The following is a 72,089-nucleotide window of genomic DNA, read 5'->3' as shown; positions in this document are numbered from 1 at the left end:
TACCGGCACGGTGCCTTTCTCACATGCAGGCATTAGACCACGTTCCGGTCATTTTGCGGTACAAAGCGCATGTGGGAAAAGGGCTTCTGTGTGTCGGTATGTCGGCTGAGGGAAGAGGTCTTCTTGCAGTCGTGTTTGAAGAGCACCTTGCATTTTCTTTGCATTGGACGTATCCTACTGCCTGTCATCAGGCCATCATATATAGCCTATAGCAGTGCAGTAGCCTACTGATTATTGAATGATCAAAAACATTATTGTAATAAACCAGCCTGGAAAGGGATCTGTCGGAGACCAAACAACACGTGAATATGGAAAATAGAGGCCTACAGCTTTATTTTTTATGAATGTAACAAGGCTAAAATAGCCTACATGGAGGGAATCACATGGTGAATTACGGGGTTCCATTTGTCACAGAGGGACTGTCTATCCCCCTGTCTTAAGGGAAAGAAACTGATTAGGCGAACCACTACAACACACAGATAGATCAAACAGGAATAGGATTACGCACAGCACAGCACGGCACACGTGAAAGGATGGCACGCAAAGCATGCAATAAATACAGTCCACAGCAACGATTCCACACTCAAGAGGGGCTACCCCAAAACGTCCAGGTTACACACTGGGACAGAGAGATGGCTCCTACCCCCAGGTAAGTTGGCAGTAATAAACCTCCGACTCCTCTCCTTTTACGCACGACATACAGGGGTAGTGAGGGAATGACGGACGCAAATGAACATGAATGAAATAAGGGTTAAAACTTAACTCGCAAAAGGTAGACAGGGACACGCACATCCAAAGGTTGGCCACACTGGGCCTGGGTGCTGGATCAAAGAGGATACTCACAGTGAAAAAATAAAGGTCCGCACACCAGAGGAGCTCCCGTTCGGTTTCTTTATTCAATAATTATTCACACAGCGTGACGTTTCGGGCCACACTGGCCCTTCCTCAAGACGCTTTAAAACTTAACTCGCCCAGCTGGCGAGACCCGACCCCCCAATGTGCTATACAAATGTGCTATTTGTATAGCACATTTCATACACAGAGGCAATTCAAAGTGCTTCACATAAAATGGTTGACACAAGGAACTAAAAGAATAAGAGGATAAAATATACATTTAAAAGCATCACAACAGAGAAAGAGCATAAAAGGTGCATTTGGTGCAGTTGGACTCTAAAAAACAGCTGTCAGCAGTTAAAAGCGACGGTAAACAAGTCTTTAGTCTATTTTTTAAAGTAAGTAAAGTTGGGGCAGATCTGAGGTCTTCAGGCAGTTTGACGATCACCTCTGTTTTGTCTTTGTTTAGCTGGAGGAAATTCTGGCACATCCAGTTATTTATTTGGTCAATGCACTGGCACAATGAGTCTATGGGAGCATAGTCAGCTGAGGAAAGAGTTATATACAGCTGAGTGTCGTCTGCATAGTTATGATAAGCTATTTTGTTTTTTTGCATGATTAGGCCTAGAGGGAGCATATAAAGGTTGAATAGAACGGGCCCCATAATGGATCCTTGAGGCACCCCACATGTGATAGTAGTTAGGTCAGATGAGCCAATGGAAACTAAGTACTTCCTGTCGTGGAGATATGACCTGAACCACTGGAGGACCGTACCCGATAGCCCAACCCAGTTTTCCAGCCTGTCCAATAATATGTCAACAGTGTCAATCCAATATCCAAGATCCAATAGCACGGAGATTAGATATTGGTCTGTAGTTACTGATTACCGATGTATCAAGGCTACGCTTTTTTAGTAAGGGTTTAATAACTGCAGTTTTCAGGGACTCAGGAAAGGTGCCGGTCAGAAGGGAGCTATTAACTATTTGCAGTAAGTCAGACGACAAGCAGCTAAAAACGCTTTAAAAAAAACTTGTTGGAATGGTGTCGAGACAACATGAAGATGATTTAAGGCCTTGCACAGTTTCCTCTAAAATGTTGTAGTCGATAGCGCTGAACTGGGACAAATTTATCGAGCTAGGGTTCTGTGGGTAGGATAATGTCACATCATTTCTTAGTGTGGAGCCACTAATAGCTTGCCTGATATTAATAATTTTGTCCGTAAAAAAGGCAGCAAACTCATTACATTTGACAGTGGAGAGAAACTCATGAGTGCTACACGAAGCGGCGGGTTAGTCAGTCTGTGGCAAATAGGATGTGTGCATTATTCACATTTTTGTTAATGATATCGGAAAAGAACGATCTCGACCTTTTCAGTTCGAGGTTGTAGGAGTGAAGGCTTTCTTTGTATATATCATAGTGAATATGAAGATTAGTTTGGCGCCATCTACGCTCAGCTTTCCTGCAATCTTTCTTTTTTCACATCACGGACGCAGCATTCCTCCAGGGTGTTTTAATCTTGCCAGATAGCATTTTAACCTAATAGGCGCCACACTATCAATAACATTCAGGATTGTGGATGATGTGGGAGAAGATAAGGAAAATGTCTCCATAAACAGTGCACTGGTGCTTGCATTAATATGTCGTCTTTTGACGGTTTGTGTCCTAGTAATGATCTCAGGGGAGATTTCCATTTCAAAAAAGATGCAAAGAGGGTCAGAGAACGCAACATCAATAGTCGACACAAAAGAGGACTTAAAGCCCCTAGTAATAACTAAATCTGGGTATGGCCTCGGTTGTGGGTGGGCCTGCTGAGACAGATCAAAAGTGTCAAATAAGATATTCAGTTCTTTGGCAAAATTATCATTGGGGTTATCAATATGGATATTGAAATCCCCAGCAATAGATATACAGTCATGTTCCATGGAAATTAAAAAGAGCAGATCAGCAAATTTGTTGAGTATTTTGGTGGTCTATAAATATTCAGGAGTAAAACAGCAGGAGAACATTTCAGAATACTTTTGTACACTGTAAATAACTTTTACCCAAGTAGCAGAAAGTAGGAGGGAGAAGCCATTTGTTTTTTTTGTAACATATTTTCTCATGTTTCTTTAGGTAGGAGCTTAGGTAAGAGCTGTGTCTTTTGTTTAATCAACCCTTTTCTTTTGTTAGGTAAGTTTTAAGGTTGGGGATTAGTTTGTTTTGTTTGTTGTGTTGGGGCCATGATCTGCCCTGAAAATAAACCTGTTACTTGTGAACTTTTGACCGTGGTTTGGCTGATCATCCTTGGAAGTGGGAAGAGTGGGGGCACCTTTGTGTTGTGGTCCGGTTCCCCTAGCCCGGGTTGTAACATAAATTGGGGGCTCGTCCGGGATTCTTGTTCGTCAGCGCGAAGAGAGCAGGGGGAGGGAGGAGGTGGAGAGAATGGGAAATGTGGGAGAGGACAGAGCGTATGGAAGAGTATGGGAGTACAGAGAGAGTATGGGAGACTATATGGAGAGAACATGGAAAGGAGGGCTTGCTGACACAACAGTAACAAATTACAGTAGTAATAACACATCGAACAATTATATATAGACACACATTTTGCAAACGGACATATATATACATATACATATACGTTGATTTCTTAGCAACCAAACTATGCTTAATTTAATTGGCTGCAAGCCTTTAGTAGTGAGTCCCTTTGCCAAATAAACACATGTTCACATATAGAGCTTATGGGTGCCTCGCTTTGGGGTAGAATGGGTGCCATGCTTTAAATAGTGGTGGAATAGTGGGAGGGGATAGAATGGGTGCCATGCTTTGGAGTAGAATGGGTACTATGCTTTAGAGTAGTGGGGGAAGGGGGGAAGAGGAGAGAGCAGGAGAGGGGAGGAGGGAGGGAGAGTGGGGGGATGTGGGGGAGGAGAGGGCAGGGAGAGGGAGGAGGCGGGGAGAAAATGAGAAATGTGGGGGAGGAGAGAATGGAGAAGGAGAGGTGGGAGGGTGCAGGGGAGGGAGAGCAGGGGGAATGTGAGAGAGGGGAGAGCAGGAAGTGGCAGGGAATGGGGAAAATGGGGAGAAGAGGAGAAGGGGAAGGAGCAGAGGAGGGGAGAAAGAGGAGAGAGCAGGAGAAGGGAGGGGGAGAGCGGTGGGATGTGGGGGAGGAAAGAGCATGGAAAGAGAGGAGGTGGGGGGGGGGGAGAAATGTGGGAGAGGAGAGAACAGGAAGGGGGAGGTGGGGAAGGAGCAGGGGAAGGGGGAAAGCGAAAGAGAGGAGGGGGGGAGAAGATCAGACAAACTGACTACTCTAGACATTAACCAGAGCTAACTGGGACATAGGGGATCTAGCTAATCTACAGCCTAGTCTGGCCTGTCCTATTCTGCTCTAGTCTGATCTTAGCCTGAACACTATAACAGGTCTACAGCCGGGTCTACAAGGCCTACAACCGGTCTACAGTCGCACATCGACTACTCAGTAGTCAGTACTGCAATGTCCTTTTGGCAGGCCTCCCTGCCTCTGAAATATATATATATATATATATATATATATATATATATATATATATATATATATATATATATATATTCCTCTTCATTCAGAAGACAGCAGCCCGTCTGGTCTACAATTTACCTAGATTTTCCCATGTCACCGAGAGCTTCACTGGCTTTCCATCCTGGCACGCATCAAATTCAAAACTCTGGCACTAGCTTTCAAGGCCATTCACCAAACAGCCCCCTCGTACTTACAGTCTGTGGCCCAATTCAAATCCGCCCCCTAAAGACTCAAGCCCTGTTCCCTCACTCCCTCTAATGCCCGCCAGCGGAAAGTGGTTGAGTCATCAAGTGTGGAAGGGATCCACATTGGATAAATAGGAGGATTGGGACAGCAGAGCCCTTTGCACTTGACAAGATGATGTTGACTCTGGCAGGTTTGGGGCTCGCTATATATTGTTTATTGGCAAGACGCCTAAGGTGTTTGAGGACTCCCTGATGAGTCTGTTCTCATCCAGGCTCTGCTTTACAGAGTGGACAGGTAATTTAAAAATAATAAATGTAGCCTACTGCAAAATCTGCAATTGATAACTGTGTAATTATAATTAAAATAAGCTTAATAATGACATGTCACCCAACATTATAGGCTACACAATGTCAATACTGTACAATACAGATTCGGTAAAACAATTTCTCATTCATCAAACAAGTTGTGGATTGCAATTGTAATAGAAATGATCGATGATTATACTAGGATTGTGTAATATAACTACTTTCATTCCTCTGGTATAATATTTTTGTCTAATCTGAAATTAAAGTAATGTTTCATTGTCAATTTAGGCATTCCAGCGCACCCCGTAAACGCGGCTAAACACCCGTGTGTCCTTTAATGGTCTCCTCGTTCGTTTCGCGCGTGTGTTCTTTTCTCTTTTTTTAACAGATATTTGCGGCCTTCCCCGGTAACCACGTTTTATATGTCACAACGCTATGCATTGTGGGCAATTCCCTTTCCGTAAGTGGCCACAGCTGCTCCCTTATGGTAAGGGGGCAGAAAGGGCTCACTCCGAGCCCTCGTTCACTTTGCGATTTCACCGTGGGACATCCCTAAGCCCTCACTCCCTTCACGTGAACGCGCCTCTAAGGGGGTGAGTCAGTAAGGGGGCGGATTGGAATTGGGCCTGTGGTCACTTTCCAAACCCCTCACCGCCCGCTCCGCCCCTCCACTAGTGCAGGACGTCTCGCCCCTCCCCTGCTACGTGGGGTCAAAAGCCGCTCTCGGTCGAGACTCTCCTCGTACCTGGCCCAAAAATGGTGGAATGAACTTCCCCCTGACATCAGGACTGCCGCATAACTACCCATTTTCCGCAGAAAACTTAAAACTAATCTCTTCAGACTTTAGATAGACCCTTCCTGAATTCCCTGCCTCCTCTCTGCCTGCTTTCCATGCGTTTTTAATTGAATTATCTGTTTTTGAAATGTATGCTCCTTTAACTGTTCACACCTTTAATCTCCCCTTTTATATTGGCTTCTCCTGTTTTTACTATTGTTTTTCTATTTTGTCTATTCATGTTTTATTGTGTGCTGTATGTGATCATGATGTAAGTCGCTTTGGATAAAGGCGTCTGCTAAATACCAATAAAGTAAAGTAAAGTACGTCCATACGTCCGTCCGTACAAGGTTCGTTAATGCGATATCTGAGGAGAATTTAATCAAATTTGCCTTAAACATCCACTTAGACTCAAGGATGATCTGATTAGATTTTGGTGGTCAAAGGTCAAAGGTCAAGGTCACTGTGACCTCTCGAACGCCATTTTCAAGCTTGTTACCACGATATCTCAGGAATGCCTTGACGGAATTTCATCAAATTTGCCTCAAACATCGACTTCGACTCAAGGATGAACTGATTAGATGTTGGTGGATGATGTTGGACTCAAGCATGAACTGATTAGATTTTGGTGGTCAAAGGTCAAGGTCACTGTGACCTCTCGAATGCCATTTTCAAGCTTGTTACCACGATATCTCAGGAATGCCTTGACGGAATTTCATCAAATTTGCCTCAAACATCGACTTGGACTCAAGGATGAACATCGACTTGGACTCAAGGATGATCTGATTAGATTTTGGTGATCAAATGTCAAGGTCACTGTGACCTCTTGAACACCATTTTCAAGTAAATGGTAAAATGGTAAATGGTCTGCATTTATATAGCGCTTTTATCCAAAGCGCTTTACAATGAGTAGATAGTCTACATTCACCCATTCATACACCAATGGCGGCAGGCTGCCGCGCAGGGTGCCTACACACCATCGGGAGCAAGGAGGGTTAAGTGTCTTGCCCAAGGACACAGCGACGGCAGCTGGGAGGGAGCGGGGATCGAACCGCCAACCCTTGCGTCATTGGCCGACCCGCTCTACCTCCTGAGCTAAAGCCGCCCAAGTTTGTTAATGCGATATCTCAGGAATGCCTTGACGGAATTTCATCAAATTTGTCTTAAACATCGACTTGGACTCAAGCATGAACTGATTAGATTTTGGTGGTCAAAGGTCAAGGTCACTGTGACCTCTCGAACGCCATTTTCAAGCTTGTTAACGAGATATCTCAGGAATGCCTTGACGGAATTTCATCAAATTTGCCTCAAACATCGACTTGGACTCAAGGATGAACTGATTAGATTTTGGTTGTCAAAGGTCAAGGTCACTGTGACCTCTCAAACGCCATTTTCAAGCTTGTTAACGCGATTTCTCAGGAATGCCTTGACGGAATTTCATCAAATTTGTCTCAAACATCGACTTGGACTCAAGCATGAACTGATTAGATTTTGGTGGTCAAAGGTCAAGGTCACTGTGACCTCTCGAACGCCATTTTCAAGCTTGTTAACGCGATATCTCAGGAATGCCTTGACGGAATTTCATCAAATTTCTCTCAAACATCGACTTGGACTCAAGCATGAACTGATTAGATTTTGGTGGTCAAAGGTCAAGGTCACTGTGACCTCTCGAACGCCATTTTCAAGCTTGTTAACGCGATATCTCGGGAATGCCTTGATGGAATTTCATCAAATTTGTCTCAAACATGGACTTGGACTCAAGGATGAACTGATTACATTTTGGTGGTCAAACTTCAAGGTCCCTATGACCTCATGAACGCCATTCCCAAGTTCGTTAACGCAATATCTCAAGAACGGCTTGATATAATTTATTCTGATTTGGCTCAAACATCGACTTGGACGCAAGGATGAACTGATTCCATTTTGGTTATCAAAGGTCAAGGTCACTGTGACCCCTCGAATGCCATCTTCAAGCTTGTTAACGCAATATCTCAAGAACGGCTTGATGGAATTTCTTTGAATTTGCCTCAAACGTCCACTTGGACTCAAGGACATTTTGGTGGTCAAAGTTCAAGGTCACTGTGACCTCACACACCCAATTTTCAAGCTCTGTAACGCAACATCTCACGAGCGCCTTGACAGAATTTCTTCCAATTTTTCTCAAATGGCAATTTGGACTGTAGAATGAACTAATGGCGGAGGCATAAGTCCGCGTTGCGGTCGTTCTAGTTTCTATTTGGTTGGCAGTCTGTTGTGTGGGTGGTAATGGAGTGTTTTAAAGGTGCCTTTGCATGGAGCTGAGGGAGCTCGTGGTGGCAAAGCTGGGCGAGAGAGGTTTGTTGGAAGTGGAGCCGGTCATAGAGGGGACGACCGACGAGGGGCGTGACGAGGCGGGGCAATCAGCAGCACTTGACTCCGCCACAGATCTGCCTGAGTGGTGGGTATGTTGGGGGAGGAGCTGCGTGTGGTTCTCCATATCAAGGAACTGGAACTTGAGGTTATGCGCCTTCAGATAGAGGCATTCAAGTTGAGACACCAGTCTGGTAACACACCTCAGTCCTCTGGGGCTCCACTCCCGCCCTCTTCCCACGTAAGCTTTGATAACAGGCACATCTCACAGCTCCACTGGTATAAAGCCACTGTCCTTTGTGGGGACTGCCAACCATAGTTTGCGTGGGAGAAACGTGCGCTGTCCCTGTTCGTTCCTGCAAGCTTGTGTAGCTTGCTTAACATTTTGTACTTCGTTTGAATTTTGTAATTCTTCAGTAGCTTGCTTCGGTAGCTTGCTAAATTTGTGGTTCATGAAATTTCAGTGTATTTCGTCAAATTCTGTGGTCCTTCGGTGGCTTGCTTGTGTAGCTTGCTTAACTCTGTTTTGCGTAAACACATTTGGAAAGAGGGGTAACAGTGTTTCCCGTTGGGAGTGATGGGTTGGCAGGGGTTGACATAAGAAAGAGGGGTACCAGTGGTTCCAGTTAGGAGAGATGGGGTGTTTGGTTCTGTCCTGAGTAGAACATCTTTTTGGGGGAAGATGTTATTTTTGGGAAGGGGGGTGTTATGACCCTCGGTCATATGTACTGTATTGTTTGTCATCTGTTAACATAAATCTTTTCCTCCTCAGTGTGAGTGTGTTCAGTGTGTTAATGAGAGATGAGGTGCAGGTGGTGTTCAGTCTGATTGGCCTGGTCAGGTGATGGGGCTGCTGCTGGCTGATTGGCTGGTGGACATGATTTATGATGCTCTCCTCATTCCCAACGATTATGGCTGCTCTGCTGACTCTTTGCTGTGTTCTGTCTGGTAGTAACTGTGTAGGCCTACTTTAGTAGTTCTGTGGAACTTTATTAAGATATGTAGTTATCTTGGTAGACCTGTGCAGTTTAAACTGTAAATAGCTACGTTCCAGATCTACACTTTTGTACACTGTAAATAACTTTTACCCAAGTAGCAGAAAGTAGGAGGGAGAAGCCATTTGTTTTTTTTGTAACATATTTTCTCATGTTTCTTTAGGTAGGAGCTTAGGTAAGAGCTGTCTCTTTTGTTTAATCACCCCTTTTCTTTTGTTAGGTAAGTTTTAAGGTTGGGCATTAGTTTGTTTTGTTTGTTGTGTTGGGCCATGATCTGCTCTGAAAATAAACCTGTTACTTGTGAACTTTTGACCGTGGTTTGGCTGATCATCCTTGCGAGTGGGAAGAGTGGGGGCAACTTTGTGTTGTGGTCCGGTTCCCCTAGGCCGGGTCGTAACATTAGCCACGTGTAACATACAGTAACTACTACGTTTTCTATTATTAGAGCTTCCAAGAAGACTAGGGATGAGTTATTTTAGCATAGGTGGGAATAGAGGGGATTTGTGTAGCCTACTATTTTGTGGGTGATTTGACCCTGGGCACCTTTTTGCCACTTACTATTTAAGTTGACTTTGGCATTTGGGAGAATAGAGGGAGCATTTTTTTTTCACTTGTTTGTAAAGTAAGAACAATAGAATAAAAATAAAAGGAGAATTAGTAGAATACAATATTGCTTGGTATATAGGTTAAAAAAATTGTTTTGAATAAGTTTGAATGTAAAAAAAAAAAAAAAAAGTCTGATCTGGTGGCAGATGTGTTAGTGTTTCTCAACTGGTGGGTCGCGACCCTTTGGGTCGCGGGGCCGTTTTGATTGGGTCGCGGACATTGGCCAAAATGTTTTTATTTTTATTTTTTTATTTTTTATATTTCATTTGAGTTAAATTCAGATTATTGAAACTGGATTAGCCTGACCAGTTTTACTTGTTTAACAAGCTGAAGCATATGCTCTGCCTGTAATTCAAGATAATTCTGCCTTTTCATTTCATATTTAATTTTAGTTCAATTCAGATGATTGAAACTGGATTAGCATGGCCCCAGTTTAATTAAAAGTTATGACCAGTTTAACTAAAAAGCATATAGCCTGCCTGTGATTCCTTTTTATTTCATATTAGTTAAATTCAGACTATTGAAACTGGATTAGCATGACCAGGTTAACTTGTTTTATTATTATTATTATTATTATTATTATTATTATTATTATTATTATTATTATTATTATTATTATTATTAACTTGTTTAAAAACATATAGGCATGTAATTCAAGATAAGTCTACCTTTTATTTCATATTTCATACAGTTCAAATAAGACTTTCTGAGCATGACCAGTTTGACTTGTTTAAATTTAAAAACATATAGGCCTGTAATTCAAGTCTGCCTTATTTCAATTGGTTTTTAGCCCTAGTTGCACTTCTGTTGCACTTTTTTGTTCATTTGAGGTTTATAACAGTGCATGAAGGCATTGTGTATTAAATTAATGCGCTATTTTTTGTGCAATAAATTTGAGTGGTTTAAAAAAAATCTGGCAAACAGGATTTTTTTTTTTTTTTTTTTTTTACACCTTTATTTATACAGGGGGAGTCTCACTGAGAGCAATGCTCTCTTTTTCAGAAGCGCCCTGTTCACATTCACACACACATTCATACCTGGAAGCTGACCAGTACAACCACAGTCTGATCTGCTGGCCACTGATCATCTCCACTGGAGCGGTTGGGGATAAGGGCCTTGCTCAAGGGCACCTCAGTGGTGGTAATGAGGGAGGGGCAAGCGCTGTCTTTTCACTTTCCCCACCCAGATTTATCCTGCCAGTCCCGGGGATTGAACCGACGACCTTCCGGTCACATTATTTAACATTTGAACAGCAAAAAGAGTTGCTTGAGCTACAGTTACAGCATGAGAAAAGAAAGGAGGAGAGTGAGATTGAGAAGCAGATCACATTTGAAAAATGGCGGTGTGAGGCTCATGAATGGCGGTGTGAGGCTGAGAGAGAAAGAGAGAGAGAGAAAGTGGCATTACAGAAATACAAGCTGGATTTGATCAGAGATGGGAAGATGACTGCTGACAGGTCTGAGGAGCTGGAGAGTTCCAGGCTTGGTTCTGAGATAGCGGCAGATCACTTTGACATCTTAGGAAACTTGCGGTTATTGCCCAGGTTTAACGAACGGGAGCCACAATTTTTTTTCTCCTTGTCTGAGCGTGTGGCGGAGACAAGGAAGTGGCCGGAATCTGCTCGCGTGCTAATGCTCCAGTGCGTATTGACTGGTAGAGGGCAGGATGCATACTCATCGTTGTCTTTTGTTGACCAAAAATATGATGTGGTTAAGTCCACTGTGCTGAGGGCATATGAATTAGTCCCTGAGGCGTACCGTCAGCGTTTTCAGACTTGGAGAAGAGGTGATAAACAGACGCATCTCGAATTCGCCCGTGACCTGACTGCTCCCCAAGCGGAAAAAATATATACTTAATGATATTTTACAAAAGTATATTTAATATACTTATTTGTACTTTTAACATATTTAAATCAAGTTGTGTTAAATTGGAACCACTTAAGTTGTACTTAGTGTACTTGAAGTTGCACAAAAGATATGCTAAAACATATCTAAGAACATAATATATACTACCCTACAGTATATTATTAGTAGTATACTATTATAGTACTAAAAGTACATTAGTACCTAATATACTGAAACGTAATATACTGAAAGCTGCTTATACTGACATTGAATTTATAGTGCATTACCAATATATTCCAAAAACAAATTTACTTAAAATATACTGTCAGTGAATTTAGCAATGTCTCTGCATTCTATAGTATTAATATGATCTTAAAACAATTTTAACATCTACACAAAGTAGGCAACATATAATTCAATCAACAAACCACTTATTTACCCATTCAATGCTGCTATTCAACATAAACTGAATGGGAATAATAGTCTGACTGCAGCATTGGTTAACTCATTGAGTGCCAGCCACTTTTGGAGAACGGACGCTCCCAGTGCCAGAGTTTCAGAGCGTTTTCAGTGATTTCTCGAGGCCCACAGAATATTGTGTGATATTACTATGTAAACACTGAACACGCACAAAGAACGATGAGACTCTATTCTATCATCTGCAAAAAAAAGTTTATTGATCCCATTTTCCGTTCTTTAGTTATGAGCCGGAGAAGATAGCTTGATTCATCCAAAAAAAGTATTTTTTTTCTAGAAGCTGAGATAATTGGCCTTTTGTGAAATTAAACATTTCAAGCACACACTGACTCTGAAGCTAATCTTTTCTAATGTAGTCACACCTCAAAAATAATTTCCTTCAATAAAACAGTTTAGGCCAGGGAATTTTGTTTGGCAGAATAATATTTTTAGCTACAACCAGCAGCGCTGGCCCCTGCGTGCGCTGCTGGTTGCAGCTTCTTGCTGGTCTTGATTTGCTGCTGGTGGGCATCGGATATTCTGGCTTGCGTTTGTCAATCCTGTCCTGCTGCCTGGGTCTGTCTGGGTGTTGCGTGCTGCTCTGCGTGCCCCCCCCCCCCCCCCCCGCCCCGCCCCGCCCCGCCTCGCCTCGCCTCAACTGCACACTCCTCCTCCTGTCTGTGGTGGCTCTCTGCTGAGTTTGCTGTGCGCACAGTGAAGGGTGCAGCTTTTTTACAGCGTTCCGCGTGTGTTTGTCACCGGCAACGATGCTTCCAGTTGAGAATAATAACTCCACGGTGTGGATGTGCGGATGTGCTGTCGCAACCGACACAGAGCGGCTCAATTGTGGGAGCAGATTGGCTGCTGCAGGCACAGCTGCAGTAACGTGCTTCAGCATATCGATGCATACGGATGCGATGCGATTTCCGTTTCCATAACGACTTCTTCTTTGTTTTTTCCTTGCCTTTCTGTTATGTGGAGAGCACTGTCGCCACCTAAGGGTTCTGTAAAATAGGTTATAGACCTCCAATAGCTACAATAGTTGTACCAGAGATGTATCAGGGATTGATCCACGTCCCACCGTCAAAAAACGCAATTGACGACAACCGTCGTCATTGGCACTCTACGTCAGTATTTGAATTGACGACAGCTGTCGTCATTGGCATTCAATGAGTTAATGACAACAGATGTTTTGTGCGGTCGAGTGTGGCAGGAACTTATGTACACATGGGTCTCTATCGTTGCAACGGCCTAAAAACTGTGCTTAGTGCCAGGCAGGCGAAGCGCAGATTAGTGGGTGTGGACCTGCGCACTCGATATTTTGGTGTCAGCGCTACAGGCGGCCTTAAGCATTATAACCACGCATTTTAAGTGTAAAATTATGCTCAATCTGCTCATTGGAGAAGTGCAGTAAATGAATCACAAGCTTCCCTTTTAAGCTCCAATTCCACGGAGCGATCCAGTCCGGTCAGAAAAGCCAAGCGCTCTGAGCTGCCCCCCTCCCTTTCATCCCTGTCTGTCTCCATATATATTATTCCGTATTATTATGCTTCTCAAACCAATCTAACTGCAGTTTAAATACTGCAAGCATGTAAATGCGCTACACTATAGCAAGATCAAAGTGAAAAGAATGTTCTAAACGCATTGGCTAGAAAAATATAGCCTATCCCTATGTGGCCTAAGTCATGATGAGATTAGACTGGTGAAAGTTTGTCCAGATTAGAATGATATCGTTTTCTCTCGCTACCTTTTCTTCTCCAGATGATGCACATAAATATAGCCTACATTATGTAAAGTCATTGCATAAATGTGTTTTTATTGTAAAAGTAAATGTGAAGTAAGCCAAGTCTTATTGGAGCAGTAGAACCGTGTTACGGCCGTCTCTCATCTGAATCACATTATATCTGCGAGGGATATATATACCACCTGGGTTACATATATGTTTCACATAGTGTTGTGTTTAAATGTCTATGTTTTGTTTTGGCCAATATTGAAATATTCGAGAATTGCATGTTGTGTGAACAGAAACATTATTTCTATCTACCACTTTAGGCAATTTAGGCTGATTTGGTTGATATTTATTCTCTAAATGTATTAGCCTCAATGCATGCTAGGAGATTTCACATGTGGCTCAACAGCCTCTGAATGACAGGGGCTCAAAACTACCATATTTCAATCATGAGAGGCCAGTTGGTAGGATTTGACAAACTTTATTTAGCAATCGGCGTGCATGGCAAATACTTTGGCGCATGACTCCATTGGCCAGTGGCGCTGCTCTTGAGGCAAGAGGAGGGCACCTGCATAGGCTAGGAGATCCCCCAAAAGGAAGATCTGATTACCGGACGTTAATTGAGATCTGCAGGCGCCGGTAGTTGATTGTACTTTTCTGGCCTTCAACCTTTTAGCAACTTACAGCTATTTGCGGCTGGCGCTCCCAACTCGGTCGGGCACCTCGCGATAGCGCTTCCCAGCTTGGCTCACCTGGCCGCCTTGGCGCTTCGCGATTGTACTTTTCCGGCCTTCGACCTTTTTAGCGACTTACAAGCTATTTGCGGCTGGCGCTCCCAACTCGGTCGGGCCTTCGATCTTGGTACGTACTTTTCCTGCCTTCGACCTTTTTAGCGACTTACAAGCTATTTTCGGCTGGCGCTCCCAACTCGGTCGGGCCTTCGATCTTGGTACATACTTTTCCTGCCTTCGACCTTTTTAGCGACTTACAAGCTATTTGCGGCTGGCGCTCCCAACTCGGTCGGGCCTTCGATCTTGGTACGTACTTTTCCTGCCTTCGACCTTTTTAGCGACTTACAAGCTATTTGCGGCTGGCGCTCCCAACTCGGTCGGGCCTTCGATCTTGGTACGTACTTTTCCTGCCTTCGACCTTTTTAGCGACTTACAAGCTATTTGTGGCTGGCGCTCCCAACTCGGTCAGGCACCTCGCGATAGCGCTTCCCAGCTTGGCTCACCTGGCCGCCTTGGCGCTTCGCGATTGTACTTTTCCGGCCTTCGACCTTTTTAGCGACTTACAAGCTATTTGCGTCTGGCGCTCCCAACTCGGTCGGGCCTTTGATCTTGGTACATTAATGTTTGACTTGGCGCTTCCCGGCTTGGCCTACTTGGCTGCCTTGGCGCAACTACCCTGACTTTCTCCGACTCTCTCTTTCTCTATCCCCCCCAAAAATGAGCCGGGGAATTTACTGCGCCTTACTGGGCGCCATGCTTACGGGGAGCCGCCACCAACGAGACATTTTAAAGTCCGGGACACTGTTCGTTGCCATGCTCACCGATTAAGGGAGGAGGGTTCTTTGGGCCGCCAGTATGGCCGCCTGCTCCGGGCGGATGTAGCTGGAGAATGCCGATGAGGACCAGCGGCCCATTTGCTGGAGGGAGGCGGAGGACACTCCTTGCTCGGCGGCCGAGGTGGCCGCTCCGATCCTGAAGGAGTGGCTGGAGTAGTTCTTCGTCGGGAGGTTGCATTGCTGGAGCGTCTGCTTGAGGTGCAGGGTGAACCAGGATCTTGTCATGTGGTGACAGGGTGCGATGAGGAACAGGGGAGCCGAGGGGCCGGTCCGAGGCCTGAGCTTGACGTAGTGAGCCATGGACGAGAAGGGGCAGAAGGGGGCTAGTGCCTTCCTGTATGCTATTGTGTGCTGGGGCAGCAGGCTGAGGGCAGCGGATGCCAACGACTCAACAACTGATCCGTAAGGCCAGGGACATTGTGGGGCTGGATCTGGGCTTTCTGACTGCGGTGTCGGAGAAGAGAACGTTGTCCAGGCTACGCTCCATCATGAACAATGACTCGCACCCACTCCACGGCGTGCTAGTCGAACACAGGAGTACGTTCAGTGAGAGACTGATTCCACCTAGATGCAGTACGGAGAGGCACAGGAAATAATTCCTGCCTGTGGCCATTGGTCTATTTAATGCCTCTCTTAAAAGAGCACCTCGGAGACGCTCAGTCTCCCTGAGACTGAGCCAGCCGATAGGTTAACTGTGCCTGGCTGAGCCACGTGTAGCGTATAGGGCAAGCCGACTTAATATAGTCCAGGGTGCAATAATGATAATTGACACGGAATGTATACTTACCTGACGTATTTTGTATTTTGCTACTTAGACATTCCACTTATTTTTGCTTCTAGCGCATTTACTAGTTATTCTATGCTATGTTGTGTTTTTTTTCTGCTTATTGCTTAACTCATTGAGTGCCATGGACGTCTTTCGACGTCCAATTAAATAGTGACGTAGAGTGCCACGGACGTCTTTCGACGTCCAATGCGTTTTTTGACGGTGGGACGTCGATCAAAGCCTTCCGCAGCTCCTGTACAACTATTGTAGCTATTGGAGGTCTATAACCTATTTTACAGAACCCTTAGGTGGCGACAGTGCTCTCCAGATTACAGAAATGTCAGGAATACACAGCCTGAAATAGCCGTGATCAAAGAGAACCCGCTCATGCAGCAGTCCAGAGCCATGTAGATTGTTCTGGCTGCAACTGACGGTGCGTGCGAACACAGTCAATCCGCGCACACAACTGAGCCCTTCTGCCTCTGTCTGTCTGTCAGCATAGTTTCTCCACATGATTAGCCGCTAGAAAAGCAGCAGCGCGACACTGAAAAGCCAAACCTTTCACTGCAGTCCGCGTGTGGCTTCTCCATGTTGCGCTGCCTGGGAGGCGGCGCACCAAAAGCACTCGGAAAATAGACGCTTGGTGCGAGGCTGTGTGTTACTAGTGTGGGGAGGAGTTTTCAGCTGAGGGGGGGGGGAGGGGGGTGGGGCACGCAGGGCAGGACACAACTACACCACATCACTACATCAGAAAATATTATCTAGAGTCAGTGAATGTGCTTGAAATGCTGCATTTCACAAAAGGCTGAATATCTCAGCTTATAATTTGAAATGCCTGAAAACGCTGAAAACAACCTATCTTCTCCGGCTCATAACTAAAGAACGGAAAATGGTATCAATAAACCTTTTTTTTGCTGATGATACAATAGAGTCTCCTTGTTCTTTTTGCGTGTTCGGTGTTTACATAGTAATATCACACAATATTCTGTGGGCCTCGAGAAATCACTGAAAACGCTCTGAAAACTCTGGCACTGGGAGCGTCCGTTCTCCAAAAGTGGCTGGCACTCAATGAGTTAATATTGCATTTGCATTGCATTTACTACTGTTTATTTTATTTTAAGCTATGTGTGTTCTGTGAGCGAGCTACTGTAACCTGTCCCAATTTCCCCTCGGGGATCATTAAAGTCATTCTGATTCTGCTTCTGAAGAAATGCCAGAGGCATTTTACTTTGAAATTCGTTAAGAACAGGAAGTGGTGTATTAAGACCGGGTAGCTTAACACGGAAAGACGTCAGCATTCCCTGGGCCGTCTGGCTTCGGTCCGAAAGTTATGCAGTAACACTCATTCTAGCTGATGCTCAGACAAGCTCCATGGGCCAGGGGTGTTAGAATGGCCCCTTGCGTGGTTATTATTATTATTGTTGTTATTATTATTATTATTATTATTATTATTATTATTATTGTGACTCCCGCTGGCCATTTGCCAGAAAGCGATTTCCGCTTAGGCGTCGGAAATAGGCAGGCTGAGATGCCCACTGGATAGAATAGTCAGATCACAGGCCAAATAACTTGTCAGTCAGCTTCGCTTTATTTAGTCAAAGCACGAGGGACACCTACGGTACATGTGGTGTTTTCAGAGCAATGTAAGACAGTATTTCTGTTTGGTGGGGCGGGCCATTGCGGGCAGACGGAGTATTAAAGAGATGAGAATACGTCTGATTTTACTGGACTGGTAGATTGCCCGTTTAAATGCTGAAGTACTGATACTTTCCTCATGGGTCCTTTCGCATCCACGGGTGACTGGTCCTCCGGGGTATGCTCGGTGTGCTGTGGTCGTCAACCCCGTCCTTGGTAGAGCAGGTAGCTCTTGAGAGAGGCGGGCAGGGGCAGTCCATGGATTCCGCTCAGGCGGTCCCTTCCTAGAGCCGCCCGCACAGAGCGCCTGCACAGGTCCATCAGAGGGAGGGGATCCGGATCGTGTCCGTTTATGTACCGGATTCGTATTTCGCAGTGTCCCCACACGGCGCTCACTGCGGGGTACACCTTCCTGCCCTTAAGTCCTCCGAACGCCACCCCTAGGTCATGTCCGTCCACTATGAAACCTAACGTCCCCTCGTCCATGTCCAAGACGACTAACAGCGAGTCTGGTATTATGAAGGTGTCGTCGGGCTCCAGGAAGGCGGGGTAGGTTCTGCCCGCGTGGTTCTTGCCGTCGTGGTAGAGTTTACACCGGCCCAGTTCCCAGCCCCAGGACTCGGTGTTGTTTCCCACCAGGACCGTGTAGCCCACCGAATGCATCGGCGCGTCGCCCGTGGCCACCCCGACCACGGCGTGGGACCCCCTCTGGCGCGTGGCCCAGCTGATCTCCCACACGTGCAGTCCCTGCGTGTAGCCCACCCGGCCGCGGATGGCGTCCGTGCTCTGCGCCACGGGTTGGCGGCATGGACCTATTATAAGATGGACTGGGCATCACACTGGTTCAGTGAAGCCGCTGCATGTTAGATCGCCGCTCTGGCGGCTGAATCCAGTATTAGGTCACAAGGCCCGCCTCCCCATGTTAGTGGATGGGAAAATCAAAACCGAAATAATCACAGTATACGTCAGATAATTTTTTTCCAAAGGTGGTTTGTATCATTTTAGATAGTCATTATCATGCTAATGCCTGTGCAAGTGGTCATTTTTCTGATCAGTTTGTTTTTAAGTAGTTATTTGACATATAAAAAGGGATAAAAATGGATGATTGACAGCTGTGGCAGCCAGTCTCAAGCCGTCATTGGCTGGACAGGCTCTTCACAGTATAGATCTATCGCATAGACAAGACACGCGGCTTCATCGTTATAACGCTGCCTGGAGGTCGGGTGGCTCTGGGTGTGCGGGGCCGGGAGATGGGCTCTTAGCCTGGGTAGTGCAGGCCTGGAGGTCGGGGTGGCTCATGGGTTGGCTGTGCTGGCTACCAGACATATCAATGGAGTGCAATAAAAATAACTTTGTTTTGAGAAAGGTGCGCGAGGAATTAACGTTGGTTGGCGACTGAAGTAAGTTCAGAAAATGTGTTTTACGATGTGTGTTACTCCAGCTACGTTATGGGTACACAATGGGTTTAACATGCAGGCTAGCAATGGCGTTAGCCGCTGTTTTTCATTATTTATCGGCTTAATATTACTATAACTTAACAACCGATAACGATAGCTGGAATAACACAATAATACACATATTTTCAGAACTGACCAGGTTGTCCAACTGACAGGAAATGTGTTTTATAACGTTAACTCCCGTCCCGGGTATAAAATGAGGCCTAGTAGTACACAAGCAGCGTTAGCTCATCGCTAACGGATTAGCATCACATACAAACAGACGTTTTATTTTTTGTAGGCTATTAAAGCAACAAACGTTTTTATATGCATATCTGGGGGAAATGCTTTGACTGTGGGGATGTTCGTTGTTCACAAGCTCCTCTCTTAGTAACGATATACCAGGCAATAGACCAGGCAGCCTGGCTCACGGCTAGGCTAACGTTAGGTTGGCCTGCCTACACACACTACCAGGCGGGTACAACAACGTAGCCTCACGGTTAGATTAAACCAACATTTGCGCCAAAAGAAATGTAATCATAAAGTTAATCAAAATGCCACGGAAACAGGCTAATCAACACAGAGCTGTTCATCCGAGAATTTCCCCCAGTGAGGCTGAGCCAAGCAGCCCTGGCTCGTCTTGCGGGCTGAGAGCAGCCCGGAGGTCTGGCTGATACAACTCTCCGACAACGGAGAACGTTACAGGCTGCAGTACCCACAACACTACCAGCAAACAACGTTGCGTAAAGCGTCAAGGTTAGAATTGTAAAACCAACATTTGCTCCAAAAGGAATTAAATCATAAAGTTAATCAAAATGCCATGAAAACATTAGGCTAGCTTAAACACAGCAATGAGGCAGACCAGTGAGGCTGAGTGAGTGTGGCCTGCCTCCACTTCCGGCCCGCGCTGAGACCTCAGCAGGCAGCAGCCTGGAGGTCTAAAATCTCCGACAACCAAAATCAGATTTTCGTACAGGCGTCATTTTGATAAACTGATCTCATAGTGGGAATCTTCCTGGTTACTTTTGGCGAGACAAACAATATTACAACTTAAAGTGTAATATTTACAGCGCTAGACTGTATATAAATACACAACGCACTGTGCGCATTCTAGAAACAGCAGCTCTACATAAGAAAGTTCAGAGGGGCGTGGAGCTCTCAGAGGTTCTCAATCAATGGAGCTACTGCGCAGACTCTGGTTCACTGATCTGGCCGGATTTTGGCTTCAAAAAACATACAGGGAGGAGATAGGGACACTCTCTCCATTCATATATCTCAGTGGTTGGCGGTGGAGCACCAGCTTGTTGACGTCCTTGACGAAGATGTTGAGCGAGCGGTCGTCGTTGTTCCAGGAATGCTGCACCTGGACGTCCGGGCCGGTGGGCGGCATGACCAGCAGCCGGTCCAGCCGAGAGGGCTTGGTGTGCTCCGGGGGCGTGGCGGATGCCAGGGTATTCGTCCGGGCGGGTTGGGTGGTGGTGGGGAGCACGTCGGCTTGCTGCGCGGGTGGGGGCGGGATCGGCTGCTGAGCCGGCTGGGCTGAGGCGAGCGTGGGGGAAATGGGGGGGGGGATTTCCAGCGCCCTCAGGCGAGCCTCCGCTGATCTGTTAGCATCTAGCAGGGACAGCAGGATGGCTCTTAATGGCCGGGCAGGATCGGCTGCTGCTGGGCTGAGGCTAACGTGGGGGGAATGGGGGGGGGTGGTTTCCAGGGCCCTCAGACGAGCTTCTACTGATCTGCTAACATCTAGCAGGGACAGCAGGATGGCTCTTGACGACCCCTGTCGGCTCGGCGGAGCTACGAATGGGGCCGCTTCCACTTCCGGGGCGGCGGCCTGGAGGTCAGTGCGACCAGGAAGTACGTGGTGTCTCGCGGCGGCCCCGCGGCCTGCATTTCCCCAGTGGCTCCCGGCTCTCGGGGCAGCTGGCTCTACTGGTCTTCGCCCGTGGCCTCTCGCACGTCCGCGCCGAGCGGCCTCTCCCTCTGGCACGCTCGCACGCGTTCTTGGGTGTCCACGGCGCGGCGCTTTGTCTTCTGCTCTCCTACCACGGGCCGTCGCAGTGGCGCGCCCGGTGCCGCGGGAACGCGCGCTGGGCCTTCTCGTCGGGGCTATGCTGGCAGCCTGTGGTCCGGTCGCTTCGCCAACGTCTTCGTCAGACACCTCGGAAGGCAAGTACGCTCCGTGGCCGGTCCGGAACAGGGAACCGATGTCTAAGCTGTCGTCACAGTCCATGGACTGCTCTGGCTCGGAACTCGACATACCAGGAATGGAGTGGGGAACGTTGAGAGATCTGCGGGGAATATCCACGGGTAGAGAAGGCTTGTGGGTGCTGATTCGGTCTGCAGATCTGGTGCAAAACAACGCTTCGGAGGACGGCTTCAAGGGAGATGGACTGCTGAGAGCTAGCTGCTGCTATGATCGGCCAGAGAGAGAGAGGTGACGTAGAACCCTTGCTATATATATGAGGATTATCTGACGTCATATTTGACGTCATAGCAGGCGTCATGCTAGGGCTTTGAATGACCACGTTATGCTAGAACTTGACTGTCGTCAGGGGATGATCGGATTATGCATGAGTGGCCTTCAGCTTGAAATATGGTCTGGAGACCTCACAACAACGTTTTTTCCATTGGTCTTTGTGCCTGTCTGACGCGCGAGAGAGAGGGAGTGAGAGAGAGAGAGGGGGAGAGAACAGCCTCTGAATGACAGGGGCTCAAAACTACGATATAACTACTTTTTTTCCATCGCGCGAGAGAGAGGGAGAGAGAGAGGGGGAGAGAGTGTGAGATCGGCAGAGGAGAGCTGTGCGTAAATATGCACAATATCCGCGGCACACTGAATAGCTGGTTTTGAAAAGCACTAAGCGCTAAATTAACGCCAGGGGGGAAGATAACGTAGGCCGGTATTTAAAGCCGAAACGCCAATTCTGGCCAATTCTGGCAGAGCGCCACGCCGCTTTGGTGTAAAGCGCATTTCGGGGCCTAAAACCATGTTGCTATCTTCCCGAGGCAGGCGCAAGGCACGTTTTTTTGCGTTTAACACCAGTGTTTGCGCCTAAGGCCTGTGGGAAGATAGGGCCCCTTCTCTCTTTGACCATGTGGGTAATTTATTTTCACATTAAACAATGGAAATATAAAGTCCTGAGCACAACAATGTCAAAGGAATACTCCTGAGCATTTATTAAAACAAAAGGAAGTCCTGAGCACTTTTCAAAACATAAAATGAAGTCCGGAGCACTTTTTACAACAATGTAAAAGAAACTCCTGAACACCTGAGCAGCTTTTCAAAACAGTGGAAGTCCTGAGCAAGAAAACAACAAAACTCACAAAAGTGCAAAAAGGGGGATTAGACACACTCAACTAAAGTGCTTGACAACTGAGAAAAGACGTGTTTTCCCCAGGAACCAACTAAACAAAGCTCTTTTTCTCACTAACAAATGTGCAAAAGTTGAAGTAGAGACACACTCTACTAATGTGCCTACAGAGCTCAAACACAGACTATGAACAAGGAAATGCATGAGGTTTTACTGCTTTGGAGTTTTGGACTTGCTGTAGTGGTCCTCATTGTTGCACTTCCTTCAGATGGCAGCTTGAATCTCCGACACACTTGCTGTAGAGAATAGCCCCCTCACAGTTTCTGCAAGAAATGAAATGAATGAGTAAGTAACGACCTTGTAGGCTTAAGTCAGTGACCATCTGATAGGGCTTTCACACCGGCAGGGCTCCGTGCCGGTTCCAGTTTCTTGCGAACCGTGACATCATCAGTGGGCGTGTCTTATTCTAGGCTGTGAAGACGAGCAGGAAGGAGAAGGCAGCGACAACATGGAGAAAAATAATTTGCAGTGGTCTGCTGAGGAAACCAAATGTTTAGTGGCGATTTGGGCATCTACTGTACAGAATTTTAAGAAAAGCTAGAAAGCAGTACAAGAGCAAGTTGTATGCCGAATATGCGGAAGAGATGGTCAAGGCTGGGTTCACTCGAATGCCAAACCAAATAATTTATTAAACTGGTGTGAACGCGGGCTGGTTTGCCAGAAAGCACCAAGGTTCTTAGACTCCAGAACGGAGCCAGATCCAGAACCGTGTCTGTCTGAAAGTGGTATCAGTGAGTGAGGTAGCCTAAAAGTGAGAGACATACAGTACAGCTGCTCCAATTGTGAAAAGTTTTGGCCATTTGACACAAACCTAATATCAAGTGTAATTTAACATAGTAGGGATCGATTCCTCGCGTAGCTGTTCCTGCAGCTCACATTCTCTGCCTTGCCCGTGTGACGCCCGTGGCGGGCTAGGCGTGTACTCTTATATTAAAACCGACAACGCCACCTAGGTTTAAAACAAGAGCCTATGACTCTTTAAATACTATTAAAATCTGAAGGGATAAGGGTGACAGGGTACAAGATAAAGGGGAAGAGTCACAATAAATCGACCCAAACAACTACTAAAACAGGTTCGTCGGATCAGGTGGAGAGCAGTTAAAACCAGTGGTGTATAAAAAAGGTGAACAAGAACACAGTGCCAAGGAATAACAATGTTTAATTTCTGAAATATTAAAATACAAAAAGAGTGGCTAAGTCTGAAAAATAAAAGACAGGGAGTTAAAATGCAGCTATCAAAATGTCCTCTTTAAAATGCAGCAGCTAAAATGGCCAGGCTAAAACTCTGTGCCAAGCCCATAAAGTGCGCATGCTGGGTCAATGGGGGAATCCTGCGTCCACCGTCCAGGGCCTTCCTTTCCTCTTCAGGTCGAACCTGCACGCGGAAACTGGAGGGGAGTCAAATGTCCTTTTTATAACACCCTTATTACTCGGCAATACCACAGGCACAAGAAACACCGGGATTGTCGGAGACTTACGCGGAAGGGAGATTTGACTCTCCCTCTGCTGGCCGCTAGCGAGCGGTGTTTCAAGGCTGGGTCTGGTCCAGGTCTGCCCCACTGCTTCTCGTCGGTCGCTTTGGCCAAGTTTAAAACAATTGCTGCTGCTGCTGCTTGGTTCTGCTGCTCTAACGGCGAGCCGGGGAGCCTCCCTCCGCCTGTGGTTCTCGGTAGCCTTGGTGGGGCAACGTTAGGGCCTCCCCCCCTCTCTCCCATCTCCCATCAGTTCTCTACGGTGCGCCCATAGGTACGCTGGGAGAGAGAGGGGCCCAAGCCGCATTGGCTCAGTTGCCCACCCCTTACCTTACCCACAGGCAGGACCGTCAGCTGCTCCCCTCTCCGCCGTTTCTCCTCCGTGTGTACTCTGCTGTTCCCTTGTGTGCTCTGCTGTCTTTTCTCTGCTGTCCCTGTATCCCAACAGTTTTTATACCCCCAACCAACAGGTTAAGTCCGTCCTCTGGAGCCAGCCAATTGGTTGGCTCAGCTCTATCTTTCTCCTGATAGGCCACCTGCACTGCCCGTCTCTCTTGCCACAGGTGTGTCCCACTCAGCACAGATTGGTGCCAATTGACATCAAATGAGCAACAGGTGTGTAGCCATAGTCAAGCTGGAGACAATCAACAAAAGCCAAGTCTAGAAAATAAGAGCGTGCATAAATTTAAAAGTAAACATAACAAAACAACCCAAAAATAATTTAAACACTGCAAACAAAAACTTACACATGCTTGTAAGAAAAGGTAAATGCACTGCAAATGAAATAAGGAAATACAAAACATTGTCTCACTGCCCGGCTCACACCCGCAGCTCGGCTGCTGTGTGGCCAATGAGACCAGCATCACTGATGATGTCAGATTTATGACATCACTGATGAGGTCAGTGGGATTTATGACATCACTGATGATGTCAGTGTGATTCATGACATCACGGATGATGTCACAGTAGTATTTATGACATCACAGTGGGACAATCACAGTGGGACAGAGATCCCATTTATATACTGATGTTTAAATGTTTGTCCCACAGGTGATGTCACAATGTCTATGACATCATCAGTGATGTCATAGGCATTGTGATGTCATGTGTGATGCAAGGTTGAGAAACTGTGTGCTGCGCATGCCAATGGAGCAGGCGAGGCCACACAGCAGCCAAGCTGCAGGCGACGCTGCACAGCGGCCGAGCTATGCGCGGTGAGCACAGGGTTTCGGCCTCAAAGGGGCCGATACGCTAGTGTAGTGATTCTCAAAGTTTTTCACATGAAGGACCCCTAAACTGACTAAAATTAAACCATGGACCCCCATTTGATAGGATTTTGTCCCACGGTCCCCCATATGATAGGACATTTTTTGGATTAGGTTCTGTACACGTACCTATTACAGCATCGAGTATAACAGGGTCCAGTTGGTGCTTGGTTTCCTTTCCCTCAGGGCTTTTGCCGGTCAGATTGGATGTTCTGAGCACCTCTCTCCCAAACACCGACTGGTACAGCTCTTGAGTAAACAAGCTCACTTTTGACTTGTTGAGACGGTCAAACTTGTACTTGGGTACGTGCACATCTGAATTTGGGAGACAAATCTGCAGACAAAATAGAGTTAAGTTCGTTATTATTACTCATATTTCATTATCAAACATTAGTATATCTTAGGTCACACATGGGCCAAATGCAGGCCATCTGCACTAATTTTCTCTTTCTTCTGTGTTGTTTCACGTGTGTGGTCGTTTGGTGCCGGGGTGAGACCAAACTTGCTGTTCAACGATTGGCTGTTTATGAGCTGGGGTGGGTGCACGCTCGGGGTTTGTCTGTAAATGATTAGCTGTTTCCATGTCACCCGTAGCACGCTGTATTAACAAAGGACATGATACGCTGTTTATGAGCCATGGACCATGGCCACAGAGGAGAAGCGTTCTTGTTTTTTTCATGCAGTCTATTGACCGGCTCTATCGAGCCATTTTTTTATTGTATTGATCTCGTGTCTATCGCGATATATATTGCTATCGTTTTAATCGCCCAGCCCTATATATACAGTATATATATATATATATATATATACAGGGGATTAACAGGAGAAATGGCCAATCACAGTGGGAGAGAGGGTTAAAAATAGGGTAGTCTCAACGCCAGACACATTAGAGTTCTTACGCTGATATACAGTACTACGTTACTGCATGCTGCAGATCTCTCTCTGGGTCTGGGACACTTTCCCTCAGCCAGCTCGGGTCGGAAGTGAACCGTTCACTTGGCCAGTGATTGGCCATTGGTGGATTCAGTCTTCCCCAATCAGTAACGACTTTGCGATCAGACGACAGGGGAGGCCCAGCCCATTTTTAGAACCGCTCTCTCAACCGCTACGACCTGTCACTCATTCAGTTTCAACCCCCCTAGACCCGCCCTCAAACCCCAGAAGTGGCTGTGAAGTGGCACAGACTCATTTATGTAGTATGCGGAGCGCAGCGATTCAACGTAATATTTGAGTCTGGGGAGAGACTAAAAATAGGGAGACTCCCACAAAAATCAGGAGTTTTAGCAGGTATGATGACCAATGTGTGACCCTTCGCTTACTTTATGTAAGTCAGTATGGCCCTCTGGAAAAAAAAATGTGCCCACCCGTCTTAGGCCATAGTGCCCAGACTAATCTATTTCAATATGGCATCTATAATCGCCAATAATCCTCATTATTGGCGATTCCATTCTCAGATCTGTTGAACTCCCAGGCGCCATCACCTACTGTCTCCCAGGTAGCAAAGTTGAGGACATTATCAGTCTGACTCCAGCGCTCATTGACCTACATACCTCAGCTCACACACTCATTGTTCACGTGGGCACCAATGACGTCAGCTATAAACAAGCTGTCACACTCCGTAACAATCTTGAATCTCTTTCTGTCACAATCCAGAGCCTAGGCAAAAACTGTGTCTTTTCCGGGCCCATTCCCTCAGTCTCACATGGTCCCGAACGTTTTAGCCGTCTGTTTGGCCTTCATGAATGGCAGAAAAATTTCTGCACTGCTACTGGGTTGGGTTTTATTGGCCACTTTGACTATTTCTGGTGTAGACCAGACCTCTATAAACAGGATGGCATCCACCCTAATGCCAAAGGTGCAAAACTCCTAACAAATAACTTCATCCAGCACATTGCCTTCAACTCTGAATGATACAGTCCCCAGCATGACCCTATTCCAGACTGCACCTCCTCTGTTGAACAGCTCTCCTTGGGTCCTGCTGCTCTCTCCCCCAGGGCTCAGCCCTTTTCCACTCTGGCTGAGCCTACTCATCCTCTCGTCCATCCCATCCCTACCATCATTAATTACAGACCCCCACAATATTTAGTTGCCTGTCGATCACCATTAAATAATTTGATTACGGTCGGCTGTAATATTCCCTGTTCAGTTAAACCCCTCGTTCCACCTACCTTTGCTCTTTTAAACTCTCAGTCTGTGTCCAATAAAACTTTTATTATTAATGATTTGATTGTAACCCACAAGCTTGATTTCCTACTTGTTACTGAGACTTGGCTTAAACCTGGTGAATGCTCCCCCCTAGTGGAGCTTTGCCCACCCAACTATAATTTTCTTAATGCACCTAGGTTGACAGGCCGCGGTGGGGGTATCGCAGCTGTTTTCAAGAACCTTTTCATCTGTACTTCTTTTAGTTTGGGTTCTTTTAACAGTTTTGAAATCTTAAATTTTAAAATTGTGTGTGATAATCCAATTTGTTGTGTAACCCTTTACCGACCTCCAAAGTCAAATACGGGCTTTCTCACTGAGTTTTCAGAATTACTGTCCTCTCTGGTACTTAAATTTGACAGGGCCATATTAGTTGGCGACTTTAACATCCATGTTGACAATCCCTCTAACTCTTTTGCCACTGATTTTTTAACACTTTGTAATTCATTTAACCTTGTGCAACATGTCTCTGGGCCCACTCATACTCTTGGCCATACTCTTGATTTAGTTTTTACTCTGAACATGCCTCTTAACTCTTTAAATATGTTTGATTTTGTCTCTGATCATAAATGTATTGTGTTTAATGCAGGCCTAGTGCCTACTACTGTGGCCCAGAAACGTTCATTTTACTCTCGCACCTTCAATGACCAGTCTGCAGCCACGTTCTCCAGTTACTTCTCTGGTCTTGCTAACTGCCCTCCTGATTCTACAAATATTAATGATTTAGTTAATTGGTTTAATGGTTCGTGTTCTTCAGCCCTTAATGTTTGTGCTCCATACTCTTCCAAAACTGTCACAGCTATTAACAGAACCCCTTGGATAAATGAAAATATCAGGCAGCAAAGAAGGCTATATAGGAAAGCCGAACGAAATTGGAAGAAATCAAAACTCTTAGTGCACCATCTGTTTATGAAGGAGTCACTGTTAAATTTGAACAGCATTATTAGGGATGCACGAGCCGCCTACTTCTCTAACCTAATTAACAGTAACAAATCTAATCCTCGGTTTCTGTTCAGCACCATCAACAAACTTATTAATCCTGTTCGTCCTGCCATTCCTGTCTCTTCCTCTGGTGACTGTGACACATTTGTTTCCTTCTTTGTTGATAAGATCCATAATCTGAGGTCTAAGTTTCCCCAGACTGTCTTAACTTCTGTCACACTCAGCCGTCCATCCTTACTCTCTGAATTTACACCACTCTCCCTTCAGTCCCTTTCCAATATTGTATCACATATGCGTCCCTCATCCAGCCCCTGCGATACAGTTCCCACTAAATTTCTCAAATCCGTATTTCCTGTTCTCGGTACTAGTCTGCTTTCTATAATCAACCTCTCACTCTCATCTGGATCTGTTCCTGATTATTTTAAAACTGCTAGTATTCAGCCACTCCTTAAAAAACCCACGCTTGATCCCTCCAAGCTGGAGAACTACAGACCAATCTCGAAGCTTCCTTTCATTTCTAAAGTCCTGGAGAAGGTCGTTGCAGATCAGCTCCTAAATTTGGTAGAAGGTCACAATATTTTTGATAAGTTTCAATCTGGTTTCCGAAAGAGACATAGTACCGAGACTGCATTACTTAGAGTAACCAATGATATTCTTATGCATGCTGACAAAGGTGAATATTCTATCCTTATTTTACTTGACTTAACTGCTGCCTTTGATACCATTGACCATGCCATTTTACTTGATAGGCTGCAAAATTGGGTTGGCATCTCTGGTACAGCTCTTAATTGGTTTCGTTCTTACTTATCAAATCGATTTTTTAATGTTTGTATTAATAACCTTGTGTCCTCTTTAGCTCCCCTGCTGTGTGGAGTGCCTCAAGGGTCGGTCCTTGGACCAATACTCTTTGCACTTTATATGCTTCCTTTGGGTATTTTATTCAGTCGCTTTGTAAATATTTCTTACCATTGTTATGCTGACGACACTCAGATTTATTTTTCTGCCAATTCTAATGACGTGAACCATCTGTCCTCCCTCCATGACTGCCTAGCCTCCATTAAAGAGTGGATGTCCATTAACTTCCTTCATCTCAACCCTGACAAAACGGAAGTCATTTTAATTGGCCCAGATAACTTTGTTAACACAGTCAATCCTTTTATTGGCCCACTTCAGCCAAATATCAGTCCGACTGCTAAGAATCTTGGAGTCATCTTCGATCAACACTTAAATTTCAACCATCATGTCACTAAACTTGTCCAGTCCTGCTTCCTCCAGTTAAGAAACATTACCAAAATTAGACACATGTTATCTCTCTCAGACCTTGAACGCCTAATTCATACCTTCATTTTCTCTAGATTAGACTACTGTAACTCCCTCTACTCATGCCTCAGTCAAGCTGCCCTGAACCGGTTACAGCTGGTTCAGAATGCAGCTGCCAGGTTATTAACCAGAACAAACCGTAGGTCCCACATCACCCCTGTCCTTGCTTCTCTTCACTGGCTCCCTGTAAAATTCAGAATTCAATTCAAGATCCTCCTGTTTACTTTTAAAGCCCTGCATGACCTCGCCCCTAATTATATTTCAGAACTCATTGTTCCTTATTCCACCTCTCGACCACTCCGCTCCTCAAACCTCGGCCTTTTATCCGTTCCATCGTCCAACTTTAGAACTAAAGGTGACCGTGCCTTTTCTGTTTTAGCCCCAACCCTCTGGAATCAACTCCCCCAATCTGTTAGATCTGCTCAATCTTTGGGCTGTTTTAAGCAATTTCTAAAAACTCATCTTTATAGGCAAGCCTTTTTATAAATATTTTCTTTGATCATTTTGTTTTTGCTCTTTATCATTGTACTGTATTATGTTGTATTTTACTGTTTACTTTGTCCATGTGTAAAGCACTTTGTAACCTTGTGTTTTAAAAGGTGCTATATAAATAAAGAGTTACTTACTTACTTACTAATCTACAGTTTAATCTTTCATCCAACATTGGGACCCCTCAGCAGGGTTCCTACACATTTTCCAATTAAAAAATCCATAGTTTTCCAGACTCAAATTTTCAGACTTTTCTGTAGACTTTTCAGAGCATATTTTAGATTTGCATATCCAAATAGCTAGATGTTTATTATGTAAATAAACTGTTTACATGTTAGTTACATTCCGACTATGTATGTGGCCGTTCAGTCCACACTGTTATGCAGAAGGTTGTATTACGTTCCACTGTCAAACATCTCTGCCCAAAGAGCAAATAAACTAACCGGTGCTACGTATACCTCTATTATTATCCCTTAACCTAGTGAATAAATAATGTTATATTAATGGTCCCCACATACGATCAATGACCTCAAGGTCACTCTTGGCCCACGCTCTCTCACACAATGGTGAACATTTGGGCTGCGTGGGCTGCCTGCTCCAAACGGCATGAAACACACTCTTGTCACAGAGTGATATCTAAATGTACATGTGATTGTCAGGGACCCCTTGTTTATTTATGATATTGTAATTTACATATTTGCCCAGAGAGTCAAATAGGAAGTGGGAGTGGCTTAGATATTATAGCCATGAGTTTCAGGTGCGTGGGGGCCCCTCTCTGCCATTCGACTCTGTTAGCTTTATGAGGAAGCATGTGTTGCTGCTGTCCTCCAGTTCCCTAGTTTTCCTCTCTGTTTCCATGTGTATGGGTGTGAGTGTGTGTGTCAGACTATCCTTTACCCTTAGCGTCCCTAACCTACTGAACGGGAGCTGCCGATGGAGCGCCACACTATCGATTGGGTTGGCCATACAGACCGGACTGTTGAGATGTCATCGCCCAAGCAGTGAAGGTAGGTCGCTCCCATCACTTTTGAGACTTCTGGATTGATTTCTGAGCAAAGACGTATTGTGTTGATGTGACGAGTTTGTTTTTGACTAGACACAAGCTTGATTATATATTGGGGACCAGACGCTCTGTCACACTCTGCTTATGATTTTTTTGTATTCCTAATTTTATATTTTGGGGGGAAAACAATAGGGGCAATAGTCTGGAAACACAAATATCTGTTCATACTCTTTCCATTCCTTTTCCTCATAGGAACACTGCCTCAGAGCATCTCCAAAATCAGTACAATAAATTTAAATCTCAGAGCCTTTACTTTGTCCAGGAGGCATACAGATGTTCACACTAAATAATTATACATAAAGGAACTGCACTATACCATTTCAGCTGATGCAGGTAGAGGTATGTCAGCTGGCTCCTGAAGCCCAACTGGAATGGGACGTCTGTAGCCTTGAAATCCTCCTAAAGGCCTAAACAGACTCGTCCGTCCTCCTCGAATTGGAGCCGTCTCGCCGTCTGCCGGCGCCAGCGAGCCCTACATGCTAGGACGCCACTACGCCCTCCCTCCTCCTGTGGAAGCTCCGTGTGAAAATGGCGGAGATTGTGTGCCAGGCAGTCTGAATGAAATTGAATGTAACGTTCCCAATTCTATGTATTAAATTCTAAAAAACGACCCTCAACATTTGGGAAGGCTAAGCCACACAACTAGTTCGTTATAATCTAACGTCATGCTTTAAAAGGCGACTTTACAACGATGAGCCAAGGCAACGGCCAATCACAACTCTCGTGCAGCTGACGTCACGCACGTATCGTCGGCGCTGAGTCACATTTTCGAGCAGCCCCCGTCAGCCGACGGCGCCCCCTCCCCGTAGGACGGCGCTCCACCCGCCGTCCTACGGGGAGGGCGGGGCGAGGCTCTGACGGACGACCATATTTAGGCCTTTAGCCTTCCTTTAGCTCATCTTTCACAGCTTTCAGCTCCTTCACCAAACTAGGAAGCTCTGAAAACAGTTAGGCCTAAATGAAAGAAAAATAAAGAAACAATCGGTCAATCACTTGTAAACTAATGGATGGGACACGCTTCAGATGGAGTTTTTTACATGTTTGGCATCGCCACTCCATAGAACCTACAACATTAACACATTGAGTGCCAAGGACGTCTGTGGACGTCCTAAAAAAAAGTAACGAGGAGTGCCAAGGACGTCTGTGGACGTCCTAAAATCATAATTCATATTATTCCATAATTCTGCTGTTTAAGGTCGTACCTAGCCAGTGAGCATGAATCCCTTCAAGGGATCACACGGCGCCACCTTAAACATCGTCACAGGAGCTGCTCCACCCACCTCAGATCCTTTACTTTGTACAGGAGACAGCGGAGAAAGCGTGGAAACCGATGCATGCTTTCTGCCAGAGCCGTATATATTGCTCTGTCTACAGCGGAGAGTGGGCTCGGCTGCATCCGCGCTCACAACTGAGCTCTTATGCTTCTATCTATCTCCACACGATTTCCTAGAAAGCCAGCATCCGAAGCCGAACGGCCAAGCCTTTTCGTTCAGTCGCGTTTGCCAGCGCGCGTCATTTCCTTGATGGGCGCTGGGATCTGTCCGGGGCAAAAACGGAGTCGAAAAAACAAACTCTGTGCGTGTGGGAGGAGCCCGCAGCTCAGAGGTGGAGAGGGGAGAGGGGAGAGGGGGGGGGGGAGAGGGGTGTGTGGCACACAGGCTGCACAGAAACCACACCACACGCCACCACATCAGAAAACACCAGCCAGAGTCAGTGAATGTGCTCGAAATTAGAGTGCAAAAGGTATTCATAAAAGGGACTATATCTTGGAAAGTTAAAAAAAAACGACAGAAAACCCTTGAAAGTGCACTTTTTTGAGAGGCTGTCATTTCATAATGGAACTGTCTAGAAACAAAATTTCTTCTTTGGAAGAAGCAGGAGTGTTCAATGTTTCATTAAAGTCCAGCCCCGTTAATATAGCCATAATAGAAAAAATTCTATAGCTGTTTTCAACTGAATGGAAGTGAATCTGGCACAGGCTCCAGACAATTTTACTGAAGCGCTGTGGCACTCAATGTGTTAAACATGAATGAGACAGAAACTATAAATGTGTTACTCATTAAAAAATCAATCTCCGTCAGGTCAACCGCACGGGTGCTCTTTACACCCCCTAAAAGTTTCAGCACATTTCGCACAGAAAACATCATAGCTGTGGCCGGACAAAATTCTGCTGCCAACATACAGACACTTCTCATTATATATATATATATATATATATATATATATATATATATATATATGTGTGTGTGTGTGTGTGTGTGTGTGTGTGTGTGTATATATGTGTGTGTGTATATATATATATATATATATATATATATACACACACACACACACACACACACATACACATGTCCTTTTTTAGGGTCCTTGATGTCGACATGGAAATGCGACAGGCAGCCGAATGAATGTGGTGCATGACTTTGTGAAGTTGATGATGGCAGGATAGTTTCACATGAGTGAATTAACTAGATAGCCAGCCAGCCAGCTGACACAGCTTTGTTTACTTTCTTCAGGGGGTCTTCGGAACCAGGGTGGGACTATCCCCTGTGTAATACTACCATATTTCCCAACTCATTCTGGACGATGAGCCTGAGGGCGTGCTTGACCTTTCCCTGAACCCACAGCCAGGGTTCATACACATTTTGACCAATGGATTTCCTTTAAACCAAATTTCCATGACCAAACATTTTGTAAAGTCTCGTGTGTACATGTAAAAGTCAGTGAGTAAAAATATTCTATGTAATGTAACTACTAACAGATGACACTAATTGAAAAACTAATATGGTCATTTAGTACTAAAACACGTTACTAGCCCCAACACTGACGACAACAAAGATCTTGAGTAGGGCTGGGCGATATGGACCAAAAATCATATCTCAGTATTTTTAGGCTGAATGGCGAAAGGTGATATATCTCTGTATTTTCTACAAAGTGGGCTAGATTTTCAATTGTAAATTGGGCTGGGCGATATGGACTCTTACAAAATATATTTACACAATGTGACTTTTGATAAATAATAAGTGGGTAAAGGCAAATAATAGAACGGCTAGAACAGTCTGGTAAGCTCAGAAAATGACTTCACTTTACTGCAGCCTTTAAAACCAGGAAAAGACGACTATGCAATATCACGATATTACCATAACAAAATATAATACAATATCTAGGTCTCATCTAGTCACAATATTGGCCAGCCCTAACCTTGAGTGCCATGCAGAAACGCTGAGACACAATTTGCAGAAAAACATTAAAGTTGATCATCAATCTGCTTCTTTAAATGACAGTGATGATAAATTACTTCATTTGAGAAACGCACATAGGTTCTCCTGACTGGAGTAACTAATATAATACTAGTGCAGTGCCAGTTCCCCCATGCACCACTCAGTGGGCGCTTCCCCCCCGCACACACTGCACTCTGTCAGGTCCCCCTAAGCGCACTCCCCAAGTTTGAAGTACAGACATACATTTGGAATAAGTCCAAATTGCATGAAATGCGGCACCGCACTCCATCGGAGTCCGAGTAGCGCACTCCCCAAGTTTGATCTTGTCAATCGGACAAATCTTTCTTGATATAAACTGCTTTTTGTGTTGCCAGTAGGTGGCGCGGGAAATTGCAAGATTTGCAAGAAACTCAGCGTGCACTACTTTGAGTTCCCATGAGCACACTCCCCAAGTTTGAGGTCAATCGGATGAACGGTTCTCAAGATAAAACACGTTTTGTGTTGCCAGTAGGTGGCGCTATGCCAAATTGCATGGAATTCAGCTCCCTGCACTCCGTTGAGTCCCCCTAAGCGCACTCCCCGAGTTTTAAGTTTTAAGTCGATCAGATGAATGGATGAGATAAAGCGCTTTTTGTGCTGCCAGTAGGTGGCGCTATGCCAAATTGCACGGAATTCAGCTCCCTGCACTACCTTGAGTCCAGGGGTGAAAGTGGATTGAAATTCTTGCCGGAACTACTACTCCAACCTTCATCGCGTCATTGTTCTCCTCCCGCCCCAGCTTCATGCGTTCCTGAACACGCATATTTTTGACATCATGTAGTGTATAGCAAATTATTTATTTAATTATTTATTGTGCAAGTTAGTAGCCTACTTAATTAACCTGTATACAGTGTGGCACAATTGTGCTTTAAGTAAAACAGTTGTCTAATGGTAAAGTAAAGGCGAAATGAATTATGCAAAGGACAAATAATATGAAAATGAATAAGCAAGAATATGAAAATGGATAAAAAAATGCACGCATTTTGCAAATCAGCATCAGTCTTCCATTTGTCAATTTAATTAATTTAATTTAAATGGCTCATTTATAAGAATTTTTATTAACAAGGTTTATAAATAGTTTTATCAAACAGCTAATTTAAAAGCATTTTTTTCTTCTAGAAGCCGTCTGGAAGGTGAATATGTAGCCTACGTAACCTAAGTAAATTACTGAGAATTAGCCTACTGCTTGGATTTATAAAGCTTTTCATAATGCAGGAGACAGAGGGAAAAAAGCACAGTAGAGTGTGCACAGAAGTTATCCATGCAGTCAGCAGAGAAATCCTTATCCAAAGCAAAAGATTCCCACCAGGAATCAAAGAACAGACACTGAATTGGGCACTGGGTGGGCAGACAAGACAATCAAATGCCATCTTGAAAACATTCCTGAATGAACGATGGACTTTTACGCATCGGAGGCACCATGAAACCATGCGTAAAAGCTCTCTCTCTCTCTCTCTCTCTCTGCTTCATTCTGCTGTCCTCTTCCCCCGTTATGTCTAGCTTGACACAACACAGCCCGTCTAATGTACCCATCTGTAAACGGTGCAGCTGAGCTGATAAATGCCGATTTGTTCAACGAGCAACAGGTTAGTGGATGTGATAGATAACATCATTAGGCTACATTCCCAAAACGAGTGTTATTTTGTGACGAGCAAACTTTTAACGTCGGAGTTCGACAAGGAAATGCGATGCGAGGAGGCACGCGCTGCAGTCATGGGCTGCAGTGCAGAGTGCTATCCAGGCAGCGTCAAGCCAGCGTAAACACAGCTGCTCACGTTCTAGACCGGATATTGCTCCCAGAATTATTTTACAGCGGGAGCCTCACAAAAATAAGGTGGATAGACAGCACGATTAAAACCACTGACAGGTCTAAAACACTGCATTGGAACAATTTCTGAGAGAGACTACTGTTGTTTATTACCCTAACGACATAACGTCAGCCATGTCTTTCCTTGTTGGAAATTATGCGATCGTGATTGCTTCTGCACTCTGCAGCAATCGGATTTTGATTGACAGGCAGCTGCATGTCTTCCCCCAACGGCGTTCAGGCACAGAAAGTCTTAAAGGAACTGCGCACCGGAGGGTTCCGGCCCACTTTCACCAGTGCTTGAGTCCCCCTAAGCGCGCTCCCCAAAGTGGAAGTCGATCTGACGAACGGTTCTTGAGATAAAGTATCACTGCCCTAGACTTGAATATTAATGCTGCTTATTCAGCTTACAAATACATGTCCTCCTACCATTCTCTGCCCTCTCTCTCATGTTTACTTAACACCCCCCCCCCCCCCGCCTGTTCTCACCTCCTCAGCGACCAAATCAGTTGGAGCATGAAGGAGCGCAGAACTGAAGACAAATATTCAAATATCGAACGTGTTTCACGTTAGAATCGCACGGAAACAGGGCACTGCACTCCGTCGGGTTGCCATCAACACACCCCCTGAGTTTCAAGTCGATCCGACCAACGGTTCTGGAGATACGCGAAGGACAGACAGAGAGAGAGAGAGAGAGAGAGAGAGAGAGAGAGAGAGACAGACAGACAGACAGACAGACAGACGCTATCATCATTATAGTATAGATAGACTAGCAGAATACCCGTCCCCGGGTTTCATAGTCCACTTCAATTGGCTGATTATAACTCTTTGTTGCTCCACTCTTGAGCACCTGTGGGCTCCTCCACTCTGCAGCCCTCCATGGTGCTGAACCTGTCTTGGCATTTTGGCCACTAATTAGCTGTTTTTGCCCATTTAGTCGGTCCTAATCACCTAATAAAAAATATCTGGCACCGTTGGGTCACCCGCAGATGTGCTCTTTACACTTCCTGAAAGATTCAGCGCGACCACACGTAAAATGGCATAGCTGTGGCCGAACACAATTCTGCACACACAGGGCCGATTTTACACTTCATGGGCCCCTGGGCTATTCATCTCTGCAGGGCCCCCCCCTCAAGCGGAAGGGGGGGCTTCGGTGGCGCCCAACGGGCACCGCAGAAAAAAAAAATTAGTGGTTTTTTTTTGCCTTTTTTAGCCGTATTTAAAGGAATATCTCATTTTAAATCAACATTAGGATTATACTGTTGATGTCATTATTCAGTATCTTCTCCTTTTATCACTAACTTTCATGTCACCACCTGCTCTCCTGTCAGCATTCTAACTTACAAACACAAACTGTAGGGTTTAGCCATCATGTTCTTTCATAAACAGCCTGATTGGAAAGAAAGCATTGCCACTGAGATGTCACAACAAGCACTTTTATTATTATTATTTAGTATTTATTATTGCTGTTATTATTACAGTGCACACACACATTCTCACAATTATTGCACAAATCAATCAAGCAGTATTCAAGTCTGTTCGTACCTGAAATGTCTTCTTCCTGACTTTTGCCATGGCAAAGCGTTTGACTAGAGTGGTGAAGTCCAATGTTCTAACAATGTCACTTTCCAATGACATCAATGTCAAGTGGGTGAGCCTTTCTTGTCCCATTGTAGACCGTATCCTGTTCTTGACAAGCCCAAGTTTTGAAAAGGAGCGCTCTCCAGAGGCATTTGTTACAGGGAGAGTTAAGTAAATCCTGAAGGCAATATCCACATTTGGAAAAACTGATGACAGGTTCCTCTTCCTTATTATTTGAAGCAAGTGCCGCACACTTTTATTGTCTTTGTTTTTGATGAATTCTTTGAATTGCACTATTTCATCTACAAATTAGGGAGCCCTCTCACAGGGTTCCATGTCGTTGTTCCGACCTCCCCTCTCTCAGCCCCCATGCCTAAACCTAACCTCCCCCAGACCCTAACCCAAAACCTAACCTCTCCCACCCCCACGCCTAAACCTAACCTCCCCCAGACCCTAACCCAAAACCTAACCTCTCCCACCCCCCACGCCTAAACCTAAGGTCGGCATTGCGAGTGGTCGGCATAGCGGGTGGACACCCTCTCACAGTGGATGCTATTACTCTGCAAAAAAAATTGAATGCCGTCAGTAAAAAAAACATTTTCTGCGAAGACCCTGGACAGGGGGCCCAAAAAAAAAACATCAAGGGTCCCCCCCCCCAAAAAAAAAAAAAAACGTTTTTTTGTTTTTTTTTGGGGGCCCTTGATGTCCCGGGCCCCGGGCTTCAGCCCGGGTAAGCCCGTTGGTAAAATCGGCCCTGTGCACACACACACACACACACACACACACACACACACACACACACACACACACACACACAGACAGTTTGCATTCTTATCATAGGATAGGATGTCTTGCTCTTTGCGTTTGCATTGTAAGTGGTTTAAAGTATTATGTAAGTTGATTCTGATTCTTAAACTCACAGCAAGCGCAGGAACTTGCTCCTTGATGAGCTTGTGAAGCTCTCCCTTGCTCAGTTTTCCATCAGGTCCGGCGTGTTTCTTGAAAGTTCCGACCATGCAGAACAGACCCAGTTCCAATCCTGTTGCTTGTCTAGCACGTTGTCTATCCATGTCTCTCAGAGTGAGGATGAGCTGGAGAGAAATAAAATGAATTGCTATTCTATCTAGGTTTGCTGAATTCATCATAAAGAACTAATACATTTGAATATTCATAAAGTTTTCGGTTTTCAAAATTTCACGCACTTGGGAAAAGTTAAGACACCCATACAAAAGCAACTAACCTTATCAGAAATCGTGAAATTCTAGCTGTTTGACACAAACTTGCTAGAAGCAGTTTGACATAGGTTTGCCTATACATCTTTTCAAATACAATTGATTGACTTTAATTGTGGAGATATACTACTGTGAGTACAGTTTTATTTCTGCAAAACAGGTGTAAAGTTATCAGAAAAAGACCTACCTCAAAGACAAGAAAATAGGCAATTAAATGCCTTTATTTCCAACTGTGTTCCTACCTGTTCGCGTGTGTCTGCAGAAGGTGAATCTGTGGAGTGAGGAGGAGAGAGGCTGTGAAGGTTTAAATAGAGGAGACCCACCATGTAACCTCTGTTCTACACCCAGACATCTATATGTCTTGTTGACACAGTCTATTCTTCCCTTGTCTTGCCATATCTTAATACACAATGTGAATGTATAGTACACGCCTCTCTTTGTGTTGAAAAGCAATGGAGGCTTTAGGGCCCAGATGAAAAGAAAAATGTCAACGGTCAAACAACATTTTGGGTTGTCACCTAGAATGAGTCAACACTGTACTTAAACGTCATCACCAGTGAGGTGAGGCCTACATTTTTGATAGATTGCCACTCATTCAAACTCAACTGCCATGTCGGGGTCCCACAGGAGCAGCTGGGTCTGCTTGGTTTCACTGTCTGACAGAGGTCACCCCATATCAATAGAATTTGTATTTGGAGAGAGTCTACAATAGGTGATGGTTGGTTACATTGTAACCCAGGTTCATTGAGTGGAGACTCTCCAACCAAGAGCCACTCCGAAACATGCTTCTAATCAGCTTAACCAAGGCAGCATGCGTAGTAGCTTTTATGGCCTTGGGCCAATCAGCGCGCAGCCACAATCACACAGGTGATGTGATTATGTCTTATACAAGCTAATCTATGACAGCTGTGCTGAATCACGATATAATCCCATACAAATAGAATTCATATTTGGAAAGATTCTCCACTGAGAGAACCTGGGTTACAATGTAACCAACCGTTTTACATGCAGGAAATTATATATTCCAGAATCATCCTTCCTTTTGAATGTGTATCTGATACAGATTTGCTGCATTTCAGTTTAGTGTACAATTACATTCAGCCCATAGCAAAGGCCCATGTTTCAATGTAAGAAATACATTGTTAAATAGGAGACCATTTCACACAACATTTTGATGCAAGATAATAGGCACAGCTCATCAGTGTGTTACTGTATTCATATAGTGCTTTCTTTCCCAGCACTCCCACAAAAAAGAGTCTGGAGTTTGCATGTTGTTCTTCCTCTGGACAGTTGGAGAGGTAATGTCGGAGAAAATGTAAGTTACATTAATTTGTATTTCATATTCAATAAGCTATAATTGCATACAAATAGTTATTGTAGTTATTGGTGTTAGTTATAATCATAAACTGCACACACATACTGTAGGTAAAAGCAGATTTCACCCTCTGCCCACAGTAACATGTCATGTCACATGTGGTTGACCTTGCTTGGCGCCAGCTTCTGTTGCAGCTCAAAGATAAAACATGTGCTCCAAGTCAGATTCCCTCCTGCCTCTTGCTCTCCTCTCTGCCTACTGTATAAGAATCCATGACAACTGTTGAATCTTCACTGCATCTATGACCCTCTGTATTCTATACATCATGTATTGAGAAGATTGCAGTCCCTCTGTAATGCAGTTTACAGGGGTATATGTTTGCCTGAATACATTCTTATAAGATAACTTCCTGATTCCTGCCTTCCTTCAATATTTGTTTCATATTGGCTGGAATTGGTGTTGTTTATTGCGGGATGAGGAATGATGATAATTGGCACCAATTCCATTGCATAACAACTGGCATTAACACAGCATTAATTCCAATATTACATGACATCAGTTGTAATCTCCAAGGCACTACTACACAGCATGCGGCGTTGCTTGGCTGTTTCTTAAAGATGTGGCAAGGTGTTGGGTGTACCATCTACTAGAAATGATAGAGTCTTTGTCACTCTGGTGCTCTGGGCATACATCACACACTTCCTCGATAGTATGAAAATGTCACTCAGAAGCAACCCAGAATAAACAGTTTGATGGGCGTACTCATTTGAAAGAATGTACTGCTCTATCAACTGTAGTTGAACTTGTTTGGTCGTATAGTCAAGCAAGTAATCAGTAAACAAACACAGCTTTGGAACACAAAGGTTATTATCCTGAGACGGATGTTTGGAACATTTTCTCATGTGAGTTTTGGACAGTGGCATGCACATACAGTACACTTGCATTTTTTACCTTCATATGTAATCCAATCTAAAAACTTTTTTTTGCTGTATTAAATTAAATGCAATATGAAATTGAACAACTTTGACATCTCAAAATTGGCCCTACCAACAAAGTTAATTTGTATATCAGAATCTGAATCACTTTTATTGCCACAATATGCAAGATTACATACGAGGAATATGTTGTATGCAGCGTAGCGGTCATATTGATATTCAGAGATAAAAGGAAAATATCTAAAAGACAAAATCACAACATTGCAAATGCAGTCCAATTATATATACAATATATATATATATACACAAATAGAAGGAGTGTTAAGTAGGAATTAAATATGAATTTACAGTCCAAGTTGAATAGGCATTAAATAGGAATTTACAGTCCAAGCGGTGTGCGTTATAGTTAACAAGAGTAATCTAATGGAATAGAAAGTTAATAATTATATATTTTTTTATTAATAATTCCAGGTGAAACTGCACTAAGCTATAGTAGTTGGAGCTGAGCTGAGCAGTCTGGAGGTGGTTGCAGAGACAAGGATGAGGAGGAAACTGCACGCTATGCTGGACAACCCCTCCCATCCCCTACATGGTGTGCTAATGGGGATGAAGAGCACTTTTAGCCACAGACTCATTCCCCCCCCCCCGACACTCCACAAAGCGCTTTGGCCAGTCCTTCATGCCAGCGGCCATCAGGCTCCATAACAAGAAGTGAGACCTGTTTTAGTCACTTTATGCATTTTTGCACTCGCTCATTTGCGTATGCATTTTTGCACATGGCCCTGCACTTTACAAAACGGACTTTGCACATAGACTAACTTATTTTTTTTAAATTGTATTGTTTTTATTTATCTCTATTTATCTGTCTGCTCTGTATTTTTTAACCCCTGCTGCTGTTGCTGTTTTTAGACGCCTGAATCTCCCCTCGGGGATAAATAAAGGTTTCATTCATTCATTCATTCATTCAAGCTGTTCAAAATGAAGAGGCGTTTGGGGAATCACTTGACTTGATCACTTGACTTGACAAATTTAGATGACTTACACAGATCTGGGCCCAGGGATTGCTTCTCAATGGAGTCTGGTGTCTCAGAAATGTGACCTTTTTTTAATGAGAAGGAATACCATATTTGTTTCTGTACAAATTAGATTAGAGAAAAGTGTCTTGTGACTTTATGCAGAGGATGACAACATGTATGTAGCTTCAACTGCTCACTGCTAAAGGCAATAGCTATTGGAGAGAGCTAATGCATGCATGAGCAGCCTACATGTAATAGTGCCTTGTTCAGACTTATGTCACTTTTATCTCATCGCTCCTCTGGTGCCCGTTTAGAAACTCTGTCACAGTGTTTTAATTTGAAAAGGGCACCTGGGACACACACACACACACACACACACACACACACACACACACACACGTCTTAAGGAGTATTGCCGTCCTTGTAAATAAGAATTTGATCTTAAGTGACCTGCCTGGTAACACAAAGGTCTAGCAGTGATACTCAACCTGAGGCTCTAGAGCCAAATGTGGCTCCTTTATGGGTAGTTGTGGCTCTTTTAAGTTCTACTTAAAATACATAAATAAATAAAAATCTAAGAATAAATAATGTGAGGAAAGGGACTTTTTTTTGGATTGTGGCTCTTGCAAAGATTTTTTTTTTTTTGGTCAATGTGGCTCTTGAGTAGGGAAAAGGTTGAGTACCACTGGTCTACAGTATGACTAAAGCAGCAGGGTAAAACTCTTACACATGCAGAGCTGTAAACCTGTTTAGTGAACACTGGATTCTGATCATTCAAACTGTCAATTCATTCATTCAACAGGTAGGCCTAACGGACATTTCAAGTGAAGTGGACGTATTTTTGGTTATGGTGACCTCTTTCAGCAGACAGGAGCAGTTCAGTTTCAGAGTTGCAATGCCATATCCCGGCCAGATGAGGGTCCCCTAGGATAAGTCCTCACTCAGTCTACACAGTATTCTAAAGATAATATAACCTTTATCTATAGAGCGCTTTCCAAAATACAAAGAGCTTTACACAATATAAATAACATGTACAATAAAAAATTAAGAACTCGTACAATAATCAAAACAAAAATATAGAAATAGACACTGAAGTCCTGTAATTTTTGTTTATCCCCCGCCATGCATTGATGAAAACATGACACAAAATCTCAACTTTACCTAGTGATAACATTGACATCAGTAGCTGTTTTTATTTAATTTTTTTCCTTGTTTGATTGATTGCTTTTATCATGCATCTGTAAAGCACCTTGTGAAGTGTGCTATATAAATTGAATGTATTATTATTACTAGTGCAGTGCCCGTTCCCCCATGCACCACCCCGTGGGCGCTCCCCCTCCGCACACACACTGCACTCAGTCAAGTTTGAAGTCGATCCAACAAACGGTTCTCGAGATATGCGAAGAAAATACATACAAACAGTCCTGGAATAAGTCCAAATTGCACTGCGTCGAATTCCCATCAGCGCACTCCCCAAAGTTGAAGTCGATCGGACGAATGGTTCTCAAGATAAACCACTTTTTGTGTTGCCAGTAGGTGGCGCTGTGCCGAATTGCACAACATTCTGCACTGTTCTATGTCAGTTTCCCAGCAGCACACTCTCCAAGTTTGAAGTCGATCAGATGAATGGCTATGGAGATAAAGCGCTTTTTGTGTTGCCAGTAGGTGGCGCAATGCCAAATTGCACGGAATTCAGCTCCCTGCACTCCCTTGAGTCCCCCTAAGCGCACTCCACTCAATGTTTGTTCACTCCATGATTTTCATGATCTTCAACTACTGTCTGACAAGCTGGTCACAGGCCAACCAAACAACATGCAAACCATTAGAATCATTATACAAACAGACACTCAAAACACTAGATAAAAAACCAAGACACTTCCACCACTGCTCAATCCTGGACAAATATAACACACTGAGCTGGAAGAACAACATCACATTTGCAAACACCTGCCTTGTCTATAAAGTAATCCATGACTTGGCTCCACCCCCACTCAAAGCATTCATCAACCAACAAACAGGCACATAACCTGCGCTATAGCTTTGCTCTGTGTGTTTTTACAGTTTACTTCTCTTTCTATTTTTATTCTTTTAGGAAGCCTGTTGCAACACCTTGGCCGGGGACTACGGGTGGAAACTAGCCTTTTGGCTAAACCTGGTGTATTTACATTGAATTGTTGATTAATATGCTCTGCCCCCTTTTTCAATAAACTGAACTGAACTGAACTCCCCAAAGTTGAAGTCGATCGGACGAACGGTTCTTGAGATAAACAGCATTTTTGTATGTTGCCAGTAGGTGGCGCTATGCCGAATTGCACAAAAACAGGGCACTGCACTGCAGAATAGGGCACACTCCCAACCCTACTTACACAGGATGGGGGTTCCCGGAAGTGGCGTGGCCCTTGAGCAGTGATACTCAACTTGCGGCCAGGGGGCCAGATGCGGCCCGCGACAGGGTGAAGAGTGGCCCCCTGACCATTTCCTAATAATTTCACGTTAGTTTTCATTGTGAATTAGAATCTAATTCACATTAATAATTATTTTGAAATAAAGTTTGGCTGAGCTCCAGTTAAATTGTCAAATACCGCCGTCTGCTCGCTACCCAGGCACTTATGTATGTACAACATTGTCAGACTAAACTCCGGCTGACACCCCAAAAAACTACAATCCGCTACAGAAAAATGTATATTGTTTGTTTATTAGCTGGCCCCTGGCCTCCTATCATTTCACAAAAGTGGCCCCCGGGCAAAGCAAGTTGAGGGGCCCTTTACACGAGGACAGTTTCTGAAAGAAACGACACAATAGCGTTTCCTTCACACCTTCTTCCTGTTTACATGAGCGCTGTTGAATTTTTAAAACGCCGTAATGTACATGCCAGGTCGCTAGGTGGCAGTGTGATCACCTTATTCTTTGCCCATACAAGGACGCTTCTGCATGACGTAATTTCGTAATCGTCTTTCCGGTTTTAAACGTGGAAGTAGAGTACGCTTTCCGCAGTCATTTTGACTTGCCAAAAAGCTTTTTTCAAACAAAAAAAAACCCTAAACTGTTTTAAAGTTTTAATATTTGTCGGGTGAGAATGTAACATATATGTGACTAGTTTATCAGAATAACGCCTATTGGAAATCTTTAACGAGCAGCGAGGACCGGGAGCGCTGAGTGTGCTATCTGTCAAGCCCGCAAACCCTACTGTAGGCTACTGGCAGTGAGAAAACACTGTCGATGTGCTTTTGTAACTAACGTTAAATGCCGACCAGGTACAGCCATCGGCTCCTCGCAGCAGTAATGTTCTGAACATGTTGGCCGCATGTTGGCCGCAGTGTAGCTTAATTCTGAATGTTGCCAAACCTCATTCATACTGACGTTTTATTTGGTTGCCAACTCGCGCACGGCTATGGCGTAATCGTGCGTGTCGCGTGTGCAGGCATGTCAGAGTTTCTGAAATGTGCCTTTCCAAAGCGATTACATGGAGCCCTCAGCGGGAAGCGTATCAAACAATTTCACTCTGGAGGGTGGTTCCAAAATGTGTCGTTTCCTAAGCGCGAATTCGCCGTCGCCGTCTAAAAGGGAGGCACTAACGATAAAATAATTACCCGTTTCCATAGGAAACCGTCCTCGTGTAAAGTGCCCCTGAGTATCCCTGCCCTAGAGCATATTATTTCTGAATGCGTGACTCATTATAGCCTACCATTATAGCCACATAAAAAATTTAGCTCTACTGATTATTTCCCCTTGATTTTATTCATGACAGACTCGTAAATGCATATTTGGACAAGCACATACATAGGAGATTTCTTCACCCTCTGCTCTTAATTGGAACCTAAGGAGGGATGCTGCCCACCCTAAACACAAGGTCGTTCCTCTGTTTACTTTCTCAGTAGGTGTCAACAGCCCTAATTAAAGCTGGGGCTTAGGGATCGAAGGAGCAGAACTGAAGACAAATATTCAAATATCGAACATGTTTCGCGTCCGAATCGCACGGAAACAGGGCACCGCACTCCGTTGGGTCGCCATCAGTGCACCCCCTGAGTTTGAAGTCGATCCGACCAACGGTTCTCGAGATACGCGAAGGACAGACAGAGAGAGAGACAGACGATCCCGTCATTATAGTATAGATAGTATAGATTTAGGCCGATACGTTGGTCTCTACTGATAGGTTAGTTAGAATGGAATTCCCTTGCGGGATTACTATGGAGCCAGAACAGTCTCATAATGAATGAACTCTCGCAGGGTTTTTCACGAATGCACATGCTTTGTTTCGCAGTTGTATTTCGGACTCACTAATGCACACAGTCTGTTTCGCAAATGCACACGCTCTGGTTCACAAATATAATTTTTATGCAAACTTGTAATATAAATTTGGAAATGCACACGCTCTGCTTCACAAATATAATTTTTATGCAAACTTGTAATATAAATTCGGAAATCCACACGCTCTGCTTCACAAATATTATTTTGAGGCACACTTGTAATATAAATTCACAGATCATGCGAATTGCTGAATGTGCATTTACAAACTGCTTCTCATTTGAATTGAAAATGGTGAATTTTGAGACTCCCCTGAGGTCGCAGATCAACGAACGTCACCATTGGCTAATAAAGCTGTCAATCAAATGTATGATTCTGATTGACAGATTCATCAGCCAATCAGGTGTGTTTGCTTTCAGCCACTCATATGGCTCCTTACATTTTCTCCACACTTTTAAACCAATCGCAGAGCTACTGTTATGTGCGCATGCGCAGTGTTCAAACAAGATGCGCTAGACTACAATGGCGGACAGAAGAGACAGCATGGAGAGACTTAATCAACCTCAACCTGTAAGTAACACATTAATCTGATTATCACCTCTAGGTCCCCTCTAGTCATACCTTCCACACGGTATTAGCTGTTTGTTTCCCCCGAGTGCCCAGGTCGCTTGCAGTCTGGCTGCAAGCAGGGTGTAGAGTTATGCGGCCCCTCCCTTCACCCTCCCGGCTGCCCAGACTCAGAGCAGTCAGTGAAGCTGTGATCAAGTGCCTGTGACTGTTTACAACCATAGTGTGTAGGTTATTGTTATTCAACGTGATAATGGCTGCTGAGAAGCCCCAGAACTCCCCCCCCCCCGTCGAAAAAGTCCGCGTTGTGGGAATATTTTTCCTACGTTAACTCATTGAGTGCCAGCCACTTTTGGAGAACGGACGCTCCCAGTGCCAGAGTTTCAGAGCGTTTTCAGTGATCTCTCGAGGCCCACAGAATATTGTGTGATATTACTATGTAAACACCAAACACGCACAAAGAACGATGAGACTCTCTTCTATCATCTGCAAAAAAAAGTTTATTGATATCATTTTCCGTTCTTTAGTTATCAGCCGGAGAAGATAGGTTGATTTTAGCAAAAACACACGTTTCAATTTAGAAGCTGAGATATTCCGCCTTTTGTGAACTGAAGCATTTCAAGCACATCATTGACTCTGAAGCTAATATTTTCTGATGTAATGACACCTCAAAAATAATTTCCTTCAATAAAATAGTGAAAACAAAGGAATTTTGTTTGGCCAAATAATATTTTTTAGCTGCAACCAGCAGCGCTGGCCACTGCGTGCGCAGACCCTACACCTTCTTGCTGGTCTTGATTTACTGCTGGTGGGCATCATATTCTAGCTTGTTTGCCTGTCTCTCTGTCTATCGAGCCTGCTGCTGCCTGGGTCTGTGTTTACTGTCAATGGTTGTATGCTGTAGTGCTCTGCGTGCCCCACCCCCCTCCTCCTCCTCCGTGGGAGTGTCTCTGGGGCTCTGCTGCTTGCTCTGCGTTTGCTCTGCACTGAAAAGTGCGCTGCATCCCCCCGCTTTTTCACAGCCTGTCGCCGGCTCCCAGCTGAGAATAATGTAACTTTTCAGAAAGACGCTGGTGTCGGCAACTAAATCATATAGAGGGGCTATCGCAGCGGAGACGGAGGGGCTCAATTGTGGCAGCAGATTGACTGCTGTTCACAGGCACAGCTGACGTTATGCTTCATGCATATCGATGCGATTTCCGTTTCCTCATGACATAGAGGTTAAATTTATGTTTTGAAAGAGCAAATCCAGTTATAGAGGGGTCAAAGACCATTTCAGAGGAATAGAGAGAGGAATAAAAACACTTAAACTCGTCATTAATCTCCTGCTCATCATTAGAAATCTGGCCATCTTGTTTACGGATGCCTGTGATCAGAGTAGAGGCTGTGAGTTGTCTGATCTGTTGAGCAAGAATCTTGCCCGACTTGTCTGAATGTTCATACAGATTGGAGCGAGTTTGAAGTAATAACTGTTCTGTATGACGTGTGGTCATCAAGTCAAACTGTCTGCAGACTTGATCTCTCCTTTAAAAGTTCAGGAGTGGGAGCGGTTGAGTAGGTATGGTCCAACTGTTGAATTTGGTCAGAGAGCTCTTTAAGACGTCTCCTCCCATACCTGCTCTTCCAAGAAGTGTGTGAAATTATTACTCCTCTTAAAAAAGCTTTAAGCGTTTCCCAAAGAGTGGATTTGTTAACATCTGGCGTATCATTTATGACCAGGTAAAAATCAATCTCTCTATTAATGGATTCAACAAATGAATCATCAGCTAACGAAAGATTGTTAAAACGCCAAGGGTGCCGGGTAGCTTTCTTTGGAAAAGATAATTGCAAAACCACAGGTGCATGGTCAGAGATAACAATGCCTTCATACTTGCTGTCTTTAACTGAGGTCAGCAGCTGGCTGTCGATTATAAAGTAATCAATCCGGGAATAGGAATGATGCACAGCGGAAAAGAATGAGTAGTGTCTTAAATCAGGGTATAGAAACCGCCACGGATCTGACATATTATACATCTGTAGAAAGGAATTAATGGTCTTTGCTGATTTCGTTATATTGTAGGGAGTCTTAGAGGAGTGATCTATTACTGGATGTAACACACAGTTAAAATCACCCCCTAAAATGAGCCTGTGAGTGTTTAAGTTAGGTAATGAAGATAAAAATGTTTTCATAAACTGTGCATCATCCCCATTTGGGGCATATACATTGGCCAATATTAAAGGGACATTGAATAGGGTACCTGTGACCACAACAGATCTTCCTTGGTTGTCTGCAGTAACATTCTGCATAATAAAGGGCATGTTCTTATTAATAAGAATAGCAGCTCCCCGATTCTTGTGTTGGTAATTAGAATGATATAGTTGCCCCACCCAGTTTTTGCGTAATCTGTTGTGGTCAGAAGTCGTGAGATGGGTTTCCTGGAGAAAAGCAACGTTAACAGACAGATTTTTCAAATATGATAAGACTCTATTACGTTTGATAATATTATTAACCCCCTTGGTGTTCCAACTGATGCAATTTACTGTAATATTGCCTTCATTACTCCTTGTTAGCAGTGCGTTAGCCATAATCACAAGAAATCAAAGAATTGACTGTTACTACAGCATTCAGAAAAACATCTCCGTGCGCACCTTGACACAAAATATGTAACAATAAGTACAAACATGAAACAAAATGCCCCCTTCCTCCGACTTACCACTCCCCAAACGAGAAGTAAGAATCCCCTGGCACACTTGGTTCTTTCCCCTTGAGCTGCCTTAGGCAGTAACATCAAAACAACAAAACAAAACAAAAAACAATGCTCCTTAAGTGCATTATAAGTTTCAATTGCCACACCTGAAATGAAACTATAAACCCCGCCTACGGTATCCAAGTATAAAGTATAAAACTAGCAGCCTCCTCGGAGATGAGGGTAGAAACGCCCAAATGTAAACATAAGCATACTTGTACCGTAGCTTTGCTGTGACTGAGTCCAAACATATTCGCGAAAGATGCGTACAGTCCGCCTCTTGCTGGTGATGTGAATAATTGTCCATCTAAATGTAGCCCGTGAGAGGTGTACAGTCCGCCTCTTGTTGGTGATGTGAATAATTGTCCATCTAAATGTAGCCCGTGAGAGGTGTACAGTCCGCCTCTTGCTGGTGATGTGAATAATTGTCCACCCAAATGCATCCCCAAGAATACATTCTCCTTTCTTATCGAAACAAATACTATTAATAATAAACACCCATACCTGAAGCCCCCCCAACAAAACAGAGCAGCGACCATAGTAAAAAGTATATGTACTGGGATGAAAACTTAAAGTTATTATCACGCTTAGATAATACAGGTGTAAACAAACAAAGGACAGAGTCGTCCACGGGTGCACATCACCAGGCATGGTTGTACAAAATGAATGAGTCGTCCACTGTCGCACATCACCAGACGTTACGCTAACAAAAACATTGAATTGTCACATATCACCAACTGTGGAAATTACGAACCAGCCTTGTCCCTGTATGCAGTGCCGGGCATTTGAGGCAGCTATCCTCTTCTTACCGTATCTTAATCTCTCATTCGGCCCGTTGAGGAATTAGTCTGTTTAGCGAGGAAGTCCTCCACATCTGCGGGGACGTAGCTCAGCTGGGTGGTATAGACCGTATTTGATGCCTGCCTGTCTGAGCTTAGCTTTGACCGGGTTGAAAGCCGCTCTGCGGCGGCTGAGCTCGGCACTCATATCAGGGAATATGTGGACCCTTGCCCCTCTGAATTTTAGTTCGCCCTTGTTTCTGGATACTTGTAGGATTTTCTCTCTGTCCGAGTAATAGTGCAGCCGCACTATCATAGGCCTGGGGCGGTCCCCGGATTTGGGTTTAGCAGCAAGGGATCTGTGAGCACGATCAAGCACCACGGGGTTAGATATATCATCGCCCAGCACCTCGTTGAAAAAAGAGGCCATGAATGCCGTAGGATTGCCACTTTCTGCTTCCTCAGGGATCCCGATGATTCTCAGGTTCTGACGGCGGCTCCTGTTCTCCAAGTCGTCATTCCGGTCCTTAAGTTTCGCCATCTCCACCTTCAAAACAGAAATGATGCACCAGCTCAGTAATATTGGTGTCATGGCGGTTGAGAGCGCCCTCAATATCCCGCACAGCGGTAGTCGTCTCGGCCTGTGTTGAGCGAAGGGACGCCGTCTCGGCTCTGAACTCCGCTGTTAGGGAAGCGATGTCCGCTTTAGTATCGCGACGGAGGGCCTCGAGGTCTTGCTTGATTTCAGCGCGGAAATTAGCCATCTCTTGTCTAATTGTGTCGCTCATCAGCTGTCGGGAGGCGTCCAGCTCGGCTTTAACCAGCTGGAGAAGGGTATTTTGCTCCGGCTCTTGTATGGGTGAAGGTGAAGGTGAAGCAGGCGGCCCTTGTTGGCTAGGTGGGAGGCGGATGGAGCTGCTAGCATTAGCTGGGTCCATGACCAATTGTTTGAGTGCAGAGTTAGGCGGGTTTTGAGCCGCTTTGCCCGACCTTACTTGGTTTCTAGTCGCCATTAAGCTCAAAAAATGTTTCTTCAATGCACAGGCAGAATTATGTCACTGAAATATCAAAATGGTGTGGTATAATATGTTAAAATATACGGAGCTCGTTAGACCTGCGGCTACTCCATGTTGGACGCAAACCGGAAGTCGATAGATGGCTTGTTTAGACAGATGTTATGTTTACCTGGTATCTTATTTATTTATTTTTTTACACTACATTGTTCTCTTTGGCCACTACTTAATGAGACTATAGTACAGTACCCTATCCTTTTGTGGCTAGGGTACATGCCATTTACTGGAGTAATACATTTTCTCTTATCTTTTTTCTTTTTTAACACATTGAGTGCCACAGCGCTTCAGTAAAATTGTCTGGAGCCTGTGCCAGATTCACTTCCATTCAGTTGGAAAACAGCTATAGATTTTTTTCTATTAGGGCTATATAGACAGGGCTGGACTCTAATGAAACATTGGACACTCCTGCTTCTTTCAAAGAAGAAATTTTGTTTCTAGACAGTTCCATTATGAAATGACAGCCTCTGAAAGAAGAGCACTTTCAAGGGTTTTCTGCTGTCTTTTTTTACTTTTCAAGATAAAGTCACTTTTATGAATACTTTTTGCACTCTAATTTCAAGCACATTCACTGACTCTAGCTACTATTTTCTGATGTAGTGACATGGTGTAGTTCTGTGCAGCCTGCGTGCCCCACCCCCCTCCCCCCCCTCCCCCCCTCCCCCCCCTCCCCCCCCCTGAGCTGCAGGCTCCTCCCCACACGCACACAGTCTGCTTTCGCAGCCTCCGTTTTTGCCCGGGCGGATCCCAGCGCAACAAGGAAATGGCAAACGGGACTTCTCGTTACTTTTTTTTAGGACGTCCACAGACGTCCTTGGCACTCAATGTGTTAAGGCTCTGCTAGTCTTACACCCCTTTTTGAAGGGGAAAAAGATCATCAGGTTCCCTCAGCTGCTGGTGTGCTTCTGGAGGGGACCGCCTTCCATTCCGAAACACCACCGTTCCGACACCCCCCCACTCAGAAACCCCCCCATTCCGAAACCCCCCCACTCCAAAATTGAAATTGATTTAACCCCCCCACTCCGAAATAGATTTTCAAGTCCATATTTCTGAGTTTCCTGCATTCATTCCTGCAGCTTGAAATAAACGTTTCAACTCATTGTTTTTTTTATTATATGTCACTGTCTTCATATAATTTTGCTATAGCAGTAAACACGAGCCTGCTGCATTCAGATAGATACAGAAATGTGAACGTTGGATACATCCTAAAATCAGCTGTGGATCACAGACATGTTTGCACTCTGTGTTGTTCTGAATCGCGCGAGCCGCTGCTCAGGGACTGGGCACAGCTGTCCCGCTTGCTTTCTCCCCCACTCCGCAAAAAAATAGGCTACACCTTGACAACGCACACTATAGTTAAGCGCGTATCGGGCCCGGAGCAGTGTTTTTATTTTTATTTTTTGGCACACATTCTTTCCACTCTGCTGGTCTAAATACCAGGTGTGGTCTTGCGCATTCCTGGCTCGCAGTTTTCTGCAGGTGCACAGAGATATCTCTACAATCACTAAACATTGTTCATTTATGTTGTCTTGCCATACAGTTTGTTAAATTTGTCAAATGCGTAATCCGAGAGCGCAAGGATCTGTTATCTCCTGACACGCTGACAGGATCTAATGATAAATTATGTTTTCTACACATCTAAAGGTGAGCTGTTACACACGCCCACATTCATACTGTGAAAAGTGTTTGAAAAAAATTAATTGTAACTTTGAGTCAAATGCTCACAGTTGAATAAGGTTAATTGAGTCATATACAGTATTAGCAAGATGAGGACGTTCTTATTTGTGAATGCCAGTCGGGTTGAACTGATTTTGTTTTATGAAAATCTGATTAAATTTAGCTTCCCCATTCCCGATGGTCTAGCGCCGCCTATGCATATTTTCAATAAAAAACAATGAGTTGCAGTGTTTGATGCAGGAAACTCTGAGAAATATGGACTTGAAAATCAATTTCGGAGTGGGGGTGTCATAGTTTTGTAGTATCATTCTTTATTATGTTACTATTTTGCATTCAGTTATTCATTCCTCATTCATTCAGTCTTATTGTTCATACTCTGTTCTAACTCTGCTGTCATTCCAGACCCAGCCACTCCCACCTGCCTGTCTTCCCTCAGTAGTTTCACCTGTGTGCCAATCATCCCCACTCACCTGCTCCTCATTCCCTAATCAGCTCCCTAGTATATCTTCATGTCCATTCCACCACCTCTCTGCCAGATTGTAATTGCCATCCACCCAGAAACAGCTCCGCTCCATAGCATTCATATTTTGACCTTGATCTGTATTTTCTGCCTCAGTTATTGGAATTTTGCCTGTTTTGGTTGTTGGATTATTGTTTTGAATAAAGACTTTTTACTTTGGAACTTGTCTCTTGAGTCGTGCATTTGGGTCCAGGTTTTGTATCTAATCGTGACAGGGGGGGTTTCGAAATGGAGGGGATGTCCCCATTCGGAATAGCGGTGCCTTTAAAAAATGGGAAAACCCCTCTTCGGAGTTGGGGGGTTTCGAAAAGGCAGGGTGTAACCGCTTCTGGAATGCAAGCTGTTTGAGATGGCGGGTCGGATTCTTGGCCATAACTTCATTCATGGTGGGTCTGGTTTCCCAGGACTCAGTTTGGCTGTTGTGACTCTGTTAACTGGGGGGAGATTGAAACTGCAGCAGCAGCTCTGACCCTAGAGGATGTTCCTGATCTTGATCACCGTGAAACTATTGGTTTGGTGAGTAACACAGTTAAAAGTTAGCTTGTCTTACACCAATGCACCACAATGCTAGCCTGGGTAAACCCAGCCTCCACGTGACCTCTATCTATGTGCTATCAGTCACAAGAGTCTGGATGCTGGGCCATTCAGAGCGATTTCTGGCGCGAGGCGAATTCAATCGCACAATGAGTGACGGCGTGACTGCCAACATCAGCTCCTGCCGTGATCGGCCAATTAGAGAGTGCGTCTTTGTCAATGATGTGTAACAGCTGCGGCGGCTGCTGCATTACTAGCCATTAGCATTTGGTCTCTCAGGAGCATAGCTACGCTAGCTATGGCCAAGAACTACATTGAGGAAATTCAAGTGAAAACAGCTGTCAGTTCGGTTGTAGCAGAAATAGACTCAGTCACTGCAATTAACACGTTCACTGCCAATGGCGAGTTGACTCGTCAAACACAATCCAACGGTTGACTGCCAATGACGAGTTGAGACGTCAAACTGTTTTTTCAGTGGTTTCCACTAGCTGGCGCCCTTGGGCAATAGGTGAATGTGGATCCGACCTCTCCCGCTGCCCCGGAAGTACATTTCTATATAAGGAAGGCGGGATCCTTTGATCGGCGTGGGTTGAAAGTAGGTTGGTTAGATACAGACAGACAGCATTACATAGCGATTTATACATAGAGAATTTCAGCAATTTAGCGTCAGATTTAGAGCGAGTTGGTTAGCGTAGTTGATTTAGTTTGTAGTTGTTAGTACAGTAGTAGTGTTTAGTATAGTCTTTATAGTAGATCTTTAGTGTAGATAGTTAGCGCGTAGTTACTGTAGTTAGCTTAGCTCATCTAGCATTAGCGTTAGCTCAGTTCGTGTTAGCATTAGTCAGCGTCAGTTCATTTTAGTATTTAGCGTTAGTTCAGTTTGATCGAGTTGGTAGCCGGTAGATTAGCCTTATTTCAGTTCAGTTTAGTAGCAGTAGTTGTTTTATTTCAGTTTAGTTGGGAGTGGGTGGCGTGTTTGTGCCATGCCGGGCAAACGCAAGCGGTCTTCGGCGGCTAAACGCAAGCGATCGGCGGATCAGAGGTCATTGCTCGATTTCTTTTCTGTACGAAATGAGCTTGTGCCGGAGACCGATTCCGAGGTCTCGGATGATGAACGGGGTGAGCCTCTGCATGTCGCGGCTGCGGCTGCTGGGCTGACTGAGTCCGAGTCGAGTGACCTCACGTCTTCCCCAGACGCGGAGGACTCTGAAGATGAGTGGGCCCCATCCAGGAGCGAAGCTCCACAGAGCAGTGGTAAGACGATGTTTGAGATGACTTGTGTAACTTGTGTAAATGTAATTACTATGACTGTACAAAAGCCAGCAGTCAGTCAATTCATTTTACTTTATTTCAGACTCTGAAGATGAGCCTGTAGCAGCCAGCTGTAGCGGTACTGGTGCCACAGCCTCTGGTGCCAGGAAAATGCGTAAGAGCACACTTCAGAATCAGGTTTATTTTCACATCACAGGTTCCAGCCAGAATTCCAGAAATTCTAGAACTCCAGAATTCAGTACCACACATATAAAAAACACTATTTTATGGTAATTATGTATTTCTATAATTTGCAGATGGAGCTGGAAGTGGGAAACGTCCTCGGCCTGCAGGTCCTGAGTGGTGTGACGTTGACTGGGAGCCAACCCACATCCCCTTCACAGCAGAACCGGGTCCTCATAGTGGTGGTGCTGCTCAACCAGTGGAGTTCTTCCAGCTCTTCCTAAATGATGAGCTGCTCCAGGACATTGTAGTCCAAACTAACTTGTATGCACACCAGTGCATCAGTCAGGTCAGTGAGGCTCTGCCACATTCAAGGCTTGGGAGGTGGAAGGACACTACAGTGGCAGAACTCAAGAGCTTCTTGGGACTATATTTCCTCACTGGGATCGTCAAGAAGCCTGAACTGGCCATGTACTGGTCCACAAATGAACTGACTGCTACCCCCCACTTCAACAAAACCATGTCTCGCAACCGCTTTCAACTGCTAACACGATTCCTCCATTTCAGTAACAATTTTGATGTTGATGGTGCAGACAAGTTGTTCAAGGTCCGGCCAGTTTTGAACGACCTGTTAGAAAAGTTCAGAGCCATGTTCACACCAAGTCAAAACATCAGTATTGATGAGGGGATGCTCCTGTGGCGTGGGCGGTTGGCCTTCAAAGTGTACAACCCACAGAAACCCATAAAGTATGGGATAAAGTCCTACATACTCTGTGACTCCCAGACAGGTTACTGCTACAGTATGAAGCCGTACTGTGGTGAGCGGTCCACCCTAGGCGAGACAGTGGAGTTCCTCCTCGGGGACTTGGCAGGGCAGGGTTACCACCTATACATGGACAACTACTATAACTCTGTTTCAATGTGTGCACAGCTGCTGGAGTGTCAGACCCATGTCTGTGGCACTCTGAGGAGGAACAGGGGCGAGCCACCTGCTACAAAGGTTACCAACCACACCGTGAAGCTGGGGGAAACCGTCATGCGCCACAATGGTGGCACCATGGTTCTGGCCTGGCGAGACAAAAGAATCGTCAAAATGGTTTCGACTCTGCACGACGACACGATGGAGACAGTGCAGGTCAGGCAGAAAGGCAGCAGAGAGAGGGTCCCACACGCAAAACCCAAGTGCGTTGTAGACTACAACAAGTACATGAATGGGGTAGACAGATTGGACCAGAACATTGCCTACTATCCCTTTTGCCAGGAAGACATCCAGGTGGCCATTCAAGTTTGTCATGTACATGTTTCAAATGTCTTTTTATAACGCCTTTGTTCTGTACAAAGCTAAACACCCACAGAGAAAGTGTAAAACTTTGATGGCTTTCATCCTGAGTGTTGTCGGTGCATGGACCAGACCTGTGGTGGAGGAGGAGGTGGGGGCTGGGGTGGGGGAGGAGGTGGGGGCTGGGGTGGGGGAGGTGGGGGAGGAGGTGGGGGCTGGGGTGGGGGGTGGGGGGGAGGGCAGTGGCCAACCTGCAACCAGGCCGGGCCGGGCACCATACCTGGACCCTCCAAGCAGGCTGGATGTCGATCTAGCGGGCCATGTAATGGCCATGTATCCAGCCTCACTCAAAAAAGCTGGCCCAACGAGGAGGTGTAGAGTTTGTGCACAGATTGGTGTTAGAAGCGAGACATGCTACCGTTGTGTCGTGTGTAATGTCCCATTACACAGGGCTGGCTGCTATGGGGTGTCCCACTCAGAGAAGAACCGTGCTCGGTGGCACAAGTAGGCATGGGTCGTAAAAAAAAAAAAAAAACTGCCTGTTTTTGATGCTCTTTGTTTGATTGTTTGCTAGCTAGCAGGAATACATAAAAAGCACCTGCCGATTTTCATGTAACTTTGTGGATGGGTGTAACATGGGCCAAGGAAGTACCCATTACATTTTGGAGCAGTTCTGGATTCGGTGTACGAGCCCAAACCGGTTTGATCACGAACCGAAAAAACCTATAAAAAAAAAAAACATGTAAAAAAAAAAAAAGCTGAGTGACCTGTGGTCTGCTCTTGTTTTGTATTTATTTTGACATTTATTTATTTTATTATTGTATTATTCCTCCATTATTGAAAACAACTATTGTTCAGATGTCTGATGTCTCACTGATGCCAAAAATAAATGGTTAAAGTGACTGTTCTGCCTGTTTGATTGAATTTCACAAAACTGCGTTTTTCTCAGCTTTCCTTCTCAGACGCTGAAACCATGCTGTATTCAACGGCTAATATCTACATAACTACTAACTCTACAAACTAACTATTTTAGACAGAGAAAGCACACATTCTATTAGTTCTTTTTAGATGATTGGTGTTCACGAAGACCTAACAGAAAATAATCCTCGGCTCTTGTAAAATGAGCCAGAATCCTCAAAAACCCCCCTGGCAGAACCTACCTACAGCATTGAAAAAACGGCTGGCAGTCAATGTGTTAAACCAGAACAAGAGCGTGCACTAGTGGAGTTTCTCGGGGGGAAAGATGTGTTTGCTGTTCTCCCGACTGGATTTTGGAAAAGTTTGATTTATCAACTAGCTCCGTTGTGATGAAGAAGATTTTTCCCACCAAGAACCCTATTGCTATTGTTGTCTCGCCGCTAAATGTGCTAATGGAGGACCAGATACGCGAGGCTTCTAATCTGGGAATCAAGGCGTTGCAGATCGGTGGGGAGAATGATAAAGTTGAGGACTTAATACATGGACGCTGTGAGCTTGTGTATGCAAGTCCAGAGGCCTTGATGAAAACAAAGTGGCAACGTATGCTGGCATCGGATGTCTACCGTCAGAACCTGGTGGGGATTGTTATCGACGAGGTACACGTCACCCACAAATGGTAAATACAAACTAATTGTATTTCAAGATCTATAGATTAATGTTATGAATGTTTTAGATTAATGTTATGAATGTTTGAGGCTCTAAATCCACATGGAGATTATATTATTGAGTGTTTTATTATTATTGGTCCAACAGGGGAAATGATGCGAAAGGGAAGGGTGCCTTCAGACCGAGCTTTGCAAAGCTGGGAGAACTTCGATCCATTGCCAAACAAGGTGAGTGCTTGACCAGGAGTTCTTGAGAGGGTTAGGGGGTCGGTCATGAGTTTCATACACTTTCTCTAATAAAACATGCAATGCTCTTATCAAATGGGGGATCCTGTCATAAAATCTTGTCAAATTGGGGTCCGTGGTCTAATTTGTGTCAATTAAGGGGTCCTTGAGTGAAAGTTTGAGAACCACTGCCTTCATGTACTTAATGTGGGCTTGTTTTTTTTTTGAATGAATTCATTAATCTGGTGTAGTTAACTATGTTTTGTTTATGTCATTGGCTTATCTAATTCTGGGCCATTGCCCTATTCCACAATAGATCTAGTGCTGTTGATGCATTATTATTATTACTTATGCTCACTTTCAATGTGTTTAAGAATATTTGTTTGAGTAACTAATTGTTTTTGTCTTGCCCAGGTACACCAGTGATGGCTCTGACAGCGTCTGCAGACATGGAAACCAGAGAATGGATCATTAAACTCCTACACATGGATACTGCAGCTTGTGATTGTGAGCCCAAACAGACACAACATCAGACTAGGACTGGCCATGCCGACAAAACAACATAAAGAATTTGAATGCCTGGACTGGATTGTGGACGAAGTAAGAGCGAAGGCTATCAATGATGCCGATTATCATCTACGTGCGCTCCATTGATGCAACAGGAGCAGTGTTCTGCTACGTGAAACGCAGGGGTGGAAAGTAACGAATTACATTTACTCTCGTTACTGTAATTGAGTAGCTTTTTTGTGTACTTCTACCTTTTTGAGTACTTTTTAAAATCTGTAATTTTACTTTGACTTAAGTAAATTTTGGGTAACACTTTACAATAACGTACACAAATACTATAGTTGTTACTAATAAACTAACCATTAACTAATCGCCATTAATCAGTAGCTAATGAAAAATTTGGCATTAGTTTATCACTAGTTAATCATAGTTAATGAGTAGGTAGTCATTAGTTAATGATTAGTATCTAATTTCCTGAGTAGAGTAGTTAATCATTACCTAATGATTACTAAATGTCAGCTCGTGAATAGAGTAGTAATCATTACTTAATGATTCCAAAATGTCAGCTAGTGAATATAGTAGTTAATCATTAGTTACTGATTAGTCGCTCAGTTCCATGAGTAGAGTAGTTAATCATTCGTTAATGATTAATAAATGCCAGTTTGTGAATATATTAGTTAATCATTAGTTAAGCATTAGTTAGCTACTGATTAGTCGGTCAATTCCTGAATAGATGGTTAATGATTAGTAAATGTGAGTTTGTGAATATATTAGAGTAGTTAATGATTAGTTAATGATTATTTTGTAGGTATATCAAAGCTGTTCACTCCAAAGAGTGACTCATTCATTATTACTTAACACCACTTACCTTTATCGTTCCCCACTTAAGTGCTGCTCCAGAGTTGTTACTGCATGAGTACAGAATCATTCCTTACTTATTACCTGACCATTAGTTATTCTTTTTGTGTACCCTATTGTAAAGTGATGCATCATACCGAGTAGTCAATGCATACTGACTCATTACTTAACTATTACCTGATCATTAGTTACTCTTATACTGAGTAGTTAATGAATACTGGATCATTACTTTGGTATTACCTGCCAATTAGTTACTCATTTTGTGTACCCTATTGTAAAGTGATGCAACATACTGAGTAGTTCATGAGTACCGAATCATTACATAATTATTACCTGATCATTACTTACCGAGTCTACCCTAAAGTGCATCACTCTTAACGAAAAATAACTACTCATTTACTACTTGGAATTCCTCAATACTGAATTATTTACCCTTTGATTAGCTATCGTTTTAGCCGTGTTAACAAAGTTTCCACTAATCATCCATCAATAATTCTTGATTACATCAATCCAAAGTGTATAATTGGCGATACATCACAATTGTACGACTACAAAACTAACATAACAGGAAGAAACAAGGAATAACACATTTTAATATTTCAGTTAGGAAAAATGTTTCTCTTAATTGTACACTTATACAAAAAAAAGTAAAGTACTTTGGTACTTAGCCTAGCCACCACGATTAAAGTACTTTACTTACTTTATCGTTCCATAGACAGCATAATTGGTGCACCTATCAATACCTCAGGAAAGGAAATAGCCAATTCAACCAAAGAAGGGAATCACAAGAAATGTGCCAAGGTTGTTACAGTACGACTCGTGTTACACATTTAAAAATAAAACCTGCTGTGGGAGGATCTAACTGCATAGACAGCTGACACCCGTGTGTGTTGTACATTACACTCCCATTAACTCTGAAAAAAGTTTCTCTTAATTGTACACTTATACAAAAAAAAGTAAAGTACTTTGGTACTTAGCCTAGCCACCACGCTTAAAGTACTTTACTTACTTTATCGTTCCATAGACAGCATAATTGGTGCACCTATCAATACCTCAGGAAAGGAAATAGCCAATTCAACCAAAGGGAATCACAAGAAATGTGCCAAGGTTGTTACAGTACGACTCGTGTGTTACACATTTAAAAATAAAACCTGCTGTGGGAGAATCTAACTGCATAGACAGCTGACACCCGTGTGTTGTACAGCACACTCCCATTAACTCTGAAAAAAGTTTATCTTAATTGTACACTAAAAAAATTGAATTTTCCTTCAAGTACAAGCGGCCAGAACATGTCTTCATCTAAAACTTCACTTTTTTTTTTACACTTTTTTAAAATAAAATAAAACACGCATAAAACAAATTGAGCGGTGGTTTCAAAACATCAACTATCCAGATAATTCAAAACAAAACAAAAATCACTCTTTGGCTCGCTCGCAGATGTCCAGCAGGTCCCCCGCCTTCTTCATCTCCTCTACCTCCTGCTCCAAGCCAGCTTCTTGGATTTGCAATTTGCAACGGGCGGAGAAGGCAGATAATGTCTCTTTTTTGCCCACTGTGAGTTGAAGTCGCAGGTATGCATCTTTACTGACAGGACACAACTCGGAGATGGCAGCTGTGTCTGCAATCGTTTTTCTGGTGACGCCAATCTTGTTGTAGGCATCCGTTTTTGTGCATCCTCCTTTGACCGCTTTTAGCACTCTTTGGTAACGATCCATGGCGCTGTCGGGGGTTACGACTGAAACAACAACAACATAATGTTATGTTATATTGTGGTGATGCTGGTGATAATCCTGAAGAAGTAGGTAAATGGTAGTGTAATAGTATTGTTACAAGTCATGCTAGGGTTATAAGAGTGATGGTGTACACTGGGTTCCCCAATTTCTTTCCTGTGCCACCAAGCATAGCATACAGTTGTTTTGCCTAATGTGATGTATTTAATAGTCTTTTAGTCAACTTGGTTTTATCTAAATCAGTGATACTCAACCCGAGGCTCTAGTCTAGAGCCACATGCCGCCCCTTTATGGGGAGTTGTGGCTCTTTTAAGTCCTACTTATATAAATGAATAAAAATCTGAGAAAAAATAATGGGAGGAAAGGGGCTTTTTTGGACTGTGGCTGTTGCAGAGATCTTTTTTGGTCAATGTGGCTCTTGAGTAGAGAAAAGGTTGAGTACCACTGGTTCTAGTAGTCCAACCTTTGATCTAGATCAGTGGTTCCCTAGTCTCTCCCCAGACTCAAATATTATGTTGAATCCCTGCACTCCGCCAGAGAGCTCTGCAGCATGCAGTAACATAAGCCACTTCAGACATGAACTCTGGGTCAGGTCAGGGTTGCTTGCCCTGAGCCTGACCCGGGGGATACGTGAAGTGTACCCTTTCAGACATGAGGCATGTTGCTTTCATACATGTGGAGCACCTCCGGGTGTAAAGTAAGTGTCTGAGTATAGCCTTAAGTGAATCGCATTGACATTCAACAAACTATCACGACATGCAGAGTCTGAAAACAAGTTGCTAAAAATACATAATGGGCGATAACTACCTAACGTTCACGGCATATAATCGTTTGCGCAAAACGTTAGTAATTAATTAAACAACCCTACAACTCACGCCCAGATGCATCGATACCCTCGAGTCTCAAGAGCTACAAAGAATACAGGTCTTTGGCTATGTTCAGTCCTAAAATGCATCAATCCTACTAGAATTATACAGAATACAGGAAGCTAGACATTTTTACCTTCAAAATAAAATCAATGTTGTATTAATTAGTAACAGTCAGAACGGTCGACTCACTACGGGTTAAAATTGACTTTTCGAAGGGAGCAGATATTCTTCCAGTTTATCTCTGTTCTGTATCTTTCGGATCACACACACAAAAAACATTACACGTGCATTTACCTATGGCATTTACTTTATTTAATTGTCATTATTGTGAAGGTTAAACCCGGAGGTTTCCGTTTTATACTGCCTGACTTGACGCTACTTGGAATTTGCGGTTCTGCATGTGAATCTTCACAAACGCTGTGTAAACGTTAAATCAAAGGCATGAAGGCAACCAGATCCAGATACCCTACCTAGCGATGTCCAATACTGGGAAGCAGGACGACCCTCGTGTCCAAAAATGCTCATTAACACATTCACTGCCAGCCTTTTTTTTTTTTACTGTAGGTAGCTTTTGCCAGAGGGTTTTTTTGAGGATTCTGGCTCATTTTACAAGAGCCAAGGATAATTTTCTGCTTGGAGTTTGTCAACACAAAGTTCACAAAAGTACTAATAGAATGTGTGCTTTCTCTGTCTAAAAGAGTTAGTTTGTAGAGTTAGTAGTTATGTAGATATTAGCCGTTGAGTACAGCATGGTTTCAGCGTCTGAGACAAAAAGCTGAGATAATCGCAGTTTTGTGAAATTCAATATCAAACAGTCACTTTAACCATTTATTTTTGGCATCAGTGAGACATCAGACATAAACAATATAGTTCTGAACAGTAATTTCCTCCATAGCAGCACCCGCACCCCCTCTCCTTACAACTCCTCCCTCCGTGGGCGTGTCTGGTGGATTTCAGCAGCGTTTGTCAGTCACAAGCCAGTCTCTCCTGCCTGTCTGAGCAGTGAGCAGCAGCCTCTCTCTCTGGCGGCCCCTCGTCGGCGAGCGTGGATGTGGCTTAATCCGTTCTTGGATTTTCGGTTGAGAGCTTTGACGAAGCCTTGTGTGACTCTGGCTTTATGCTGCGCGCTTCAAAGTGTGCTTTCCACCCAGTCCACCTTTGGAAGCCCCCACCGCCGTGCGCCCGTGTGAAAGGTTTTCGCCTACAGTATGAGAATGAGGCTCGTTCGCTTCTGGGTCCTCGGTTGAGCTCAGCTGGAATGCGTGCGTTTCTGGCCAAACAACACTCAATAGTCTGAGCACCGTCGCCACTCAGTGGGTCGGCGGAATGGATTGCACACGCCCGGCGGCTCTAACAGTATAATAGAAGATGCAAAAGGGCCAGATCAACGATCCACCGTCAAAAAAAAAAAAACGATTTTTTTGACGTATCCATACGTCGCTGGCAGGCAACGGTTGGATTCTGCTTGACGTATCAGTACGTCGTTGGCAGTTAACGTGTTAAATGTGTGTGCTGTGCGAAGCTATGCAGAAATGAAATCAGATCAAATGATTTGACACATGAGTGTTTCAATCCAGCAACACGTAGCCTGTTGGCTGACGCACACGGAGCAGGTTTGAGCTTCATTTGGAAAAACTGAAACTGCATGATGTTTTTTTTTCCGCTCATTCACATCGACTATTTATATAATAATAATAATCTGTCACGCTGGCTTTCTGTCACTCTCCCTCGCCTCATCCCACTCACTGGCCAGCTGGCTACTTCACAGAGCTCTGGAGGGGAGGGGGGGAACAATCCGCCCCTGAAACAAGGGTCGGAGCTGGTCATAGAGTAGGAGAGTAGGAGGGTCGCGGGAGCGTGCATAGATCACCAAAATGTGTTCATACATACACCGCCATCCAGATGCCCTCTAGATAACTCCCGAGTTCCAAGGCATGTCTGAAAGCGGCTATAGTGTATCAGCATAAGAACTCTCATGGGTCTGGCATCGAGACTAGTGGTTCCCAAACTGGGGTAGGTGTACCCCTAGGGGTATGTGGAGGTACTACAGGGGGGTACTTGAGAGAAAGGGGGAAATGGAAAAATGTAAGAATAAATCATGAAAACAAATAAAACGTTAAAATAAATCAGCTCAGGAAGCACTAATTGCAACTCGTTTCCTCAAATCACATCCCATACTTTCGTAGGGACCCCGAATATATCTAGTCAAGACTTTGAAGGAATTGAATAAATTGTATGAAATATAATCCAATCAGTTCATCCAAGAGTCCAAGTGGACTTTTGGGCCAAATTTGAAGTAATTCCCTCAATGCGTTTTTGAGATAAAACGTTAATGAGATGCACTTGAGGTCACAGAGACCTTTAACGTTGACGTTTGACAACCTACAGTTAATCAGTTAATCCTCAAATCCAAGTGGACATTTGTGGCACATTTGATGAAATTGAGTCTAATCTGGCACTGTGAAGAGATATTAGAGGTGTAGAATAATCAAGGCTTTGCTTAACCAGTGAGGTGAGCCTTGGACCTCCATAATTTAATCAGTTCATCCTTGAGTCCAAGTGGACTTGTAAGCTAAATGTTATGAAATTCATTCAAAGCGTTCCTGAGATATCGCGTTCACGAGAATGGAATGGTGTGATCAGAGTGACCTTGAACAACATTTCAAACTACCCTGCCACTACATCACAGATGTGCTTCACCTTACCATCTAAATACCTCTCTTTATCTTGGCCTTCTTGCTTTTCTTCATCTTCTTCTTTCCTTTCCTTTGTTTCTTCCCTTTTTTGGTCTTCTTCTTTTTTGGCTCAGTAGATGAAGAGGAGGTGGAGTTGAAGGATGAGGATGAGTCTGAGTCTGAGGTGGCATCGTCCCCATCATCTCCATGGTCTGGTTTTCCACGTTTTTTTGGATTGTCCAAAGCTGAATTTCCCCCTATTTTTAGAATGGCCAAAGCTGAAACAAAGAAGACAATTTTCATGTTACTACCGTTATTAGAAGAACACGAAAGTCGAACATTAACATTAAGAACATTTTCTTGTGTCTTTATTTTCAGTTCAATAAGGGTTCTGGAAAAGCATTGTAAGAAAACAAGTTGATGAAGACAAACAGGAAAACAGCCCTCAACTTTTCTCTCCACGCCTGAGTCATCATTTAACCCTTTCAGTGCCTAGTACACCCTAAATTCAAGCACTTTCAATGACCCATGTCTATTTTCACAAACGTTTAGGACGTTAAGGACCATTGGGAACCCTGTGCTGTTCCTTTAAGTACTTAATGATATTTACGTCACTTACCCTCAGAAAGCTGCTTTCTTAGGTAGTCCCGTTCATTTTCGAGATTGTTCACCTTGTCCTTTGCAGCATCCAGCTTCATTCTAAGAGTTACATTGGCCTCTTTGCACTTCTTCAGCTCACTGACAGCTGTGGGAACTGGACCTACAATGGAATTAAAAAATAATTAAAAAACAAAACAATGTCCAAATTAGGTCAGCCATGCAAATAAAAAAGATCAAAACAAAACTAGAGCGACCGCACCACAAGTGAGCAGTCGACATCCATGTCTGATTCAGAATCTTTCACACTTTCCCTCACCACGCCCCTTCCCACCACCCACACCCCCTAGCCAGCCCCCTACACACCCCTCCCAACTCTCTATGACCTTCCTACCGCTTGCTACAGACCATTTTCCCAAGTCCCGCCCCCTTACTGATCACAGGCCCTCACCTTAGTTTCCGTTGTCCGGTAATTGCCGGACTTTGAGTTGTATTAACACATTGAATGCCAGCCATGTTTTCATTCCTGTAGGTAAGTTGTGCCAGGGGTGTTTTTGACGATTCTGGCTCATTTTAGAACAGCCGAGGATTCTTTTCTGTTAAGAATTCATGAACATCAATCATCTAAAAATAACTAATAGAATGTGTGCTTTCTCTGTCTAAAAGAGTTAGTTTGCAGAGTTAGTAGTTATGTAGATATTAGCCGTTGAGTACAGCATGGTTTCAGCGTCTGGAAAGTTATTCAGAGATAAATGGCTTTTTGTGAAACAGTCACTTTAACCATTCATTTTTGGCATCAGTAAGACCGTCAGACATTCTAAACAATAGTTTTGAACAGTAATTTCCTCCATAACAACAGGAAACACCCCTCTCATTCAAACTCCTCCCTCCGTGTGTCTTCTCCTCCTTCCTCCTGGCTTCAGCGGGCGTGTCAGAAGCGCGTTGTGCTGCCTGCCTGTCTGTCTGCGTGCCTGCCTGCCTGCTTGCCTGTCGGGCAAGACGAGTCTGAAATGGATTACTGTAATCGCGTCGCCATTTCCTTGAATGGCTTGCTTCCGCGGTGTGTGTGTGTGTGTGTGTGTGTGTGTGTGTGTGTGTGTGTGTGTGTGTGTGTGTGTGTGTGTGTGTGTTCGCGCGTTGCTGCGCGGCTCTGGGGGGAAGGGATCTCTGTCCGTTCTGTGTGCCGCGGGAGGCGGCTGCTTTTGTGGCTTTTGGGTCCCGTGGCTGTGACTTCTCTCGGTCTCTGTCGCCACTTAGTGGTCGGTAAAATAGATTACACACATGCTCTTGCTCCAAATAGTTAACTCGAAGATGTAAAAGGGGTTGATTGATGTCCCACTGTCAAAAAAAAAAAATCTTTATGTAAGACGAGTTAGTCCGTCCTTGGCACTTAAGCGTTGGATTATGTAAGACGAGTTAGGTCGTCTATGGCACTTAATGAGTTAAAATAGGGGAAAAGTAGAATTGACTGGAAGACGCTGCTTGGGTCGAAACGTTAGTTTTTGTATCTTATTACATTTGTTTGCCAGTGATTTTGTGTGCTCCAGTCAATTCTACTTCTCCAGTATTATGTACCCGTCTGAGAGCCCCGACCTCCCTTTTTGGAGGGACTGTAGCGCAAGAGATTCCTTCTACATTGTATTAAAATAGGCTCAAGTTGCATTTCTACACAGCCTCCTCCTATTAAATAGCCTAAATTAATAATTGTATAGTGTAACGACCAGCTCGTTTGAATGACGTCACCACCACTCATCAGGAGTTCATTCATGCCTCTCAATGTTACCACCCACAGAGTCCCATAATCCAATCACAGCCCTCTCCAAAAAAAACAGCGTAGTGTGAACCAACCTCCCGGAAAACTACTAGTGGTGGGTGTCAGACCAGCGAGCTGGGAGCTGTCAGTGTGTGTACAGACGAAACTCTTCTTTAAACAAGCGATCGGCGTCCGTGCGTGTTAAGTCCGCGTTGACAGCTGACGGACTGACGGGTACCGTGAGTAGTTGACGCTGAGACTGATACAAACTGAACGTACTGTGTGCTGTGTATCAAATTCCTGTTTTGCTGTGTTGGCTTGGGGGATCCGCGGTAAAACCCGGACTGGATTTACTGTACGTTGCATTACCCTGTGTTTTGGAACTGGATTTAACTTTGTAACGAACTTTGTACTGGATTAACTCCGAACTGGATTGAACTCTTGACTGTGGGGCTATACGGACACACACGCACTCACTCACTCACGCACGCACGCACACACACACACACACACACACACACACACACATGATCTGTGTGTGTAATGTTCATTACCGTAATTTCACTTGACTTATACAATCCAAATTGAAAACTGAAGTGAGTTGTTGGCTGTTTGTTTTTTGCAGTGCTGGTTTCTTGTGTCATATTGCTATGCTATTGCTGTTTGCTACATTGTTTGTATGGTTTGACTGAATTATTTGATTTCAAATTTATTATTATTATTTGTCAGACGAGACTCTGACTGGCACCCCACTTTCCCTTAAACTAAAAGGGTCAAACCCGCTACAATGTGTAGGTTATAGCGTAGGCTGTATGTTATGCGATGAACAAAACAACGAAACGTTTAATTCACAATTGCATGGGCTCAATACATGTGCCTGCAGTCAGCACTCAGCAGCAGCTGTCTGTCTCAACAGGTGAAGACAGTGGCTATACCACTATGCCTGCATATCTAACGTTACATGCAGGGAGAGAAAGAGCGATGAGACGTGAATCAACTTAAAAAGCAATTTTCTGAAACCAACAGGCTAACGTTACAATATTGTCAATGACAACGTGATAGCGTTAATTGATAGCTGATTTACACGCAGAGTTTTCTGCGAATGGACAATAGGCTATAAACTTTGCAAGTGCAGCTGGGAATATTAGCTTAACTTTAAACATGGAAGAAAATGTAAGAATACATTATTGTTAACGCTAACTACCTGTAGCCTTGATCTGAGAACTGAAAATCCCATGCCAGTGTTCTACGTCGTGAGCCTGAGCCTGAGAGTTAAATTAATTAACTCACGAAGCTTGCATTCCGGGTCGTTCCATTTGATTGACCGGTCTTAGAAACATGGTTGGTGCAGGGAATTTACAGCAATATCGAGATTACAGGCTATAACCTGCTATCAATTATTTTTTAAGCTCAATAAACACAGGTCTGATATGTGTCCGGTATTTATTCCAATTGTCCGGGAAACTGAAATTATACCGGACACGTTGACCGGTACCGTTCTAGTCTAACAGAAACGCTGGCCCTCACACCACCCACATCCCCCTAGGCATTGCCCAAAGCCTCCCCTCGAGGCCACCCTCGACCTTCCTATCCTTATTCCTTAGCTCTGGCCCTTTTTAGCTAGCCCCACTCCTTTCCCTCCCCATGCCCCCTCTCACCACGTACACTCCCTAGCCACTCAGTGTCCTTGAACTTTGACCACCAAAATGTAATTAATTAATCCTTGAGGCAAATCAGACGAAATTCCGTCCAGGCGTTCCTGAGATATCACGTTAACGACCATCAGACAGATGTAAGGACGTACAACCCGCAACCATAATGCCCCCGGCTCAGCTCTCGCCGGCAGAGGCATAAAAAACTTAATACAGTCCAAGGTCCCAAGAAGGGGAATAAATATGACTGAGTGCGTATGTTAGATTGTACGTTATTTTGTTAAATCTGATTTTAAGTTAATTTAAAAGAATGTAGTTTACTTGTAACTTGATTCGACATCGGAAGCAATTACACCTCTTTACTCATGTTTACTCACACTCAATACTGACAATGGAAGTAGACAGACATAAAACAGCTCTCAAAGTTGATGACTTCTAAAATGTGTCACAGCTTTGATCTAATTTAACAAAGATAATTTATTTCACACAGAATACACTTGAAGCTGTACACTTCAAGGTCAGTGCAATGTAACAACAATTACTATTACCGTATTATTACGGGTTCAAGCCCCGAATGGGCTGAAACCCTATTGTTTTTGTGCTGTTTTATTATTCTTGTCGTCGTTGTTCATCTGCCCCGATGCAAATTCCCGTGAGTTGGTAAATGGCAGAGACCTGAAATTTGGCACAATGACAGATATTGGTGGCTGGTTTCGGCTAGAGATGCTGCGATCCGATCATGTGATCGGATATCGGCGCGATATCAGCCAAAAAACATGGATCGGATCGGATTCCAGCGAAAATGACCGATCCAAGGCTCCAATATAAGCACTCCATTCCATGACTCCGCTCCAGGATTTCTATCCAGCATGCAGCAGCAGCAGCAGCACACAGAGGCCACGTGATCACAAGTTACAACAGGGCTTCTAGTAGCAGGCAGCTAGCCAACTGGTATCACCGTAGCACTACACGGAACACGGCAACGGCATAGAGAGCGAGCGAAAAAACCCACCGATGTCCGCCGTGTGGGAATATTACACACTAGAAAGCGAAGGGGACCCAACAGCCAAATGCAAAACTTGCAATAAAGACATTCCACGTGGTGGCAGCGGCAGTAGTAGGTACAACACAACGAACCAAATAAACCACCTGAAAAAGTATCACAACGAGCTGCATGGGGAATTTGTGAAAGCCACTGAAAATAAAAAGCGTCAACAACCTGGTGGTTCCCTCAGACAATCCACGTTGACAGCGAGTCTTGCAACCCGTGAAAAACTCCCAAGAGAGAGCAAAAAACAGAGCACATTGCCCAGTTTATAGTGCTTGATGACCAGCCACTGTCGGTGGTTAATAATGTCGGGTTTAGACGCTTTGTAGAGCAGCTGGAGCCCCGCTACGATATGCCCAGCTGGAGTTATATCAGCTGTGTTTCCATTACAGTTTTTCGCAAAATAATTGCGATATTTCTACAACTTCGACAATGTACAATTGCGACTTGTATGCGTTTCCATTGAAGTTGAGTTTGGTCTGACGGCGCACACACCTGAACGCAATTCCCCGTTACCAGCAGCTGCTACAGTGATTACGCACGGGCATCTGCCCCATATGGCCATATCCCGTCCCCTGCATGCTCAAATCCAACCAATGGTAAATGCAAATCACAACATGAAGTTACAACGCATGTAAACAAGCCTGATTATCAATTCAAAAGAAAATGAGTGGCAACGTTGCTGGCTGCGGTGAATGCAGTGAGCGCGACAGGCAGAGGAAAAAATGTAGCCTAATACAACTGGTCCGATTTAGAGATGGAGGAGGGGGGAAAAGGCTGATATGGTGCAATATCGGAATGTCGTGTATTATAATTAGAACATTGCACCTGAAACGTGTGTAATGTATTACTCACAGTCACTGTATTCACTTCAGACAGCACCAGCACCAGTGTGTGCTTTTCATCCCCTCATCTCGCCGCTCAAATGCGCGCACAGGCAGCCTGTCACCATGGACCGATTTCTGCCATTACACATTATCTATTTTTCCCAGCTCCGCTTTTGCACAACACACAGCCATCCCGCAGATTTATAAAGAGGTGAGAAGTTTCCTGTCTACATATTTGGGAAGTGCAAATGCAGTTAGTTTCACGACCGACATCTGGAGTTCAGACGTTAGTCCAATGTCTTTACTGAGTCTGACTGCGCACTGGATTGACCAGGATCCTGACTTCACTCTGAGGAGAGCGGTGTTACATGCACGCGAGTTCAGAGGTTCACACACAGCTGTAATGTATGTTCTCTGTTTGAGTAATATCACTTGATTAATCTTTTATTTAACATTCCAGACTACAAAATCAGTACTAAAAAGTAAAGCTAAAAATGTTTGTTGCCTGCTAGCTATCAGACAGCATAGAGAGGCTTAAATATGTGCTGTATCGGTATTGGATCGAATCGGTATCGAATCGGGTATCGAAATTTGATCGGAATCGGATCGGTTTGGAGGCTAAAATATCGGAATCGGATCGGAATTG

At 44.3% G+C, this 72,089-nt stretch overlaps 1 pseudogene across 1 annotated transcript; it reads right to left on the bottom strand.

The window, feature by feature from the left end:
* Nucleotides 1-17,783: 17,783 nt before the first annotated feature.
* LOC310795690 (SPRY domain-containing SOCS box protein 1-like) lies at nucleotides 17,784-51,035 on the bottom strand (annotated as a pseudogene). Its single transcript has 4 exons — nucleotides 50,735-51,035; nucleotides 25,259-25,444; nucleotides 20,316-20,512; nucleotides 17,784-18,394 (listed from the first exon to the last, which is right to left on the bottom strand). The product of its transcript is annotated as an SPRY domain-containing SOCS box protein 1-like (transcript).
* Nucleotides 51,036-72,089: the final 21,054 nt, after the last annotated feature.

The sequence above is a fragment of the Poromitra crassiceps genome (assembly GCF_964638095.1).
Source record: "Poromitra crassiceps genome assembly, chromosome: 21".
NCBI lineage: Eukaryota > Metazoa > Chordata > Actinopteri > Beryciformes > Melamphaidae > Poromitra > Poromitra crassiceps.
The sequence above is the reverse complement of the archived record's forward strand: the minus strand, read 5'-3'. Positions and strand labels throughout refer to the sequence as shown.